Source organism: Poecilia reticulata, chromosome 14 (assembly GCF_904066995.2).
Source record: "Poecilia reticulata chromosome 14, P_reticulata-male-v2, whole genome shotgun sequence".
NCBI lineage: Eukaryota > Metazoa > Chordata > Actinopteri > Cyprinodontiformes > Poeciliidae > Poecilia > Poecilia reticulata.
Window position 1 is genome coordinate 22416564 of NC_088843.1, and position 60415 is coordinate 22476978.

The 60415-nt window shown below is 38.2% G+C and overlaps 3 protein-coding genes and 1 long non-coding RNA gene across 9 annotated transcripts; 2 read left to right on the top strand and 2 right to left on the bottom strand.

Moving 5' to 3' along the window:
* Positions 1–397: 397 nt before the first annotated feature.
* LOC103476329 (tubulin-specific chaperone cofactor E-like protein) lies at positions 398–12148 on the bottom strand. Of its 5 annotated transcripts, none has more exons than XM_008428598.3 (9): positions 11944–12146; positions 10030–10087; positions 7537–7676; positions 7317–7456; positions 6786–6967; positions 6447–6703; positions 5434–5560; positions 5229–5345; positions 398–1885 (listed from the first exon to the last, which is right to left on the bottom strand). In XM_008428598.3, exons 3-9 carry the CDS (start codon positions 7664–7666, stop codon positions 1540–1542), a joined length of 1299 nt encoding a protein of 432 aa, XP_008426820.1. In that variant the 5' UTR covers positions 7667–7676; positions 10030–10087; positions 11944–12146; the 3' UTR covers positions 398–1539. The 5 variants fall into 5 exon arrangements, with proteins under 5 accessions (XP_008426820.1, XP_008426819.1, XP_008426821.1 ...); XM_008428597.3 differs by having other exon boundaries at positions 10030–10090; XM_008428599.3 differs by having other exon boundaries at positions 10030–10090; positions 11929–12146.
* A 1138-nt stretch (positions 12149–13286) lies between these two features.
* plekhb1 (pleckstrin homology domain containing B1) lies at positions 13287–18359 on the top strand. The gene is made up of 6 exons (XM_081615693.1): positions 13287–13477; positions 16395–16547; positions 16623–16725; positions 16812–16851; positions 16947–17037; positions 17823–18359. The coding sequence occupies exons 1-6, from the start codon at positions 13441–13443 to the stop codon at positions 17954–17956; spliced, it is 558 nt and encodes a 185-aa protein (XP_081471819.1). The 5' UTR covers positions 13287–13440; the 3' UTR covers positions 17957–18359.
* A 1169-nt stretch (positions 18360–19528) lies between these two features.
* Positions 19529–29500, bottom strand: sc5d (sterol-C5-desaturase). Of its 2 annotated transcripts, none has more exons than XM_008428596.2 (5): positions 29409–29500; positions 25325–25536; positions 24674–24806; positions 23522–23622; positions 19529–20832 (listed from the first exon to the last, which is right to left on the bottom strand). In XM_008428596.2, the coding sequence occupies exons 2-5, from the start codon at positions 25532–25534 to the stop codon at positions 20398–20400; spliced, it is 879 nt and encodes a 292-aa protein (XP_008426818.2). In that variant the 5' UTR covers positions 25535–25536; positions 29409–29500; the 3' UTR covers positions 19529–20397. The 2 variants fall into 2 exon arrangements, with proteins under 2 accessions (XP_008426818.2, XP_081471818.1); XM_081615692.1 differs by having other exon boundaries at positions 25325–25539; positions 29409–29457.
* Positions 23791–24412, top strand: LOC145554871 (uncharacterized). Its single transcript, XR_014090904.1, has 2 exons — positions 23791–23881; positions 24303–24412. It is a non-coding gene; the product is annotated as an uncharacterized LOC145554871 (long non-coding RNA).
* Positions 29501–60415: the final 30915 nt, after the last annotated feature.

Sequence of the window (60415 nt, forward strand, 5' to 3'; positions counted from 1 at the left end):
TTTTTAAACTCTACCTTATATTTTAGTATCTGTGCATTAATTTAAATGATTAAACCTCTGCTAACGTTCTGTTTTGGATCTAATCCCTGATAATCTGCAGTGGTTTCTTTAATATAATCTATGATTTTCAGAAAATATGTTTTTCCTCATTACAAACTGAGCTAACTCTTGATTTTAAATCCAGAAACCCTGTCAATTCACACGTCCCAATCTATATTTTTAACTTATATTTATATATGTTTCTGATGTGAGATGGATCTACCTGACTAAAAACGCTCCGTTTGATTTTTGGGTCATTTATTTACAAGTTGTATCCTAGAGGAAATGGTCAAAGTGAAATGTAATTTAGAACAAATATGAAATGATGTCCTTCCCTTCATAGATTTTTTTATGTTGATTTGTGTTTTTTTTTTTTTTACGGTATTCTCCTCCGCTGGACTCCCTCAGGTTTGTCTCTTTGAACAGGTAAACAGATATTTTATTAAATTTGCAGATAAGCTGTCATTCTAAAAGGAGAAAGGAGAAATTTATGCTCAAGTTATTAGAAAATGTAAATATTGATCAAATATTTTATCACTACAAAAAGTCTGCTGACGAATGATTATGCATACTCCATCGTTGGTTTGGGCTTCTTCTGCATGAATTACTACATAATTAACTACATTTCCATTACAAATGTGCACAAACTTTGTCAATATTACACTAATGTCAGATAAAAAAAACTATTTCTCAATTGCGGTGTTTCCATTAAATAATGTAAAAAAAAAAAAAAAATTCCATTGCAGTTTTGTGAAATAAACTGATTTTGATACGGCTTAAAAAACCTACCTCATCTTAACGGCAAAGCTTTTCCATGGAAAAACGATAACTAGCACGTTTCCATGAAACAAATGTATTTTCCAGATGTCAAACGGTGCAGTTATATGGTCAATAGAAACGCAGCTATTGTCTATTTCAGGTAAAAAAATTCTACATTTATTCAACTTTTAAATACGAATGTTTTTTTAAGATTCACTGACTAATTACTTCATTAGGATTTAAGCAAATATAATTACATTTGAATTGTACTTTTGTCTTTTTTAAAGCCTATAATTGTGTGTTTAGGTTTTGTCAGCAATGTCTTTCAATTACACATAATTATCTAGTTATATTTTCAAATTTCTTGTCAACTTTAAACATTTTTTAGCAGCTCTAGCACTCCTGGGTTTTTGAGGGAAACCCTGGATACGTTTTGCATAGTTTGTCTCGTCTTTGGCACCTACATTTGACTATTTTATGGCCCAAATTTCACGTTTAGTTAAAGTAAAGGTCTTAAGTGTAGACCCACCTTACACCAGAAAAACAAAGCAGCTAAATTTTAAACTTTACTAAATTCCTTTGAAGCTATCTTGGGTCAAACGCTTCAATGTGCAAATTTAATGTTGCCTTATTTTTCTAAACTTCCTTACATTCAACTCTGGGAGAAGTCTTTCTTATCAAATAAAAGCTTTGTCTCTGTTCGTTTTTAATTTCTCATCCGAAGCACGAGAGCGTCCTTCCTCAAAAGTCCGAGGAGCTGCAGCGGTTTTTCTCTTTGAGCACCACCAGGATCTCGTCGCCGTCTTGGATGCTGTAGGAGTGAAGCGCCCGGAAGCCGCACTTCAGCTCCTCGGGTCCGAACACGGAGCTCATCTCTTTGTCGATGTGGAAGAGACGGATGCCGTTGGAGGGCAGCTGCAGCAGAGTCTTCAGCTGCTTCTTCAGGTCGCCCACCGTCTGCTCCAGGCGGAGGGTGACCGGCTCTACCCGGTCCCCCCAGCGGACCTCCACCAGGGTGCCGCGCGGTCTCAGGTCCACCTCGGCCAGCGGGGCCAGGTGGCCGTATTTGGACACGAGGGCGTTATACCTGGAACAGAACGAGGCACGTGTTGGGGTTTGGTTCGTACAAGCTGGAAGGAAAAATGTACTTTCCTTATTTATGCAGGAAATATGAATCATTAAAACCAAACATGGAGCTCAATCAACTTGACTACGTTTGTGGAGTAAAAATTTTGTTTGTGTAGTAAAATTTTTTGCTTGTGGTGCTTTTGTCTTGAAAATTTTAATCAAAGTTTAAAGGTCGAAAGATCAACTAGCTCCCCCCAAATCTAACAAAATTGGTATCAAATGTTTGTGCTACGTCTGTGCAGTAAACATTTTCCTTTGTGCCGCTACTATTTTAAAAATATCAATAAAAAAAAGTTTCCAGAGGTAAACCACGCCCACACCCCCTCTCATTTACGAAACCAACTCAGCTATATTTGAGTTGAGTTGAAGATATTGATGATGACCTCTTGTGACCTCTGGAAACTTTTAATCTTTAAAATGAAAGCATCACAAACAAACGTTTTTGCTACACAAACATGTGGGGGTAACTTCACTCAGGCCAAACCACATCGTTCCAGTTAAAATGTAACTCACTTCCCTGTGAAGGCGTAGCCCCGCCCCCCAACCCCCAACCATTTTGGAAAGATTCCACAGAAGTGGGCGGAGCCAAGATGCACAGAGGGGCGTGGCCAATGTGAGGATGAGGGAACGGTGTTAAACTAAAGTACGTCAATGTCAGTCGCTGCGTTTCCATTAACCATAAAATTGTGCAAGTTACAAAAATGTTTATTTTTTATTGCATGTTTCAGTGCTGCTGCAATAAAACATTTATTTTAAGACTTTTCCCACATGTAATAAATATGAAAAATAAGATAAAACTAGTTATGAGACTCTTCAGATGAATTCATTCAAACTTGTACATTTTGATACGCAGAACAACTGTTGAGGATTTGTTTTGGGTTTAAACAGGATTTGTTTATGACTTCTTATTTGGGATATTATAATCTAATATGTTATTATTTTGAATTGTGATTGTTATCTCATTTAATAATATCTCGTTTAAAACCAAACATATTTATTGACCTTTGATAGAAGGAACCTTATATCCCATGATTCCTTATTACTATTAGCTAAGATAGCTCTGGTGTTTTTCTCTAAATGCTGAAGGAAAACAGTCGTAATCATCATTAGCTTAATTTCCACTCAGGTTGTTTTCTGGTGGCTGCTGAAAGGAAATGTTCTGGCGGAGCAGAAAAAACCGAACCGTCGGCCGTGAGAAAGCACTCAGCCGTCTCAGGGGAACCGAAGCTCAAGATAAAGACCCGGGAACGATTAAATAAAATCAAGGAGAGGGGAAAAAAAAAAGAAAGGCAGTGTTTTCAAAGAGGCTGTAACAGCTGGTCCAATCAAGCCAATTTCACTTCCCCACTAAAAACTGGTCCACAAAGCCGATCTGCCTGACCCCAGGTTTCTGTGGGAACTCGCGGCGCACAAAGTGCCCTTCTAACAGGAGGGTTTAAGGCGGCACGTCTGGTGAAACACTGCTGCAGGTAACAACATGTCAACCTTTCTAATTGTGTTTTTAATTCTAATTGTGTGGGTTTGGAGACACTGTCCAGTTCAGGTCCAACATCCAGCCTGAAACTCAACCAGCCTGAAACTCAACACTTTTCTACATTATTTTCAAGACTTTTCCAGCAACAAAGCCTCTCTGGGTCGACTACACCTTAAATTAAGCGGCACTTCACACGTTTATATACGAGTTACGTTAACATTAATGCACATTTCAGAAACAAAGCAGTTCAAAGCGCTTTACGCCCAAAAAAACTAAAGTCAGCAGTTATGAAACCAGCAATAAACATTACATTTAGTCAAATCCCATCATCAAAATCATCGAGCAAATATACAAATATGTTGATCAATGGATAACAAATTTTAATGGTTGATAATTTGTCCCAGAAATTATTGTGATCAACGATAATATTGTTTTTTTGAGACCATTTTTAAGTGATGTATTGATAATGCCATAACACATGAGAGGTCTGAAAGTTGATCCAACAGATCTGCAGATCTTTAATCCGTTCCGTGATTTATAAACTACAAGCAGTAGTTTAAAGTCTCTTCTCTGAGTGAAGGACTGTGGAACTGGGCGATGTTCTCCATCTTCCTGGTTTTTTTTTTATCAATATCAATAAATTATTGACTTAAAAGAAGCTCCTATATGTTGCTGAAAAGTTAAGATATTTGCACCTGAAACTAGACCAAACATAGTTGGTCAGATGTTTTTGCAGTGTTGTTATAATCTGAGCTAGTGGTCGCATGGAGACATTAAACAGGACTTGTGATTTCTGTCTGCTTTGATGAAAAGCTACACAAAAAAAATCCTGTTCTTTAGGTAAGATTCGAATCAGTGAAGTACTGGACCAGAACTTCAGCCGGAAACATCTGGTAAGTGGTGGTTTTAAGGATGACAACATCTAAATAACTCATTTACTCTACAGAGTGCGTTTGATCTGCGCTACCTTAGAGGAAAGGGGATACCTGCGCTCTCACAGCGACGCCCCCCTGACCTTCTGACCTACAGAGACCCGACCACCAAACCAGGTCCACCAGCACCGGTTAAAGCAGAGCGAAGGAAAGAGATCAAATCTGCCGCTCGTCACCTGAAGTATCAGAGGAGACGCAGCGCTGCCGGAAACATCAGAAAACCTCCAGGCTTCCCGTTTTGATTTTGATGGCGTTGGTGTGCAGATAAAAGACAGAAACATCTAGCAGCATCTAGCAGCTACCTGCCGTATCCGATTCCCAATCAGAGAATTCCCCCTACAAAGAGTTCATTGAGCAGCCGGAGAGTGGCGGCATTGTCTCCCAAAAGGTTAGTTTCCCTCAGCGAAGGACTACACCTTCCTTCAGAAAGCCCCCCACCCCCACCTCATTCTGCTCAGGTTAAGTGGAATGAAGGCGACTGAGACTGGAGACGATGACTGGATATCTGGCGTTTGTCCCCAAATAAAAGAAACGACCATGGACATCACAAGTTTTCATGGTTTGAGGCGTAAAATGACGTCAGCTGCTGCAGTCCGTGTTACTGAAGCAGGAAACTTTATTCTGATTCAAAAATACTTTATGGCTTAAGGGGAAATTAAATGTTGTAACTCAGGGTTTCCCCCAGAAAGCTTGCTAAGCCCAGTGGGAGGAGCCGCCATGCCAGTCATCCAGTGGCCAAACGTGTTTTGGTTAAAAAATGTTTAAAGAAAAGTGAATTTTATTGCTTAAGATCACAAGATAACTGCATTTAACCAGATTTATGTCATTTTCCAGTGATGAGCACAGCGGCCCTTCATGTGTTTTGGGTAAAACACTGCATGGTGTGAAGCGTGTACCTCTGAGGAAGCTCCTGCTCAGGACAGTCCTGGTAGTATCGGATGAAGAACCGCTCTGCGTCCTCCCTCTCTCCGTCAGAAATGGCACTCCCATTTAAAACCATCACAGATGGCAGCCTGGGGAACAGAACAAGGGGTCATTAAACACTTAAATAATTAAAAACAGACATAATGCATAAAGAGGGAGAGTTTAAATGTAACGAACTGTGCTAAAAGGAGGCTGCGTCTCTCCTGGGTGCTATACGACTGCAGCAAAGGAATCCCCTGAGCTTTGACGTCCTCCAGTTTAGGGAAGAAGTTCAGCCTTTCGATGTCCTCCCACTGGCTGAGACCTGCAGTTCACAAGGAAAACGCTTCATTTCTTCTCTTTGAACTGTTGTTTATGTTGAGGTTTATTTATTTCAAAAGGGACAGAATAATACAAATACTGAAAAAATATTTTTCATAGAGAATAGTAAGTCCTGGGAATTCTGAATCGATTCAAAACCTATTATATTATACATAATCTTTACATTAGCTTATTGCTTAATATGAATAGTATGCCAACATTAGCCAAAGACACAGGTTTCATTTGTAGCACCTCAAAGTATAATCAATATAAATACTATACTGTGCAATACAAACTAATTAACTAGCTTTTCCATCAAAAAAGAGCATAATATTTTTTTCTTTAAAACTCCAAAACATTTCAGATGAAGTATAAAAAGCCATACAGCACTACAATACAGAACAAAGCACAATGAAAATAAGAATCAATTAATCAGTTTCTGCATATTTGATCATCTAAGGGCCATAATTTTACATTTTTTTAATTAATACAATGATGATATCCTACAGTTTTTTTTAGCTAGGTTTGGTTGCCTAGCAACAACCCGTTGAGCAACATGCGCAGCAGCAGTTTCATGTTTCGCCACTGTGCCGCATAAATGGTTAAAAATAAGAAACAACGGCATGGAGGGAAAACTGTGTGTAAAGCAGGAAATATTATGCCACCAGTTTGGTAGCATTTCAGATATTTAAAACCAAAAACTAATCGATAATTATCTATATTGACTGACATTAAATACTTCTGTCGTGACACGTTTTTCAGCCATATTGTCCAGCCTTATGGTTGACCACTGTGATTTTCTCTCCACACATAAATATGTTTGGATCGGGTGTATTTCTTTTAGTCTTTTAGTAAAATAGATTCCAACTGAACTGACAGAGGAAACAAACCTGAGTTGTTGAGGTTGATGCTGCGCAGGTTAGGGAAGAGACCCTCCAGTGTTTCCTTGGTGTCGCCCACAGAGCTGACGCTGTTGTTGGCCAGCACCAGGGTGCTCAGACTGGGGTACAGCCGGCCAAACTTCCTGACCTCGGCCCAGTCCTGCAGCTGGTTGCCGGTGATCTGCAGCAGGCTCAACGACGGACAGGAAGCCTGGGACTCGGACACGGAGTCGTAGCCGTTCAGGCAGAGGAAGAGCTCCTTCAGCCTGGACACCGGGAGGAGCAGAGTCTGAGAAACCTGAACACGTTTCAGCACAGCCACAGGGAACATCTGTTCGGCTCACTTACTCTGGCGTGTGCTGCGTGAGAGTGTGCACCGTGTCCCAGCTGACTTGCGTGTTGATGAGGACGAGTCGTCGTACCCTGGAGAAGACGTCGGCCACGCTGGGTTGCAGCTGCACGCCACTCAGCGGGTTCATGCTCAGGTTGAGGAAGTCCAGGTGAGGGATGCTGGAGACGATGGTGCTGATCTGTCAAAGCCACAATGAACACAACGCATTCATCTTTAAAAATACTTAAGATATTTTGACATTTGTTTTTAACTCGTTGTTTTGGAATCTTCTGTATATTTTGCCAATCTGCCGCTGTCAATCATCTTGCGTTTACGTTGCTCATCGCCCCCACATTGTGTGTAACGTATCAGGTCACTCTGGCCACAAAACTCGGAAAGGAACTCAAACTTTACGAGATGTAGAAAGACTTTCTTAATTGTGTGTTGATTTATTTTCATCATCTACCAACATTTGGTGCCCAACGTGGGACCACCCAGCTCTAACAGGTTTCTGTGTAAATGGTTTTGGATTCGTGAAGCGGACTTACCTCTTCCCAGTCATTGAGCTGATTATAGGCCAGGTCCAGCTCCAGGACATGAGCACAGAACGCTTCGATGTCGGACCTGTCGCCAGCTTTGCTGATCCCGCAGTCATTCAGAACCAGAACGCTGGGTAGGAACAGTCGGTCTGAAGAACAGCAAAACTAAAGTCAGTTCATTTCTGCTATTTTCAATCATTTATCAAGTGTTTTTAGCTTTTTCTGTTACCTTTAACAGGAGATCCTGGAGGGCTGGGCAGAACCACCACACCTTGGCCGTAGGGGAAATTCTCCGGGTTGTACTTCTCACTGAGGACCCGGACGAAGGTGCGCTCCTCCTCTTCATCAGAGGAATCCATGGCTGCACAGCTTCACAGGAATCCAGAGAAAAGTTCAGAGTTAGAACCAACAATAACTTCTCTGGTTCTGATCTGCAGACCAAACTTGAAACTCTGATCAAATTCAGCCTGAAAACCAAAAAAAGCTAAAAAAAAAAATAAAAAATGCTTTATCTTTTAAGAGATGGGTGCAAACACTAAAACACTAACTTTTATTAGTGAAAAAAGATGCAAAAAATATCTGGGGTTTAAAAATTCCAAAACACAAAATAACAAAGTCAAACAACGACCAGCTTTGTTTACAACATGTCAGAGTTTAGCAGCAGAATCATCAGTAAAAGTTGCAGATCTTTGGGGAAAATGAAAGCACCTGCTGTTATTATTTATTAAACTATAAAACAGGCTCTACTCTCTCTAAGGCATATGGTTGTGAAGCAGCTTTTATATTGGAATAAAGTTCAGAGGTCAACCAGTGTTGGATTCAATCACAACAACTCAGCAGATTTGAACAAAAACAATGACTGTTTTACATTTGTAAGAGACAGTGTGGAAAGAAGAGGCATAAAACGGTTTATAAAGTTACATTTTAAAGGCTGAAAAACTAAAGAAAATAAGCTAAATGTGTACAATTAGCACATGGAAAGAAAAATTAAAATTAAGATAAATGAATAAATATACAGCCTACATTCTTAATAGTTCCTCCGGTAAATTTGTGCAATAAGCTTAACTTTTTTTACAGTAGAAAAATCGCGAACTGAAAAGAATTTTGAAAAATACAAACTGCAATATAAGAATGTTTATTCACTATGGGGAAAAAAGGCACACAAAAGGAAATTTATTTTTGCTTAAAAGCATTTTAGTATTCTGTAACATTTTTAATTATATAGTAAGATCAAATTAAAAACAGATTTGACTAAAATTCCTATTGTGAGATTATTGCAGCTGGAATAAAAGAGAAGGTTTTTAAAAATGTTTATATAAACACTTAAAGAATTTAAAAATTGTGAAAATTCTTAAAATTATTTCTAATTCATAAGGAATAATTTTTAAAAAGGTTTTTAATCTTTAAAATACTTTTAAATCCTCCTGTGCAGCTGCAGAGAGCTGCATGTTTAACAATGGGAGCTTTATAAAAAGTTTCTCTGCTGGTGCTCAGAGGTCCAACAGGTGGGGTCAGAAGTGCACCAACGGTTTTCCTTTAAACTTATAAACTGCAACAAAAGGCTGTGCATGGTGGCTGCACACAGCTTAGAAGATGATATAATGGATCTGCTCTGATAAACCACCACAAAAAAAACAAAGCAATGTGAAGTCTGAGTAAACTATGGGCGCAGGTTTATATGGGAATTTTTCTGCCATAATCCAAGAGCAGACATTTTCAATCTGAAACCAGGATTTCATGTCTTTTGTTCTGAAAACTTTTAATACTTTTGCTTACATGTTCATTTTGAAAGCAGGACTTCATGTTTTTCTTCTCAAAACTTGTAATGCTTGTACTCAAAACTTCTCCTCGAGGTCACACTCTGCTCAGACTCTCTGCTCGCTTACAAAAACATGGAACTGCCTTTTGGCAGAGTCGCCTGGCAACCTCTCAGTCAATAGAACAAAAGTGTTGTACCGGGTGTGTTTGTTTCCTTCTAGAGGGTGTGCCTGTGTGGCTGCTATCGATTGTAGCAACCTGCACCAACATGATGTTATGTGGTTTGTATTTTGATCTTCCAGGAGAGGCAGATGCTATTCAATCAGTTAAATACAATCCTGTGAAGAAAATATTTACATCCTTACAGATTTTATCTGTTTTCTCTCACTTAAATGTTTCAGATAATTAACTTGAAAAAAATTAAAAATACAAAAGCCATATTTCTAAAATTTATTTCATTTAATGGGAGGGGGGTGGGGGATCTCATTCAAAACCAACCTGAGACTGTGAGAAAACTATTCCCATGGAGGCCATTCTTATTCTTAGATCATGACCTCTGATCTTAACAGACACATGCAGATGAATTGATTGGTAGATATATCCAATTAAAAACATTAACACCCCCAATCTTACAGTGAGGACAGCTATTTGTTTTCACTTATAATCAAGCATAAATAATATGCAGCTATAATTCACACGTAGTTGGAATAAAATGTATTTTTATCTTTCAAATAAAACCTATCTGTTTATCTTAAACATTTTGTGTAAACGCGGTGCTTTCCCTCAAGGTCATGATGCGATAAAAATCTGATCCCACCCAGTCCTGTCCGATCAGCCATATCAGTGTCTGATAAACAAAGGTCCAGTTATCTAAAGTTCTGCCCGTTTGACATGGACGGGTTTGCCAAATGTCTGAATCTGGAGTTCGTTCTTGGATTGATGACACAGATCTCCTGGTTCTTACCTCAGACGCAGCAGAGATGGGAGGAAAGGGTGTTTTCAACAACCCAACGTCCCCATTCCTGCTGAGAGAAGCAGAGAGAGGGAAGAGTAAAAATGGAAACGGTTCTGGGTCTGATCATCTAACGTGACGGAGCAAAGAAAAGTGGTCAGAAAGACAGTGGGAGTCTGGGAAATTTAACTTTTCAAAAGCAGGGACTCCTCCAGGACATTTTGTCTCGGGTGGCCAGATGGGGCCCATTAAGAATCATGAAAAAAAAAAAAAAACTGACATTTTATTTAAATATGTTTCCATGTATGGTGGAAAATTAATTCATGTTTTTAAGCATATAAGTTTGTTGCAATAAATCAATGAATCACATTATAAATTAAAATGAGCTCAATCATTTCTATTATGTTTTGTAAAAGGTGATTTTGTTTACAGAGACTTTATAATCCATTTATGTTTTTAATTGTGTGCAGGTTTCAATTTCCGTTTTATTGTTTTTTCTTTTTTGTTGAATATTTAAGTGTATTCATTTTCCAGTGTTAAAAGGGCTTTTCTTTTTTTAAACAAAATTAAAGTTTATTGGCTATTGAGAGGGCAAACTTGCATAATTGTGCAATTATCATTAAATTACTTGAAAATGGTTTCAAAAATATCATTGTTTATCGCAATAATTTCTGGAATCATTTATTTTCCAGCAAAACTTATTTTGACAGGCCTATCTACACACCAAAAATCAAGTCATTTTACATGCTAGTAATATTTTGGCCCCATTTTTGACCTAAATTTATGATCTTACATTAATTTTACAGACAGACGTAGAAAAAAATATAAAAAAGGTTAAATAGTAAAATACAAAATAAACACTACACCAATTAAAGTGGCCTTCATCTCTAACATTTATGCAAAAAATACATAATGGTATTGCTTAGGAAAAGGTAACACAATTCTGATATGTAGACTGTGTGTCTCAATAAATAAGATCATGAAAAAGTTTGTTTATTCCAGTAATCAAGATAAAATTGTGAAACACATATCACATAGAGTCCTTCCATACAACATATTAGACATCTATTTCAGTTCATTTTTATGATTTCAAGCATGCAGCTATTGAAAACTCAAAAGTCAGTTTCTCAGAAATTTAATTTTTTATCAGGTCAATGAAAAAGGGATTGTAATGCAGAAATGTTATGGTATTGTGAGAAAATCATAGGATAAACACCCATATTTTAAAATGAAATACTTATTTTATTGGTATATTAATATAGTAATATTTTTTATTTATTTCTGAGACACTGAATTTTGTGTTTTAATCGTCTGTAAGCTAAAATGATCAAAACCAGCACCTAAAAATTCTGACTATGTCTGGAATAAATATCATAGTTTAGCTTTCTGAATTAAATATCTAACATAACGATTCATATTCACTGAGAGGCACCTGTCAGTTAAAAAAGGGGGGCATGCGGGGTGGGTGGATATGTTTTTGTTAAGTTCGCTATAAACAAAATTCCAGGAAGTTATTTTTTATGATTAAAGTTGAACTGTAAACGCTGCTCTCTGCTTCCCCCTATTGTACGGCGCTGGCATTGCAAATTCTAAGTATTTTTCTTTTATTAAACCACGAAAAGAATCGACTGATAAATAACGCCGAATACACTTCAAACATGTAAAGACGAAAGTATTATCACATAATCTAATTCTCCGTTTTTATACTCTTTCTGAAAATAAATTTAAAATCAAATTACAGTTTCTTTCTTTCTGTGGGGGCTGCAGACTAACGAAGCCTGTTTGGAAAACGCAGCTCAAACTAAAACCAGGGAAAAATAGAGCAAAACTCGGGCTTTTTGAGGTGTTTCAGAAGCAAACAGGCCATGTAAACTGTAAACACGACAAAAGGAGCATCAGAACAATCAGTACTTTGGTTTATCTTACATCCAGTCCGGTAACGGCTGTTGGTGCAGGTGTTCAGCCCGTTTTACGGACCTTTCTTCGGAACATTACAGCTATATTGTGTCCCAGTAACGAGGTTAGTGATGAGACCTCTCGCCGACCACCGGAGCCTCTCAACCTTCGGTTTGTGTTTGTTGTTCTTCGGTTAGTTTGACAGATTAGGACACGCCTCTTCTACCGGAAGTTACGTAGTTTAAATGTCAGGTTTTATTTTTATTTTTTCTTTCAGATAAAAGAACAATGAGACGAGAAAAATAAAAGGCACAAAATATAGAAACATGTAAAATACATAACTAAAAATGTGCTTTTAAATATGTAACATTATTTTTGGACTACCTGTTGCCAATGCGCGATCACGTAGTGCCATAGCAACAGACTTCCTCGTTTGTGATTGGTTCTCTGCCAGATTTAAAGAAGCAGAGCACATGTGAGGTTTTTTTTGTTAGAGTCTTAACATTTTATTTGGTTTAATTAAAAAGACAAACATTACAAATTTAATTTTTTATTTATTTAACTGGCTCAATAACGCCAATGCATTTTACTGAGAAGTTATTATGAAAACCAACACAAACTGGAAGTGGAAAAGAAAGAAAGAAAGAAAGAAAGAAAGAAAGAAAGAAAGAAAGAAAGAAAGAAAGAAAGAAAGAAAGAAAGAAAGAAAGAAAGAAAGAAAGAAAAAAGAAATATTGTGTTCAACTAAAAAAAAATATATATAGGCCATATAAAACGTGTGGGGTACATTTGTACACTCCTTGAATCAGTGCTTTTGTGTGTGAATTCAATTTTATTCAAAAATGCTTTATTGATCCCAAAAGTAAATTAAATAACATTTAATTGAAGAGTTATTAAGCGTAATTTATATTATGCAGGGTTTCGTCTGCACATTGAAGCATGTTTCCACTAACCAAAACTTCTGCTGTCATGTTAAATACTTAATTCAGGGATTAAAGTTTTTATTACGGAATACTGTTATTTAAGGTTATCATGAGTGACATCACCTCATCCCTTAAAGGTTTTATTTACCTGGATAAAGAGAGCAACAGGTTCTAGAAAACGCTCTTCTCAGCAGGAAATGATGTCATTGTTTGTGACTATTAGACTAATCCTCATTTCGTTATCTCAGAGCAGAGATTAACGTGTTATAACTGCTGTAATTTAAAGCAGAAATCAGAGGCAGAAGAAACTGGAGTTTCTGTTTCTGAGCATCTACTGTGATATTTAAATATCTTCATGAAGACACAGCAGTAAGGTCCTCAGCCCAGAAAGAGTGAGGGTAAACTGGGTGGGAGGCGTGGCGTCCTAATCCAGAAGGATCCTGTGAGTCAGCCGCACAATAATCTGCCAGGAGCAGAGAATATAAACAGACACAGGGGAGGAATTTGAGTCAAATCATCCAATAAAATCAGGCAATTTCCCTTTTAAACTTCTGCTGGAATATTATTGAAACAGAAAGAACAAAGCTGACTGAAGCTGAGGAACATGGCGCTCCTGAAGTCAGGCTGGCTGTGGAGACAGAGTGAGTATTTTCTATTGTTTTTGATCATGTAACCCCAAAACAAAAAGGTAAATTTAGAATATTTTATTCAAAAAGTCTCTTTCATTTACATTTCAAACTTATATTGGGAATATGGAAATCAAAAAGTGTCACAATCCAATAAATAAATATATTAACCATTTATTTATTTTCTCAACTATTTAAAAGGTGTGAGTAATGTAAAAAAAAGAATGATTGATATACATTTTGGAAAGTATCTTAAACACATAAAATTACTTCTGTGTTTCTAAAGTGATGTCATTCTGGTTTTTGATTGATTTATTTCCACACTCAGGCTCACTTCAAACCAATCATCTTCACTGCAGCCATTTTACCCCCACCCACTGTTAGGAAATGCTGACTTTTACACTTACAAGCTTTGAACCTGAAAGTTATAAAAAATAATAATATAAAATAACTGTACCGAATAATTTTGTATGTATACACAGTAAAAAAATCTTAATTATACACTGCTCAAAAAAATAAAGGGAACACTAAAACACTTAAGTGAACACTTAAGTGTTCCCTTTATTTTTTTGAGCAGTATATATTGACAAATCTTTTTATGTAGAGATTATAGATCTAAAAAGTTCCTCTGATGGCTTAATAGGCCCATCGTAGAAAAAAGGAGTAAATTTCCACCAAAAAAGACTCAGAAATTTTTTGATTAATCTCAGAAATTTTCTAGAAAGATTTGGAAATTCTGTGAGCTCAAAAAGTTGATTATTTTCAACTTTTGAAATTCAGAAAATTTCAGAATGTGGAAAAATTCCTGCTTTTCAAGCTCCAAAATTTCAAATTTTTTACATTTACTCCAACATTTACTCAACAATGCCCCTGATACGATGTTTTAAATTTTATAAGAATATTTCCAAATATTGCTTATCTATATTTTTATATGTCTTTACTTAACTTTGTCACTTTTAGCACGCAACAGTTCACCCATTTACAGTCATTGAAATATTTAATACTATTTAAACTAGTATTAATAGCGGTATTATAAGAAATAATTAAATAAAAAAAAATAAAAACAATAAAAAAAGGAATATAGGTGCGTTGTTACCTAAATTTTATTTTTTGCTTCATCTGAAAAATACAATGGTCCCCTCCAGAATCAGAGTAGAAAGAAAATTAAGGAAAAAAAATATTAACAAGACCCCCAAAAATATGAAATTGTACAAAAATTAAAATTCTATTCCAAAGATATAGTAATATTTCAAACAAATATAGAAGAAAAGCCTTTAGTTTTGCAATAGTTCCAGAATCTGGAACTGTTAATATTTTTAAGCGGTAAAGCAGAGAAATTTGGATGTTTTTAGGTGTTTCTGTTGTAGATTTGCTAATCAACTGATATTCAGCGTAAAATAATAAAACTGTTTTTGATGTTTTTGAAGTACAACAGTTTTAAAACAGTTTTCTGCTGTTTTAAAGGTTTAACATATTGATCTTTAACTGACCAACAGGTTTCTGTATATTCATTATTCTCCATTCAGGATAATCTGAACGTCTCTGCAGAAAACAATGAGAATATTCCAGAAACCCACCATGCTGGTTATGAAACTGCAGCCTCTGCAGCGTGTAATCCTATTAATTGTCCTTGGCCAACCGTGTCTTTAAGTGGCTCACAGATCATGAGGGAATGCCAATCGAAAGCAGAGTTGGAAAGGAAATGATTTATAAGAAGTTATTTTAAAAGATTTTCCACCTCTAATGTGACAGAAATGAAGTCAATTTGCCACACCAGATTTTTCTGAAATTTGTTTCCTCAAGCTGAAGTCAAAGTTTATAGAGAGCGAGAGAGAGAGAGAGAGAGAGAGACAGAGAGAGGGAGAGACAGAGAGAGAGAGAGACAGAGCGAGACAGAGAGAGAGAGAAAATGTAATTATTAATAAAACATGGCTAAAAGCAGCAAGTTTTCAAATAACGAGCCACCTAAATCAAATTTTTATTTCATTTTGTTTGTTTAATTACAATATTTCATGCTTAAAATCAGTACATTCTGTATCGTTTAAATTTTATTTATTTATTTTTTTTGGCTTGCACCTCCTCAGACTTTTCATTTATTTGTAATTAAAGGGGCAGTATTATGTAAAATCAACCTTCTAGCTTTATGCTATAAAGCTTTTCCCTCATCAGAAACAAACCTGGCGTGTTGCTTTGATTCCTTCATGCATGTTTGAGAAGTCCTTTCATCTCCATGGCAACCATTCAGCTGGGTGAGCCTTGAGGGCATAGCTCCTCCCACAGTCAGCTCCGTCAGACTAGCCAACAGCAATTAGCAAAAACCTGGAGCTGAGCTCATTATAGGAGATATTGGTCAGAGCAACGCTGGTAAAAACGTTGCTTTAATAGAGTTTTAATAGGTTTAATGGAGGAGCCATGTTGGGGTGACTTCTTGGAGGAGGAGCTTCAGAAAGAGGAAGAGTTTTTAAAGAGACAGAGGTCCAATTTCAAGGCAATAAAGCAGTAAGTCATAGTAGTTTTAAGTCATTTTATATATGTATAGCATTTCTATAATAATTGAAGGTAACAGTCACTTGAAATGCTATAAAATTACACTCTGTGCCTATAAGCATTTAATACTGCTCCTTTAATAATTATATTAAACAACTAGGATTTTTTTTATAGGTGTTTTGAAAGTCACTGTATATCTCTGTAATCTATTTACACACTTACTTTTGAAAAATACAGGATTATACCAAATTATTTAAGTAAAATAATGCCTAATTCAGGCTCTATAATAAAAGGGGAGCGAGGACTGATCCTGGAGGAACACCACAAGCTGGATCAGTAGTGACCAATTATTATCACCAATGATAGTAAAGTGGCTTTCAGAATAAATCAAATCCCTTTACAGAAAAGCATTAGCATGTCTTTATGAGGCATGTTTGCTCTGCAGCCGCCATTTTGAAGCGCTGGAAGCTGAACTGGTGCGACCTTTGGATAGACGGCAGCCTGTGTTTCTACAAGAGCGACAGCCGGCGGGAGTTAGAGCAGCGAGTCAGCCTGAAAACAACGTGCATCGATGTGCGGTCTGGTCTGGAATGTGGAGGTAAACATCGCAGAAATACTTTTATAACTACAGTCACCGGGAAAAGAAAGTAACACCCCATTTGTCTGTCTGTAGGTGTGAACCCTCCAGAGAGTAATCCCAGGGAAAACCTCGTGGTGATTCATCTCAGAGAAGGCTCAACACTCAACCTGTGCGCAAACAGTGAAGATGAGTCTCTGTAGGTACATCCCCACCTGCTGGCTCAGCCTTTAATTTATAAACACATGTATCAGTTTCTCATTTCGGGTTTTTGTTCTCATTCAGAGCGTGGAAACTGACTCTGCTTGAAACCAGAAGAAACCCGGTGAGTTCTGTGTGTCCCCTGTTGGTTCTGGACCTTCACCTGTCAACTTGTTGCTGAAAATAATGAAAATGTTTTTGGTTTTTTTGTGTGTGCAGGTGTTTGCATACGACCCCTATGATGACTCCTACCAGGCCGTCCCCATGACCGGATACCACACCGTCTACATCACACCTGGAGCGGGACCAGGTAAGATGGCTGAATGACAAAATCAGCGAACAAGAAACTGAGATTAATCTCAGAACATTTCTAGACAAAATGAAAACATTTCTGAGTTTAAAAAGTTGTAAATTTGAGAGAAAAAAACTCAAATTCTGAAATTAAACTTTGAATTTTTCTCCAAAAACTTAGAAATTTATGAGCTCCAAAAGGTCAATCCAAAACTTTAAGATCAATCTCAAAAATTTCTGAGCTTGAAAAGTTGAAACTTTATGAGCTCAGAAAATGTTCAGATATTGTGTAGAAAATACGTGAAATTATTCTAAATAAAAAATTTTTTGCAAATGTTTGACTTTTTGAACTTTTTTGTCTTTCCTAGAAAATTTGAGATTAATCTGAGAATTTCAGATTTTTTCTTGCAAACTTACAACTTTTTGAAATCTGAAATTTCTGGATCTGATCTTTTTTCTACTAGATTTACAACTTTTTGAAATCAAAGATTTGTTTTCCTAGAAAATGTTTGATATTCACCTCAGAATTTCTGAATTTGTTCTTGCAAATTTTCAGCTTTTTTGAACTCAGAAATTTTAGATAAAAAAATAAATCAAAAAATTTGAACTTTTTTGGCAGAAATTTCCTCCTGTTTTTCTCCCAACTACAATGGCTCTTATATGCCGTAGAAGATTTTAACAGCAATTAAAGTCCTTGAACTTTCCTTTCAAAACTTAACCAGTCTGATGAGCAAAAAAACTTGTTTGAGAAGCAAACAGACAGGATTCAGCTGCAACAGCGGCTGCTGTGTTGTTGTGTTGAAGGAACCCACCAGGTGATCGTCCAGAGGGATCCGTTTGATGGAGTCGCAGAGAGCGTGGCGCTGGGATTACTGGCGGGCATGGCGGCTGGGGCAGCCATGCGGTCCTTCCTCTGGATGCCCTTCATCTTCTGCTGAAGGCGCCGGTCGCTCGTCTCCTCCAGAGGACTCAGTCGCCTCAAGGAAACGTGTAGAAAAGCTTCTCCATCACTTTTCTCTTCAGGAGCAGTTCTGAATCTGAAACCAAAAGGCTGCTGTGTATTTATGTTATTCATTTATCCAGGACATTACAACTAACCGTGGACATTTCTGAAACAACACGCCAGTTTTGTATTTAATGCTCTTTTATCTGCTGTTTTACGTTTTACAAGCTTATAAAAAAAATCAGCTCATTCCGAGCATTGCTCAGTGTTAGAAGGTAAATCAATAAATTAAGACAAATGCTAATTTTCTCCTAACTTGTTTTGCTTTCTGTGAGTTCCCATGGCAACAGTCACTTAGCTGGGGAAGATGCAGGTCTGTCCATACTATAAAAATAAAACTACAATCTGTTATTTTTACGGTAATAAACCAGCAGCTGTGGTTGAGAGAAACACAGTAAAAACTACAGTAAACAAAAAGTGTGAAATTTACAGGTTCTAAGTTGAGCATATTTTCACTGTTTTTATAAGTTTTCTTTGTAAACAATAACAAAAAATGATATGGTTTAAACCAGTGGATTTAGCAGGATGATGTTATAGTACAAAGTGCAAAGTACTCACAGTCAATAAAACTTTACTGGGAAATGTTGAAGACAAAATGTGTTGAAACAGGTATAGTAGAATAAATCTTGTTTTGATACATTTGTGTAAATTTGACAACCGAACATGCATAAAGTGTTTTGAATATTGGAGAATACTCCTGATTAGTTCAGTGATTTTGTTTTGAGTTTAGAAACAGCATAAATAGAGAGTCTAGAGTAAATCAACTCGTTTCTGTTGGATTCTGAACAGAAGCTAAAATGTGAGCTAAAATTCAATCTAAAGACCGACTCAAGTCAATTTAGTTTATTTTATGGCACCAATTCACAATAAACAAATTGATGCATTAAGCATTGTGGTGACAGTGGAGAGGAAAAACTCCAGCACAACCAGGTTCCTCTTTTTGTTCCTAATGTGGTAAAAGAAGAAAATTGTTTGTTCAGCACATTTCAATCAAGTTTGTGTCTGGAAACCTGTGATGTGACCTTTGAACTCTACACAGCAGAGAATATATTTAATAAGAGAGGCTGGAAGTTCACACCACATGTCACCAACAACCAGAGAAATCTACAAGTACAAAGAAAGGGAGCCATTGTACACAAATTATGTTTAATAAATGCGTCAGGATTTAGAAAGCAATCGTTTTTCCAATGAGCAGAGAAATATCTGCTGGTTTAGTCCGGACTGGATTTAAAGGTTTCTTCAAACAGGAAGCATCTCATGGATAAACGTTCCATCAGAACCTCACTGTTACTTTTACAGTAGCTGCATTTCATTGACCATGGAATTGCACAATTTGACATTTCAGAAATAAATTTCATTGATTGAAACAAGCTAATTTAGGAAAGTGTTAGCATGATGCGGTTTTTCAGCCGTATTGAAATCTGTTTGTTTTGCAAAACTGCAATGGAATCACTTAAACTTATTCCTGTGTGATTTTCATTTTGTTTCTTAATTAATGAGAACAGCGCAATTGCAAAATTTTATTTTTCAACATTAGCAGAACAGCGACAAAGTTTTGCGCACATTTGTAATGGAAACACAGTTAATGTTGTGCAACACCGGTTCCAGAGTTAGGCCCAGTGACCGACTAGAGCAAAGATGTGAGTGGAAAGGAAATAAATTCACAGACTAACCGGCCATCACCAGCTGTTCCTTACAAGAGTCCAAAACACAAAGATGGGCTGTCCAGAACCTGAGGACCTCTCACAGAGAGCTTTAAAAACACCTGGAGTTAGCAAGCAGCTGTTTCCACTTAAAAACAAGTGCTGTATTGAAACTAGAGCCTGGACAATAAATCAATATCAATAGAATATTCAATATTTAGAATATTCACCAAACTCTAATCCAGAGCCGAACGGCATTCTGGGGGATGTAGGCAGAGGAAAGGCTTTAACCGCTTAAACTCTCACAGCTAGATAAGCAACGTGAGTGGCATCAACTAACTGGTTGCCTAGCAACAACTTACTGAGTAACATACACAGCAGCAGTTTCAAGTTTCCCCACCGTGTCTGATAACTGCCTACAAATAAAAAATGACGTGGAGAGAAAACTTGATAAAGTCACCAGTTTGGCAATATTTCAGACATTTACAACAGAAAACTAACCAATAATTATTGATAGACTAACATGATGAAACTCATTTATCGTGATAAGTTTTTCAACCCCAATTTAAAAAATGTTGACTGCACAAAACTCCACTGCTGAAGGAAAAAAAACACAAAGCAAGTTGAAGCTCGTTCATCAGGATCAGCTTATATGGCGAACATGAACTTTAAATATTTCCTCTCAGTTTTGCAACTGATTATCGAATCGTCTCTGCAATCAATCCCAACTCTGCTACTCCTCTTTCCTCTGAGCGTGTCCGTTCACTTCCTGTTTCCCCAACTTTCCCTCTGCCTGCAGTTTCCGAACCAGCTCCATGGGGCCTTTCCCCATGAGAGCCGACGGGTGCCTGTAGGAGCCTCCCAGCCGGTCCCACAGGGTGAAGTACTGGCCGTAGTTGTAGTCAAAGAAGAGGTGATGGTCGGTGTGGTGGGCGGAGCCATTGATGACGCCGGTCAGGCCAACGGGGACGCGGTAGTCGCCGTCATGGATGGAGATGGTCCAGATGTTGACAAACACATACAGAGCCAGGTAGAGCAGCTTGTGAAGGGGGAACAGGAAGGGGTAGATGTGGTAGGGCAGGCCCTGCAGGAAGCCGTCCACCGGGTGGAAGGCGTGGCTGGCGAAGGGCGTGGTGATCTTCCAAATGTGGTGTGGCTTGTGGAACATCTGTTGGAAATGAAGAGAACGGTGATCAACACATAGTTCCCACAGGTCTGAACAGCAAGTGATCCGTGCCATCTTAGCTAGCAGCTAAAAGCTACATTGGCTAAGCTAATTTTTCTAGTTTGGCAGCAAGTACTACAGTAAATATCACTGATACACTCCTGATCAAAATCTTAAGACCAGTTAAAAAAGTGCAATAATTTGCATTTTGCACTATTGGATCTTAAGAAGGTTTTAAGTAGAGCTTCACAAAGTTAAAAGAAGAAATCAGCGTAAGAGACAAAAACTTTTGAGCGGGGAATTAATTGAAAACTGCATTTACAGTCAAACATGATTTTTTCAGCTGATCAAAAGTTTAAGACCATAGCTCAAAAACCCCCCAAAACCCCCAAAACAGAAATCAAAGTGTCAAAAAAAAGGACTCGGTAATGAGTAACTCCACCATTCTTGTTGATGACTTTAAACAATCGTTTAGGCTTGATGCCAGTGTTTCCAGGAGGCTAGTGGGAACGTTGCTCCAAGTGTTTAAGATGGCTTCACGAAGGGCATTCACTGTCTGGAACTGATGTCCATTTTTGTAAACTTCCCTTGCCATCCATCCCCAAATGTTCTCAATTGGTTTTAGATCCGGGGAAGATGCAGGATGGTCCAAAAGAGTGATGTTATTCTCTTGGAAGAACTCCTTTGTCAGGAGGGCATTGTGAACTGCAGCATTGTCCTGTTGAAAAACCCAATCATTGCCACACAGACGAGGCCCTCAGTCATGAGGGATGCCCGCTGCAACATCTCCACATAGCCAGCTGCTGTTTGACGCCCCTGCACAACCTGAAGCTCCATTGTTCCATTGAAGGAAAACGCACCCCAAATCATAATGGCGCCCCCACCACTGTGCTGTGTACAAAACATCTCAGGTGGGATTTCCTTGTCATGCCAGTAACGTTGGAAGCCATCAGGACCATCAAGGTAAATTTTTTCTCATCAGAGAAGACAACTTTCTTCCACCTTTCAATGTCCATGATTGGTGCACCCTTGCAAAGTCCAAACGGGCAATTTTGTGGCGTTGAAGAAGACGTGGCCTTTGAAGACGTTTTTTGTTTCTGAAGCCCTTCTCTCGCAGATGCCGTCTGATGGTTACTGGGCTGCAGTCAGCACCAGTAATGGCCTTAATTTGGGTAGAGGATCGTCCCGTTTCTTGACGGACAGCCAATCGGATCCTGCGGCTCAGAGCTGGTGAAATGTTTTTGGGTCTACCACTTGACTTTTTTGTTCCATAACCCTCAGGATCATTTAAAAACTGCAAAATGACTGTCTTACTGCGTCCAACCTCTCAGCAGCAATGGCACGTTGTGAGAGGCCTTGCTTATGCAGCTCAACAATCCTACCACGTTCAAAGTCAGTGAGCTTTTTTGGTTTTGCCATCAGGTCTTGACAGTGTAAAGGCTTGACAGAAAATGACATGGAATCCAGATTTTTGCACAGATTTTGGCTTTTAAAGACTATGGTCTTAAACTTTTGATCACCTGAAAAAAAATCATGTTTGAGTGTAAATGTAGTTTTCAGAAAATTCCCTGCTCAAAAGTTCTTGTCTCTTTCACTGATTTTTTTCTTTAACATTGTGAAGCTCTACTTAGAATCTTCTTAAGATCCAATAGTGCAAAATGCAAATTCTTGCAATTTTTTGATTGGTCTTAAGATTTTGATCAGGAGTGTATTTATCTCAATGTTACACACAGATGAGTAGACACTCAAAGGTTGTGATCAAGTTGTAATGTAGCTCATAAGTTAGATAGGAACAAGGCGAGAGATAGTTCTAAGCTTGTGGCTTGCTTATTGTTGTCATAGCAACTTCATAGCAACTGCCTGCCAAGATGGCCATCAGTTACAAAGTTCACAGAAAGTTACAAAGTTCACAGGAGTGTGACGTCACATGAGAACTGTGTATCCAACCTGACAAGAATATTCTACTAGAAAAGGAAGAAAACCTCTGATCAGAAATCCAATTAACTTATTAATAACTCATTTTTCTCACTGTCTGACATTAATTAGATGAAACATTTCCCGTTTTAGATTAACTGAAACACTTAGAATATTTAATTACATTTAAATATAGTCTAATTTAGATTTAATATTAAATATTGAATATAATTTCATTTATATTTAGTATTTAATTTCCCTTTGGGATTAATACATCTGTATTTGAATTATAAACAGAGTTTCTTTCAGATTTTTCAGGCAGTTAATATTAAGGTTAGACTAAGAGATTGTCTTCTTTTAAACTGCAGGAATAAATTCATTACTTTATCAGAATAAAGATGCAATATGACCAGGAAAAAGTCATAAAATTACGACAAAAATGTCACTTTATGAGGGAAAAAAAAGCTTCAATTGAGTTTTTAAGATCTGACTAGGTCGGACAATCTGTGGTTCCTTCTTCTAAATCGACTCGTTTCAAAGTCCTGCTGCTGATCATAATTTAGCGCTGATGTTAGAGCATCAAGTTTTTCCTTCTTTGTAAAACATACCAAAGTATAACTTCATTTTACCGCAATGTAGGAGTTCTCAAAAAATTAGGACCTTTCTCATATGAGTACGATTTTATTCTCATATCACAGCACCTGTTCTTATATTATTGCTCTTGTATCATATTGACTTTGCTCTCATAATATTACGACCTTCCAACAGGTTTACCCACCTTGTAAATAAGCTTGTGGTGCAGGAAGCGGTGGATCCAGTAGATACACATGTCAGTGAAGAACAGGAAGGAGATCATGCTGAGGAAGAGACCGGACCAGCCTGAGAGCACAGAGGAGACGTCAGTCCCACAGCAGGAGGACGCAGAGACAACATGGAGGACGATCAGACAACATAGAGGACGATCAGACCATAGACATTAATACGTAGACGCCTCATGGAGCGCTGAGTCGTACATAACAGCGTCCGCCATCTTTTATGTGGCAGCAGAGCGATCGGAGCTCCTTAGGTCCTGTGCTGTGTGGATCTGTTTCAACCGTTTTACGAAACAAACTGGATTCATTGGCATTACCTTTCACAGGTAAGGATGAAAGATCAGAATTACTTAACTTTGCAGCCATAAATTCGCTTCTAAACAACAGAGAAATATTTCCTATGTAGCTAAATTGGCGCGAAGTAATCGCTAATTGTTAGCGTAGTAGCTAACGTTTTCATACCGTTATCTAATGAGAGAGAGCTGATGAGAAACCGCTGTTAGAGGAGAAGTTCATTAAAGACCAGGGGATTGATTGTGTGAGGAAAGATCAGTCAGGATCAGAGCTGGAGCTGCTGTTCTGTTCTTCAGTCTGTTTCCCAGCTCAGCTTCACCATGTCGGTATTTAGCTATAAAGATGCTACGAGTCAGAGCCCAACATGCTGAAAATGTCTTTTTATGAATGTGAAAGAAACGTATATGTATTTTCTATTAACTTTTATAATTTCTCCTTTATCCTTGGCTTTAGCTTGTGAACCAGAACGTCTCAGAAGTCATTGGAGTTCTCCCAGTGTGTCCAGCAGACTGAAGCCTGTGACCAGTGTTCCCAGTATAATAAATAAATGTTTTATTCTTTTACTTTTTGTGTACTTTTAAATATCTCAATCTGAAGTATTAGTCTATTAATACAGCTTATGTAGCGAAATAAAAATAATTTTCTCTGTTAGAATTATTTTCTCTCTTTGCTGTCAATAACAGAGTTGACATACTGTAATAAATATTTTTCTCTGGAAAAAAGTAAGAAAAATATGTAGTTTAATGTTTTTACAATGACTCATTTATAAATCAAAAGTCATTTCATGGAGGACGATCAGACAACATGGAGGCTGCTTTCCTCACCCAGCGGGGAGTCGCTGACGTTGTCGTACAGCTTGCTGTAACCTCTGACCTCAGCGAAGAACAAGGCCACGGTGGGGATGCTGATCCAGGGCAGGGAGGTCATCGCATATTTAATTTCTCTCTGAACTTGATTCTGGGAAACAAAGGGAAGATGACACATGTTAAACAGAAGTTCAGCAGTGTAGAGATGAGGCTGCCTGGCTCTAAGCGGGTTTATTTCAGTGTGGTTGGACGCTGAAAGGCGACATGAGGGGTTCAGACTGGGAGCGTATCGGGACATTCGGAGAAGCTGCTTGGTGGTTTACTGGTGGAAGTGACTGCATTATCACGCAGGTATCAGTTATTAAAATACTAATAACTCTCTGTAAACAAAGTTGCTCATTAAGCTCAGAGGAAAAAAAGAGAGGACGAAAACAAACAAGCATGCAAATGGAAATTATTAATTTATCAAACGATTCATTGATTTATTGCTTATTTCCAAACAAACAAACTACTTTATTACTCAGATCAAAACTATCCACCTCTGAACAGAATATCTGGTAGCTGGCCTTTAAATCTCTCCAAACATGGAGGGAACAAAGTCCGCCGGTCTGTCCGGTTCTGCAGGGCTGCCAATCATTCTGTTACTACGGCAACCGTGAGACGACATACCTCCAGGAAGTGTGGGTGTTTCATCAGATTGTGATCAAAGATGAAATAGTAGCTGATTGCTCCCAGGCCGAGGTACAAGATGGCCGCCCCGAGGTTGGTCACCACCAGGAGGCTGAGGATCTGCCGCAGGGCGCCGTCCTCGGCCCACGACTCGGGGTAGACGTAGGGCGTCAGGACGTAGTGGTCGGCCACGTTCAGCACCAGATCCATGGCTGCTTCAAACAGAGAAACATAAAAAATAAAACCTTAAAAGTGAAATAAAAAAACTGAGACTTTAAATTAGGCCTGTCACAATAACAAACAATGCTACATAAGTTATTGTGATAAATAATAATGTTGTTGTTTGGGGAACATTTTCAGGTAATGGCATAATAAAGCAAGGGCACATTCTCAAAGATGAATAAACTTTAAACTCCAATGAAAATTTAACACCGGAACTGTTTAATTTTCTGTTAAATATTTAAGTTTCAAATATCCAAAAATAAATAAACAAAACAACAAATAAAATTAATGATGAAGACTTTGTAAACAAAATTGTCCTTCAAAAAAAAGAAAAGAAAAAAAGGACAGCTTAAGACCAAAACATTATACAGTTTTTAGTAGATAAATCAGGCAAATGAAAATTTTTGAGCTCGTTTTGATTTATCATGCAATTAATTGATTTATTACTTATTGCAACAGGGCAACTTTTAATGTCTGGTTTTAGTTTACTGTGCAAACATCAAGAACTAAAAGTGAAAGCTTTTCAAGATGCAGCTGAAAGGCAGCATCTTGAACATCTGGGACATTATTTAAAAGTTGATTTCTTTCAGTAACTCAAGTTTAGAAGTAAATTTTAAAGTTTTATTCACACCTGATGGTCTGATAGACTCGGTTTGATTGGGACCAGAACTTCATCATCTGCTCCATCTCCAGCTGCTGTGGTTCTCTTTCTCTATGCTCTGAGTCAAACCAACCAAACCCTTTGAGCAACCTGTTCCCCTCCTCGCCTGTGGGGGCGCTGCACCAAGAACCACTGAAGGAAACGACACAAAAACCTCAGATGAAGACTCTGAGGGAAATTTCCTTCTTCACCAAATGGAAACAAAAATGTAGTGCCGTCATATTTTTCAAAATGTTTCTTCGCAAAACATTTTTGTTTAAGTTTTGTGAAGAAGGAAGTTGCGCTCAGTGTCTTCTTCAGAGGTTTTCATGTTGGTGCAGCGCCTCCACAGGCGAGGAGGAGAACAGACTGCTATAAGGGTTTGGTTGGTTTGACACAATGCAGTGTGACAGAGAACCACAGCAGCTGGAGATGGAACAAAAGATTCAACTTTGGTTCCATCTCCAGCCACGTCTGCCGAACTACAGGGTGGAGAAACAATCAAATCCATCTGAACCATCTGACATCGGACCGCTGAGCAGCTGAACAGAGGAACCATTGTTGACATGCCAGCTGATCAAAACTTAAATCCAAGCTTCAGTTAAGATTGCTATATTTGCATCAATATCTTCAAAAATCCACATTAGTGAATAACAGACATCCGTGTCCAAAGGCAGCATAAAAACGGATCCGCAGGTTTCAACAGAGATCAAAGACGAAAATCATTCAAACTTAACCCTCCTATTATGTTCGTTTCTGAGGTACAGCAATAATGTTCGTGGGTCAATTTGACCCGGGGAGTGTTTAGCCATGCTATAGTGTCAGAAACCAAAAAATTTCTCAAAAACTTTTTTGTATCTGATTATTAACTCCAATACTAACCATTTCAATCAATATTTGTGCAATGATGTATTTTTATTTCTCACAAATAAAGAATCAATGACGACAATTTACTCATTTGGACATAAAAACTGTGATTTTCAATTTTTTATGCCCACTGAAAAGAGCTAAACACAAAATGACACTAACTATCCTTGAAAGTGATTTTTTGTAAATTTTTTTATACTACATTTAGATTTTGTTTTTTTTTGAAGGGGTGATGTTTATAATTGAACTTGAGACACTTTTCTGCTCTGGGTGGGTCAAATTGACCCGCTGATTAAAATCAAGACAAATGAGTCCTGAAGATGATCCTCCAGCTGGATTTCCAGTTTAAACCTGCATGTTCAAAACAAAACTGGGTTTTTCATCACATGCTGCCCAGATTTGTATGCCATATTTAGCTGTGTGGAAGGCATATATTGCCTAAATGAGTAGGGTCGCTACTCATTCTCTGCATCCCTTAGACTGGCTGTTGACTCATCTTTTGACATATATACTCTGGTCAGAATGAGGACCTCCACACCCCTCCAAATATGCATGTAAATGCATTTGGTCCAGCTCCTTCCAGTTCTTTCCCAAAACTCTCCTTCCTTTAAGATTTGTCATTTCAACAATGATTTTCTGTATTGCACTAGGCCTGAGTGCAATACTGACTTGATGTCTATAATGCGAGTTACTGCCGTCCTAGTCAACCCTGGAATGATCAACAAGAAGTTCCAGCTCTTCCAGGGTTGTTATTTTTTTATTTCCCTGAGGCTCATTTCCTGATCTCTGACAGTGACGATATCACATGTACCTTCAGTGTGTAATGTGTTTAGGACTCCCTTGCAGAGAGTATTTATGTTCCCCTCTCCACTTATACTGAGTGTCCACTCAGTGTGGGTGGAGTTTGTCCAGGGGAACAGAAAAGGTTCCTGTCAAAAGTTGTATGAACACCTGCTTTCTGGCAGCTTCCTAGTGAAGTAAAGAGAATAGTGAAAAAGTGGGTTTGTGTGCGTGTTTAGGTATGTGTGTGGTGTGGGTGTGGTGTGGTGTGGTGTGGGTGTGTGTGATGAAATATGTTCATCACACACACCCAGGGGAACACCCAGGGGAACATGTTTCTTTGCACCTCATAGGTGCAAAGAAACAAATAAAATTGGACATTTTTTTTAACCTTTTTACCCTTCAACTTGACTGCCGGGTCAAATTGTTCGGGTCTATGTAACAAACAGACCCAGGGGGGCTGCAAAGGTGTAAAATGAACCATTTTCATTTTATACATAGAGTGCACCTATTAGGACAAATAGAAAAAGTTTCATGCAGAAAAAATACTCCTAACTATTTTAAAAAAAATTTTAAACTTTGAAACGGATCAAATTGACAGGAGGGTTAAAGCGGTCAGCATAAAGTAAACTTCCCCCATCACCTACTTACTAAAGCCACCAGGTGAGCAACAGGTGATCGTACAATCACAACCAACACCACGTAATCCAGAGCTACGTCTATCACCACGCCAGATGTTTTCTCCTTGGCTTAGGTAGGACTCTTCACACAATGTCATATGACGTAACGACTCATATGACTTGCAACAATAATTAATTGCAACAATAATTAATTTCTCTTTGGAACCAGTAAAGTATTTCTGAATTGAATTTAAGAGACGCTAAACCCAAGGACTCTGACGTAAGCTGCAGTCCACACCTTCAGTTGGCTTTTCCTCATAAGTCTTATCAAGTTTGCAGTTGTCATCTGTTGCTACACTTCTTCCTTCCACCAAGCTTTCCATTAATATGGTGAGTTGGAGCACTGTAAGCTGTCAACTTCTTTACAAATAAACTTTTGTGCTCAGTCAGCAGTTTTCTCTGCGAGATCAGACCAAAAGATTTCGCTACAAAAATAAATAACTTTTATTAGTCGAATGTAAAATTGGACTGAATTTATAGTTTTAATAGCTCTAAAAGCCATACTTCACTAATACATTGCCGTAGTTTAATTACTGGACTCCAGATTATTCACTCGGCGGGGAATAAAACATTTCATAGCCCGTCTTAAAAGTAGGTCAGTTACTATTCCCTTAAACAGAGCAAGACTCGTTTAACTAAAAGTTTTGTACAAATGCATTCATTATTAAACAGAAAAAAACAGTAAAAACTAGTACATGGTGACATAAATTATTATTTTATAGAAAACTATCCGCTGAACTCCCAAGATTTAAAACTGGACGAGAAAAACGTAACATTTCCAGTAACAGACACCAAAGATTTCTCTGAACGTTTGACTTCGTATTAAAAACATGAGCTGTGGTTTAGCAAAGTTAATTTTTAAGATTTATAGAGCAGTTCCATCGGAGCTACCCACCTTCCTGCCGCTGTGTTGCTTGTATCCAGTGTCAAAGGTAAGGGGCGTGAACGGACGACTAAAGGAAGCTGGCGGACCAATTACAACACAGCTAAACATTGCTTCACATGAGCATAGACTAATCAGCGTTGAGCAAGCCACCCATGGTAGGATTATTGTGGTTTCTGATTGGTCGACGAAGAGGATCTGATCATGGCGTTACAGACGGAACGACAACTGGACAAAAACAAAAACAAAACTACGTAAAACCTAAAAAGGTGATGAAAATAGGGAATCATGAACAAAAACATTTAAAATACTTTAAATAAGTATACAAACATGTATACATATAGAATAATATAAACACATTGAAATTATACATTTATGCTAAATGACTTAAAAAAAACTATATTATGATTTACAGTAAATTGTCTGCACACAACAGTAATTGCTATTTTTTATAGCCTTTGCAAATCAGTCATAACAAATTTTGCTTTTTCTTGACCAAAGAATTACAAGAATTTTTATTGTCAAAGTGAAAACTGATTTCTGCAAAATAACGACAATTAAGTAAAATTATTTACCATAAAAGCAGTCAATCTGGATTTTAAAAAAATCATAACTTTGTTTTAAGTTATTAAATATTTTTTCTTTGCTTTTAAAAATATGTGTTAAAACAATGTATTTAAATTGTATTTTTGATGCTCATTTTATGATTGGCTGCCAGTCAAATTCATTAAGCTGCTCTGTATGGAGCTAAATTGGGGCCATAAAGTTCGTTTCATAGAAAAAAAAATGAAACTGAAAAAATATTTTGAAAGTGAATAAAAAATGTTTGAAACCCAAAAAATAAAGATTTGAAATGGAAACACTTATGACAATAAAATGACCAAAGAAACCGACACAGATGTGAAAAAACACCCATAAGAACTGTGAATACAATAAAATTTGATGTGATTAATATAACATATTACATATAATCTTATAATAAAGAGAGGAGATTGATATAAAAACGTGTATTATTTGGTAATAAAGTTATAATATATTATCTGATAATAACAGACGGTAAAACCAGACGGTATTTGGCAGCAGTTAAGCTAAATAAGTGTAATAATTAAGAAATAGTGAATAGAAAAACATTCTAAAACTTGATGTTTCTTCACATATTTTGGAGTATTGTCTGTGGATTTGCTCAGATTTTTGAAATAAGACAAAACAAACATAACTTTTCAAGACAAGAGCTTTTTTAAGTCAATATTTCCTTAATATGGATGAAAATGCAAAGGTTCAAGAGACAGGTGACATCATTACCGAGCTAAAAATGAGAAAATACTGTATATCAGTGGAACAAGTAAGTTTGTATTTTTGCGGTGGAGGCGAATCTCATCATTGCTGAGTTGAGTTTGTTGCAAACTCAAGAACTCTCTTCCGGCCACGAGGTGTCACTGTTGCTCTAAAATAAGAGTGGACTAACCTACTGCCTGTTGGTTCACAGCAGTGATACAACTGGGAAGGATTTACTACATAAATATAGTTAATTTATACACACCATTAACCTTAAAATATGAGCAAAAAAAAGTTTAATATTCCAATTTTTTTCTTCATTAGAAATTAGCGTGTTTAAATTAATTTATTTTTGCTTTCCAATTATGCATTTACCCATAGATCTATAAACAAAAAAGTGTGGTTATTTATGAGGCCATAATTTTTAAAACCTTTATTCTGCTTCTAATAAACTCTGCATTTGATTGTTGTTTTCTTTATAAACTCTTTAATATCTCACATTTCCACTTATCCAGTCCCACTTTTAGTTAATTTATTTGTAAAGGTTTTAAGATGTTTTACTAAATAATAGATGCATGTCTTACAGTGTCATGCAAAATTATTATTATTTTTTATTTATTTATGTAAACTCAAAAACTTTATTATACTTTTGGGATTTCATTAATCCCAAAAGTATGTTCTAGACAAGCACAAACTGTAAAGTGGAAAGAAATTCATTCATCCATTCGTTCATCAGCTCCAGAGAAGAACAGCATCACCACAGCATGATGCTGCCACCACACAAAGTTCAGATTTGGTCCCATCTGATCAGAGAAACTTCCTCCACATGTTTGATACTGCTTGATTTTATACAGTTTAATTCTGACTGTTTATTGTTGGCCAGACATGGACCCAGATTTAAGAATGTAAATAAGTAATTTACTTTAAATAAATTGTAATGTAACTAGTTACTTTCGACCCCAGCTGTTGGATAACTGGATTTCTTTTTTAAAGAGGCAGTATCATGTATTTTCCAGCCACATAGTGATATTTTGTAACTATGGTACATTCAGTTTAAAAAAATGCTATATTAATCAAATATAACCTTGTAATTTAGTGCCTTGAAATTGGGCCTCTGTCTCTTTAAGAAACTCCTGCTCTTTCTGAAGATCTGATTCCAGGAAGTCATCCCAACATGGCTCCTGTTAACCCTTTAACAACATTTTCACCAGAGCAGCTCTGAGCAGCAGTTTCTATGATGAGCTCAGCAGCTGTTTGCTAATTGCTGCTGGTTAGTCTGAAGGAGCTGAGTGGGGGAGGAGCTATGCCTCGAACTCGCGGTCAGGGCCATCCAGCTAAATGGTTGCCATGGAGATTAATGGATTTCTCAAATATGAATGAGTCCAAGCAACACTCCAGGTGTGTTTTTGATGGAAAGCTAAAAATAAAAATAAAAATAAAGTTGATTTTACGTAAGAAACATCACAGTAAAAGGGCTAAATAGAAGCCAATTTGTGTTGCTAAATCCAAATAAAACACTCAATATTTAGAAATGTGAGTAAATTTCAAAGGACAGATCATGTCATGTTTCAATAATACAGTTATCATAAATAATAAAAATCAATCATTAATTTTAATAGAAGACGCCTCATTGAAATCAATAATGTGCAGCAGCATGTGAACTGAATGTTTGTGATAGTTCTGAAATGTTTAGTTGCCTGAAACTCTCTGAGCTCCAGCGTCAGTCAGTTCTCACAAACACGAAACAATCAGCATATCTGCCGCCGCTCATGCTGCGCTCTGGAGAACCTGCTGCTCATCGTCTTCCTCAGCAGGAAACCAACGTCAATTTGCCACTTGGAGAAATCTAATCATAACCAGCCTGTGATTTTTCTCCTGTTTCAGACAATCTCAGTAGGGGGCGCTGCTGCAGAACAGCCGCCTCCTCCTGTTGCTAATTTTCCCATCCAGACGTGGAGGATTTCTGGCTCCTAACTCTCCTCTAATCTCATCTTAACGACGATGATTCGTCTCTACATAAACTTTAAAATTATGATTTCATTCAGTAGGGTTAATAAAAATCGATTGAACTGAACCTGGTTCAGTGTGAAAAGTAATCACACCCCTAGACCTGATCAGCTGCAGCAGCTGATAACTGGCTATGAGTTTTTACCATCGCTGTGGAGGAAGCTTGTATGGAGCTAAACTGGGGCCATGAAGTTTGTTTAAAAAATAAAAAAGAGAGAGAAAAATCTGTTTGAAAATGAAAAAAAAATTAACCTGAAAAAAAGTTTGACACTGAAAAATGATTTTAAAACAAAAGTTATTTTGAAACTGGAAAAAGTTTGAAAGTACAAAAATAAATGAAACTGAAAAAAAATCTAACTATATTTGATTAAATATTTGAAACTGGACAAAAGAAAATTCAAACCTGAACATTTTTATTTTTAACAAACTTTATGGCCCCAATTTAGCTCCATATTTTTGCTTAACTCCAAAATGGAGGAGAGTTTGAAGCGTAAACTGCCTGTAAATGTCATGCCACAACATCTAAACAATTATTGTAATTCTTTGACTAGTTCACTTGTTTTTCTTTAAAGGCCTTTTTAATTTATTATTTTATTTTCTGAGATTATCTTGCTGCAGAACTTGAGTGTGTTTGAGCTTTGGGTCACAATTTTCAGGGTTTCTTATGTTAGAACAAGCTGTCCAGGCCAAAAGCAGCACAGTAGTTGCTGATCACTATTCTACCACCACTGTGTTTGACTCTCGGTTTGATGTTCTGGGTTAATTTTATTCTAGATGTGACGGCAACAAAGCCTCTCAGAATGGACATTTTTTGTCTCATCGGTCCTCATCAGTTTCCCAGAATCTTCAGGATCAGGACAGATTTTCTTCTCGATCCTTATTAAAAAGAAAATCTTGTTTTTTCTCTGGTTACCTTAGTTGGATATTAAAGTTTGACTGATGATCTGAAGCAGTTAAATGTGACAGAAAAATGAAGAAACAGTAAATCTACAGAGGGAGTAAATACTTTCCTTTCCCACAGGTCTGTAAACCTAAACCTCTTTCTGATTTTCTTTTCACCCCACAGGTACAGGAATCCATTTTTAATTTAACCAGTAGATGAATTAAGCCACTTTCTGATGGACCGCTGATGTTTGCATTTGCTAATAAGAGAATTTTTAATTATGACTTTATTGAAAACCATTGGCCTGTGTCGCCCTCTGACCTTTTGAAGGTCTGGGTCAGATAACAGAGTGTAGAACCCACTGAACTCCTCTGAGGATTTAACTGCTGCTGATTCATGTTACTGCAGATAAATCTGAGTCGATTTAATGAAATGAGAATTGACTGGTAAACACAGATCAAGCTGAGCAGATACATTGTTTTCTTCTGTCATCAGTGAATTTATCTGCTTTGTTTACAAGACGAGTGGAGATGACATTTTATTAAAGCGTCTGGTTTTGTTTCTGGCTGCACAGCAGAGCAGCTGAAGAGGATCTAAGACATTTGAACTTTTCCTTCTGATGAATCACAAAGATTCTGATTTCATTTTCCAGCATTTGGTACCAATTCACTCTGACAAAGGCAACCGGTAGCTGGTCCAATGAGCAGCAAACAGGCCTGACCTTTAACCCCATACAGAGTCTATAGAGTCAAGAGGAAGATGAGCGGCAGCAAAACCAACAATGAAGACTCAGCGGAACCACAGCAAGATCTCCTCCATGCCAGCTCAAATTCACTAATTAGCATCCACTCACGTAGCATCCACTCACGTAGCATCCACTCACGGCATTCAGTTCCTGCCAGTTTTTTCTGCCAGATTCTGACCTCCATCCATCCATCCATTTTCTTGCACCCTTGTCCCTCAGCGGGGTTGGGAGGGTTGCTGGTGCCAATCTCCAGCTAACGTTTCGGGCGAGAGGCAGGGTCACCCTGGACAGGTCGCCAGTCTGTCGCAGAGCAACACAGAGATACATAGGACAAACAATCATGCACACACACATTCACACCTAGGGGCAATTTGGAGAAGCCAATTAACCTGACAGTCATGTTTTTGGACTGTGGGAGGAAACCGGAGTACCTGGAGAAAACCCACACATGCACAGGGAGAACATGCAAACTCCATGCAGAAAGACCGGGGCCGGGAATCGAACCCAGAACCTTCTTGCTGCAAGGCAACAGCTCTACCAACTGTGCCACTGTGCAGCCCTCAGATTCTGACCTGTTGAATCTTAATTAATCCCAAAAGTATGTTCTAGACAGGGGTCACCAACTCCAGGCCTCAAGGGCTACCATCCTGCAACTTTTAGATTCACCTCTGCTCCAAAATGTCTGAATTTCCTCACCAGCATTCATTCCTCTCTGCAACAGGCTGGAAACGAGCAGTTTATTTGATCCAGGTGTGTTTGAGCAAAGACACATCTAAAAGTTGCAGGATGGTAGCCCTCAAGGACTGGAGTTGGTGACCCCTGTTCTAGACAAACACAAACTGTAAAGTGGAAAGAAATTCATTCATCCATTCATTCATCAGCTCCAGAGAAGAACAACATCACCACAGCATGATGCTGCCACCACACAAAGTTCAGATTTGGTCCCATCTGATCAGAGACACTTCCTCCACATGTTTGATACTGCTGGATTTTATAAAGTTTAATTCTGACTGTTTACTGTTGGCCAGACATGGACCAAGATTTAAGAATGTAAATAAGTAATTTACATTAAATAAATTGTAATGTAACTAGTTACCTTCGACCCCAGCTGTTGGATAACTGGATTTCTTTTTTAAAGAGGCAGTATCATGTATTTTCCAGCCACATAGTGATATTTCAGTTTTAAAAAATGCTATATTAATCAAATATGACCTTGTAATTTAGTGCCTTGAAATTGGGCCTCTGTCTCTTTAAGAAACTCCTGCTCTTTCTGAAGATCTGACTCCAAGAAGTCATCCCAGATTCTGACCTGTTGAATCTTTAACAGCTCACCTCTGGTCCATCCGAAGCCAGATGTTCCTCCTGATTCTCTCTGACTCAGCTGCTGTATATTCACCATTTAAACATTTGCTCCGTCCACATGTTATATTATAAACTCATGAAATGCATAGATGCTCTCCGAACGGCTTTCATTTCGTATTTTGTTCCCTCTGCTGGTTGAAGGCCAACCTCTCACGAAAATATGTCGGCTTTTATTTCATCTTCAATGTCATTTTTTCCCTTTTCTTCTCAGGAGAGAGGCACCAGAGTTTAGCTTTTATTGCTTTGTATGCGTGTTGCCAGCAAAAATTCCAACTGAAATTAAAAGTTTCTGTGAAGCATCGTTGCCACAGAGTGGTTTATGCTTAATGAAAAGCTCCCAGATGGCGGCAGTTATCAATATTTAAAACCATTTATTGATTCTTAGCATTTCTGCATTCAGAAAAGCTATTGTTTTCGCCAACACGTCTGAAATTGTCTTTGTTTACTCTGCTATGTTCTTCCGGTACAATTCCTCTCCTCAAAGCCAGCATCAACTGAGGTTCCCTCAAAGCAACGAGAAGTGAACTTCTGAGGCTGGCTGACTTTGTTCTGAAACTCAGATGTTTTTCACAGATGTGTTGCAGTGATTTGGGAATGTCAGATTTTCTTTCCTTCTCGGAGAAGAGAAGGAATATTTATGGTGTTGAGGAGGAAGATGACGAACCTGAAACATCACAAACACATTTGATATGAGAGATTTTGCTCCGGTTTGTTTAGCTGTTTTTTTTTTTTTAGATTTTATCTTAGCATTCAGTGGGTGCCTGGGGAGGGACATGGCACACTACCCAGGGCTGCATGGTCTGGGGTTGGCACAAGTCCACGTTTCATGTTGCCCTTATTTGCATGTCTAGTCAATGGGGAAATGTTGCCCTCTTGCCTGAAAGAAAATACTATATGCAGCTACAATAAAGTGTTTGTAAAGTTACGGTCAAAAATTAACAGTCATAATTTGGATATTTTAGCTTTTCACAAGAGAAAAGAAAACTGAGGGTTCGTTTCTCAAAGTCGTGTTTGCAGAATGCTATTTATTCAGATACAAACACAAATTAAATATTTAGTTAGGAAGCTGCAAATGTAGTATTCAAGGCTAAATAATTAGCTTAATTTTTAGCTAAATGTACTTGCCGATAACTGGAACTACTCTATCAAAAGAAAAGCTAAATACAAACTAAATATCAAGCTCCAAACTAAATACTTAGCTCAAAAAGCTAAACAGTTAACTTGCTAAATGTCTAACTAAAAATTTTGCTGTGACTAATATTTAGTTTGAAGCTAATATTTACTAAAATACTTAGCTTCAGACTAAATATTCAGGTCATAACAAAATATTTAGCTAATATACAAATTCACTTGCCGATATCTGGAAGTGGACTACCAAAATAAAAGCTGGGTCTTGCAAACCTGCTGCTGTGACTGATTCGCAAGACTCAGCTTTTATTTTGATAGTGCACTCATCGGCAGGTTAATTTGAATATTTGCTAAAAACTTTACTCAGAGTGAATTATTTTGTATGAAGCTAAATATTTAGCTCTGAAATAAGTTTAGAGCTACGTATTTAGCTTGAAGCCAAATATTTTGCATAAACAGGCTAAACATTTAGCATATTTAGCTTTAGGATAAATATTTAGTTTATTTTCTGGACAGAAATAATCCATCCATCCATTTTCTTTACAACCTTGTCCCTTAGTGGGGTCGGGAGGGTTGCTGGTACAGAAATAATTTCTAATCAAAATCTGGCAGAGGTATGAAGGTATGAATTTAGACTTTATCTTAATGAATGTATATAAAATTAACTTAATTAAAGCAGAAGACCTAACATTAGCTAGATATAGTAGATATAATGATTTCTTCCTCTTTGTTTTTCAACACGTTGTCTCTTTCATTTCTGATGTTTTTCACTGTTTTTTATGGTTTGTTAATAAAATAAGTGAGTAAAAGAATCTTCCTTCAGAAGAAACCAGAGCCGCTGCTGCCGTCACAGCATCTTGGAGGAGTTTCTTGAGTTTTCCCTCTGATGTGAACAGGTCAGCGCAGAAAGGTGTTGAGATGAAATAGACTAATTTTGCTGTCACCGCTTCTCCCTCGCCGATTCACAGAGAGAAAGTTGGATCTGTAATCACTATCCAATCTGCCTGAAGGAGAGAAAGAAATTTAATTTGACAACGAGGTAATGAACCTGTGCAGCCATTATCTTAGATAACCCATTTGAGGGACTGGTTGAGCACTGATGAAATTTCTATTAAACATAGCTGGCTGATTTCTCTATTTTGTTCTGTGGCAGAAAAGTCTTTTTTTCACCCTTGCCAATTTACTTTGAACTCCAGGAGTTGCCAAGGATCATTATATCAAGGAGCTTCAAACACACACACACCCTTACTCAGTGATTCAAAGGTAAAAGCTGCAGACTTTGGGCTAATAATCTCTGAGATGCATGCACAATATGCCGAAGTAAGTGCAGGAGAGTTTCTGCGTTTCTGTACCGCAGAGCGATCTCAGCGCAGATCAGCTGCTGTTCCATCCAATGTCACAGAAATCTGCAGGAAGTTTACACCTAAAGAAGATTTTAATTCTGAACAATCTTGACTGCATGTGCAACATGGCCGTACTTAGACGCTTCAATATTCAGGCCCATGTTAGCATCTTAAAACAGGCTAACAGTGTGTCAGTTTATGATTTTACCAGAGGTGGAACTCAATAAAGATGTTTAATCGAGTCAATTGCATCATCTGTAATTAATTCATTCCATTTTAATCAGCAAAATAAGCAACATTTTCATTTCAATAAACTTTTTTGCTGCTAAATTATTGACTAAATAGACATATGAGCTCAACAACAAAGATATTTACTGTTTTTAATCTGTTATGTAGGTTATCCAAACATCAGACTGCTGCAAAGTGCTATCATACAGATTCAGTTTTTCATTTTTGAAGCAGAAATGAACCTGAATTGGAGGACTTCCGGTTGGAATGCGTGAGGAGTAGACGCACACTTGGACTGCTGCTACATTTGTGCTTTCTATACCTTTTTAGAACCCCATCTCCTTTATAAAGATTACATTTTTTCTTTGTTGCTGTTGTTAATATTTCTTTCAAACTTACTTCGTCATGTCCAAGGCCAAAGGAAAATCCTCTGAACGAGAAAGAGATGCGCCGCCGGCTACTGCTAGCATAACAATCGCGGACATTAGCTCGCTCCTTGGCAGTCATAAAGAGGCCCTGTCTGCGGAGTTCAAGTTGTCTTTTGAGTCTCTGAACTCCACACTGGACAGCATCAACTCTACTATGACAGATCACGGTCAGCGTATTTGCTCATTGGAAGATAATGCAACTGCTAATGACGCGCGCTTGCTGCAGGTGGAGAAGGTGTGTGCTAATCTTCAAAAAGAAAATGAGACGCTGAGAGCTAAAGTGGTGGATCTGGAGGGGCGCAGCAGGCGCCAAAACATTCGCATTGTCGGTTTACCAGAAGATATAGAAGGTCCCCGGCCATCCTCGTTTTTCTCAAAGCTTTTGACTGAAGTCTTCGGTAAAGACACGCTCCCTTCCCCTCCTGAAATAGATCGAGCGCACCGCACCCTCGCCCCCAAGCCCGCCCCGGGATCCCGTTCTCGCCCTGTCATCCTGCGCTTCCATAGATTCCAAGAGAAAGACCTGATTATCCGCGAAGCCCGCAAGAGGGGCGCACTGTCTTATCAGGGGCATAGGATCCGCTTCTATGATGCCTACAGTCCAGAGGTTGTGAAACAGCGCGGCGAGTACAGTGGTGCCATGACTGAACTGTACAAGCGGGGATACAAGCCGGCGTTGCTATTTCCTGCGAAGTTGCGCATCACACTCCCGAACGGAGATAAGAAGTGGCTCCCGTCGGCCGCGGATGCGGTTAAATTCGTCCAGGATTTGGGTCAGGATTAAAAAAAAAAAAAAAAAAAGAAAAGCGTAACATTCTGTTGCCTTGGAAATCTAACATTTTTTCCTTTCTTTTCTCAATTGCGTTTAATTATTTCCCTAATTCAGTGCGGCTTGTTTGGTCCATTTGTTAGTGAATAATACTGTATTTACATTACATATACACAGCTTGATCACTCTAAGATATAAGGAGTGGGGTTCTAATCTATCTGTTTTTCCATAATGCGGTCGCAAGGAGTTGGAATTTTGGAAAAAGGAAGTATTAAAATATGCTGATAGGTTTATCAGAGTTCTGGTGCCTGCCTTTTGCGACCCCATTTTTTTCCCATTTTTATTTTTATTGTTTTTTCTTTCCTCTTTTTATATGTGTGTTTTGCGGGTCTTCCTTATCTGCATGTATTGGTGCTACACATTACATATGTGCTACAGTTCATAGCTCTCTGTCTTTTTCGTATCTATCACACCTAGGGTGTTATGCCAAGTACTGACGCCCCATTGGCACCACCAGGGGATTCGTTAAGATTTGTTAGTTGGAATGTTAAAGGGTTGAACTCTCCTATAAAGCGTAAAAAAGTATTTAATCATCTAAAACACTTAAACACAACAATTGCTTTCTTACAGGAAACACATTTAAAACTGTCAGACCAGCTCAGGCTTCGCAGTGGGTGGGTTGGCCAGGTGCATCATTCATCATTTAATAGTAAGGCACGTGGAGTTGCTATTTTAATACATAAATCTGTTCCCCTCTCTGTGACCAAAGTCATGTCCGACTAACGGCCGTTATATTATTGTCTTGGGAAGAATTAGCAGTAGCAATCTGGCATTAGTAAACATATATGGTCCGAATTGGAATGATGAGGACTTTTTCAAAAACATTTTCTTCTCACTTCCTGATCTGAATAATAGCCAGCTCATTCTCGGGGGTGACTTTAACTGCTGCCTTGACCCTTTGCTTGACCGTTCCTCAAGCAAGTCATATTCAGTCTCTAAGTCTTCCAAAGTTTTACATACATTTATGCAGCAATATGCAGTCTCAGACGTTTGGCGTTATTTCAACCCTAACACCAGAAAATTTTCCTTTTTCTCCCCAGTGCATTCTACTTTCTCTAGAATTGACTTCTTTCTCCTGGATAACAGACTGCTCTCCTCAGTTAGGTCATGTTGCTATAATCCCATCGTAATCTCAGACCATTCTCCTGTCATCTTGGATATCTCTCTCCCGGGTAGACCTGCTTCACGGCCTCCGTGGCGTTTTAATTCAGTCTTACTCAGTGATTCTGTTTTTGTCAACACTATGAATGACCGTTTAGACTTGTTTATCTCCTCTAATGTTACTCCAGATGTATCTGCAGCAACAGTTTGGGAGGCATGTAAGGCATATTTACGGGGGGAGATAATAGCTTACTCGGCATATCTTAGAAAAACAACCACACAAAACCGGCTTATCCTATCTAGTGCTATATCTGACCTGCAAACAAAATGTGCAGAGTCCCCTGCTCCAGACCTTATAAAAAGTTTGTTGATAAAAAAGGCTGAATTTGACACTCTAGCCTCTGACGCAGCTGCGGCACTATTATTAAAAAGCCGTTATAGTTATTATGAGTTTGGTGACAAGCCCAGCAAAATTCTTGCTCATCAGATTCGGCAGAGAGCTTCAAACCAGCACATCACTGAAATTAACATCTCCAATGTGACTTCTATTAATCCACAAACTATCAACAATCAGTTTAGAGACTACTATTCCACTTTATACAGTTCAGAGTGTTCACCCGATCAAGCTCACTATGAAAGTTTCTTTGATAATTTTTCTATCCCTACAATTGATCCAGAAACTGCCTCTGACTTAGATAAACCCTTTACGTTCGCTGAGATCAAGAGTGCTATATTATCATTGCAGAGTGGAAAATGCCCTGGACCTGATGGCTTTCCATCAGAATTCTATAAGGTCTTTTCAGACAAACTATCTCCCCTTCTGCTTAACATGCTTAAAGAAGCATATGAATTTGGTGTTCTCCCTCTCACAATGCGACAAGCTACTATCTCCCTTATCCTAAAGAAAGATAAAGATCCACGAGTCTGCAACAACTACCGGCCAATTTCATTGCTCTGTACAGATGTCAAGATTTTGGCAAAGATGTTGGCAAAACGTCTGGAGGTAATCATGACCCAAATCATCAACCCTGACCAGACAGGCTTTATTAAAAACAGACACTCCTATCATAATATTAGGCGGTTGCTAAATATAATATATTCAACTACATCAGCTGATACCCCAGAAGTAATTATCTCAATGGATGCCGAAAAAGCTTTTGATCGAGTAGAGTGGTCCTATTTGTTTTACACCTTACGACGTTTTGGTTTTGGTTGTTCCTTTATTTCCTGGATCAAACTGTTATATACTTCTCCATTAGCCAGTGTCCGCACAAATAATGACCACTCAGAATATTTTCACCTAGGCCGTGGAACTCGCCAGGGCTGTCCACTCTCACCTCTTTTGTTTGCAATTGCTATAGAGCCTCTGTCTGCAGCCCTTAGATCCAGTCCCATGCACGGCATTACAAGAGGTGGTCTGGACCATAAAGTCTCTTTATATGCTGATGATCTGTTACTTTTTCTCTCAGACCCAGAGCCCTCAATGCCTCCAGTATTAGACCTGCTTGAAAAGTTTGGACAAATATCTGGATATAAATTGAACTTTAATAAAAGTGAATTATTTCCAATTAATGATGCAGCTATGGCCTACCCACTCACTAGCTTACCATTCAAGATCTCTCTGCAAGCATTTAAGTACCTGGGAATCCATGTAACTAAGAAATATTCACAACTTTTTAAAGCTAATTCTACTCCCTTACTTGACCAGCTGACTCAGGACTTACAGCGCTGGTCCATGCTGCCACTTTCTTTAGCAGGCAGGATCAGCTGTATCAAGATGAATGTTTTGCCGAAATTCTTGTACCTCTTCCAGTGTTTACCAGTATTTATCCCCAAAAGATTTTTTAGGACACTCGATGCTTCAGTTTTTCATTTCATATGGAACAGAAAACCTCCTAGAATACGAAAGAGTATCCTACAGAAAAGTAAGGAAATGGGAGGGCTTGCCACACCAAATTTCTTATGCTATTATTGGTCTGTTAATATTCGTACAATGTTATTTTGGTGCAATGCGAACTGTGAGACTCCCAAATGGTTACCGATAGAAGAGGCCTCATGTAGCTCTGCTTCCTTGCACTCTCTTTTATGCCTTCCCCCTGCAACATCTCCTATAACTTACACTAACAATATAATTGTTAAGAACTGCCTTAGAATATGGGCTCAGATTATGCAACATTTTGGGATCCAGAGAATACCTCTTTTATCACCACTAAACTCTAATCCTCTATTTCCACCTTCACTCATTGATAAAACTTTTTCAGTTTGGAAAAGCCATGGACTTTCTTCTCTGAAAGATCTATACTTAGATGGTACTTTTGCCTCATTTGCTCAATTATCTTCAAATTTGAACTTACCAGCTGCCCATTTTTTTAGATTTCTACAAGTTAGAGACTTTATTCGTCATCGTTTCCCAGGTTTTCCAATAATTCCTGCCCCCAATTTGGTTGATCGACTGCTAGAAATAAGTCCCACTCCAAAGGGTACAATATCAAAAATATACAACCTCTTAACTTCCAATGCGACTCCTGGGCTTGGCCATCTTCAAGCTACTTGGTCTGATGATCTTAACACAGAGATTGATAATGAAATGTGGCAAACTATTCTAGAACGCATTCACACCTCATCAATTTGTGCCCGACATAGAATTATTCAGTGTAAAGTCGTCCACAGAGCACACTGGTCCAAAAGCAAACTGGCTCGAATCTTTCCAGATGTGGATTCAAGCTGTGTGAAGTGTGGTTTGGGTCCAGCCACTCTCGGTCATATGTTTTGGACCTGTTCCTCTCTATTTCAATTTTGGAAATCTGTTTTTGACTCACTTTCTGTAATCACCTCGCCCACAGTACAGCCATCTCCACTCACTGCTTTATTTGGGGTTCTCCCCAAAAACCAGTTACTGCCACCCCATCATGCTGATCTCGTGGCCTTCCTCACGCTACTGGCTAGACGTATCATACTGATGCATTGGAAGAATCCTCTCCCACCCTCACATTCTCATTGGATAAAAGATGCCCTTTCGTTCATGAAACTGGAAAAAATTAGGCATACTGTCAAAGGCTCTGAAATCACATTCTCAAGAATTTGGTCACCGTTTCTGGACCATGTCAGGTCTTTGACACTCGATGTGACCCCATGAGTGGTGCTCCCCTTACTTACCAGTTGTAATGGCATACACCCTTTATCTAAGTCTTATAACAATTTTAGTAGCGCAGAATACATTAAGCCCTTTAAGTGCCCCGTTTTAGTTGTTTTCTGTTTAATTTATATTTTATTTTCTCTGCTACCTCTGCTTGTTTATTTTTTAGTTATCTACTTTGTATCCATGTACGTATGGAATTAATTGCTAGATTTTTGTTTGTATGTGTCTTGTTCTATTTTTGGTTCTTGTCATTTATTAGTTTATGTTTATTCTACAAAGTACTGTCTAAAGTATGACTTGAATGTCTATGTATGATGCTCATTGTTTTGTTAAAAATCAGAAATAAAAAAAAAAAAAAAAAAAAAAAAAAAGAAATGAACCTGAATTGGGCCAAGAGAGCCAGTTTGCATGTTGCTTGTGCGTCAGATTTATGAGCTTACCACAAACATGCACATTCAAAGGTTCCAGCTTGAGACTTTTGTATGTAAAAAAAAACAACAAAAAGTAGCTGTTTCTTGGTGTCCAGTCTTTGAAGCTCCACCAGTTCAAACCCTGACCAGACCTGAACATGAACCTCGGTGCCATGCGAACCCCTGTGAGCTCCATTTAATATTCATACGCCCCTGGATGCATGTCAGTATTTATTCCTTCTCTGCCTCCTTGTATATTCATGGCATGAATAATGCTGCAAATGCTAATCAGACGGCGGCCGAAGAGCTACGTCTCAAAGCATCCTTGTGGAAAATCAATCATCTTCCAGCATCAACCGACTCCGACGCTCCCAGGATCACAGCAGCTCAGCAGCTCACCGTCTCTTCCGTTCTCTGTTTTTACGATGCTGGACGAACCACCAGCGCTGATTAGCTGCATCCCTCCCCACTGATAGATGCTTTGTGCTTGATTTTAATGAACTGCTTTGCATTTGCAAACTCCTCTTTCCCCCCCTTGTTGCCTCTTCGTTTACTCTTTCTTCCTGGCAACCCCCCCCCCCACCAAAAATGAAGAATAAAAACTCTGCATCACATCTCTGAGAAAGTGTTGGGCCAGGCAGACTGTTCTCCGAGCCAAGGTAGAAATATTGACAAAATGTCTGCGAGCTTTCTTATTATCTTGCCCGGGGTTGCAGTTGGCAAAACAGCACATGGTGTGTGTTCTGCTGCTGACGGAAGCCAGGACTGCTGAGCTCCGAGAGCGGCTCATTCACGTTTCTGGCTCCGACGACGTCCACGCCTCTGTTTTTGTAAAGTTTGATGACACGTTTTTATGGCAACACAAACTATGCACGGTGTCCATCCAGAGATGTTCATGGAGCGGGAACGGTGTTGCTGGGAGGAGAGACATGGAACAAGATGAAGTGAAACAGAGTAAAAAACTATCCTACTGCATCCAAAATGGCGGGTTTCCTTCAGCCCTGCTGTTTTCAGCGATGTTCATCGTTTGGCTCAATTATTTACATGATGAAATGTTACTTTTCCCTTTCGTTTGGATAAAATGAACAGAAAATGGTCAAGATTTCTATGAGAACACAGATCCATAACAGTGAATGTACAGCTGCATATATATTTATAACTTTAGTGGTTTAAGCAAAGTGCATTTATTTTCTTAGACTACTTTAGATAAGCTCTGACAAAATCTGTGAATAGAAAAACAAAGGTTTGTAAATAATTTGGAGTCCCTGCTGTTCAAAGTGTTTCAGTGTGACTCGACATCAAATCAACTTTTTTTTTTGCATGTAAACTGTCTTAACAGGTTTCTTTGTTTTCTATCATTGTGCTTATGTGTAAATTTAGACATTTTTTGTGTAAATTTGTTTACTTTTGCAATATCTCATCACCATACGTGTGTCCACATGTGCAAAGCTGAGAAACGGCATCGATAAAGGCGCGCCGTGCTAACTGTTCAAACTCTTGACTCACCACCAGGGGGCGTCTAACGTACTGAGATGCTTTTGTACCCAAACTAGAAGCAAATTGGAAATTCAACTGCAGTACCATCGTTCACCCTAAAAAGGGCAACACAAAGATGGTTTTACACCAAATATTGCAGAATTAAACACATTTACATGGAAACGTCAAAATTTGCACAGAAACATACAGATAAAACCTGTAAGTACCAATTTATAAAGTTTATCTTTAAAAATAATCTTAAAGTTAAAAATAGAAATGGCTGAAAGAAGCTGCATCTCCAATACAGATGTGCGCAAAACTTTGTTGATATTATTAAGAAAATTAAAATCATACTTTGTACGTGATTCATTAAAAAACATGACACTTCACCATCCTGATGCTACTTCCTGTCATCTTCTTCTTCGGTGTTTCCACCAATAGTAACATCCTGATATTGATAACTTGTGTGATGCAAAAAAAGTGTTTCCCTTGCAGCTTTGTGAAATAAACCAACTTTTTATTGAGAAATAAAAGTTTTTTGAAAATTGCAGAAATTATTTTCAAAACATCAAACTGTGAAGTTACACGGTCAATGGAAACATATCTACTGATGTGTTTCAATATTCATTTTCCACAACTTTTGACGCATTTGATGAATTTTTCTTCATGTTTTGAATTGGAAACATAACGATGATTGTTTCTACAAATGAAACCTTTTTTCCTTTACATTTCCCGACACCATACCAGATGCTTTTAAGTCATTAGAAACAAAAATAAAAATCATTCAAAGTCAGATCCACCAGCCAATGGGAAGACCAGGAAGAAATAAACCCCTCACAGAGACACGGATAAAACCGGAGCTGATTCTCAAACAGCTCAAACAAACAGCAGTAATTCGGGAGACGCTTCTCCCACCCTCGCTCCATTTCCGCCTGAGATGCTTTTTGGGAAGCCGCCAGACGCTGTGGGGGATAATTGAAAAATTTAGGGCCTGTTTGAGTTCCAGAACAACCTGGATTTACTGTCCACACAGCGCACAGTCTCCCCGAGTGTCGGCGGCCAGAACATCCGACACGAGCGATTAGATGGGAGCTTATTGATTCCTAATGTTGGGGAAATGGTTTGTTGCAACAGCTGCAGTAATAAGATTCAGCAGGGAGAGAAATAAACATGAGAGCTGCCACTTTGGAGCTTTAAAACCACAAGAAACTGGTACAATAACACAACGGCAGGCTATAAACACAGAGAACGGCTCCATTCTAACAAAACCTGTAACTTATGTGCAGTCAGAGACGTTAGATTACCAGTGGAAAGGAATTATTATGCACATTATAGTTACTCTGAGGCTCTGAAGAAATGAACTGGTTCACAGATAAATTCAGCCTGAATGGATGAACTGGCTGATTCGAGCGCAGCTGCCGAGTTTAATCTTGTGTACCGTGGAGAGGAGCTGGAGGAGAGATGAAGGTGCAGAGGATGTTTCTGAGCCACTATCACCATCAGATTAAAGTGACGGGAGTAAGAGCAAACAGATAAACAAATCTGATCTGCAGCAGCGGCGGAGTCAGTCACACCTCCGCTTTAATACGAGTCATCTTCACTGCATTTAAAGTGGATAAACGTAATTCAACTTCTAATTTATTACAATCAGATTTCTTTCTGTCATCAAAGACTTAATCTGAGTTTTATTCTTTCTGATGCAGATAAAAACGGAATAAAAATGAACGCAGAATGATTTTTGAACTGTAGGAAAATATTAACATTTTTTGTTAACAAGTAGAGTTGAAAGGAGAGGAAATCCAATTAGATCTACCAAAACTTCAGCATCTGTTCCTCCTCCAGCTGCTGTGGTTCTGTTTGTCTCAAACCAACCAAACCCTTTGAGCAACCTGTTCCCCTCCTTGCCTGTGGGGGCGCTGCACCAAGAACCACTGAAGGAAACAACATAAAAACCTCGGAAGAGACTGAGCGCAACTTCCTTCTTTACCACATGGAAACAAAAATGTAGTGGCATTTAAATGTAGCAAATGTTTTGGTTCCCAATCAAACAAAGGGATTTCTTTTTGTCAATCAGTAGCTTCTCATTGGAGCGGACAGAAGTCTAGTGTGGGGTACCCCAAGGTTCAATCCCTGGGCACCTCATATTTATTTATCTTAGTTATAAGATTAGCTACCATACTGACAGAGCTCTACATTATGATGTCACCAGGTGACTCTGAACCATCCAATCACATAGAATATATAAATGTCTGGATGTGCCAAAACGTTCTCCAGCTGAACAGAAACAAAACTGAAGTTATTATTTTGGACCTAAGGAGGAGTGATCTAGAGTTATAGATCTAGAGTCAACGCACAGCTTCCGTTATTACAGCTGGAAACTATTGATCAGACCTGAACCTTCAGAGACACATAAAGACAGTTACAAAGTCAGCCTTCTATCATTTGAAGAACAGCATTTTGTCTTTACTCTGGTTATCTCAGAAGTTATTTGTCCTAAAAACTACAAGCAGAGCTCCAGCAAAGCTACAAATGTGCATTTATCGTTAACCAGTCAGTTATATTCTACCACTGTAGTTGTTTCAAAAATAAAGCTTTTTCAAAATGTGCTTCTCCTCCACATGCAGTTTCTCTTGTGGGTTTTACACCAGCAGCAGTGGTGTAGTAATATGTACTTCTTAACAACTGTCTGATCAATTTGCATCTATGCTGCTAAAGATCTGTGGAAAAAAAGTGGAGAAAATATTCCACCCTGGATGATTTTTAAAGCTCGATTGAAGCAGCTAAAAGTGTTTGACGGCTTAAGATTATGTACAAATGAGACATCCAGGCTGGTGATGGTCAGACCGGTTTTCTTTAACGCTGTTGCCTTGGAGACGAGCATCCATAAATCAGAGGGATGCAACTTCTGAAGAAGAGAGGTACACCTCATTTATTCAACATGAGTCATGTTTCAGCACTTTTTTTAATGACTGTACATCTCAGTCTTTGATGATCTGTGATGGATTTGCAGGGATATGAGGAAGTTCAGACTCGTTCCTGGCTTGTTGCCTCCAGAAACACTTGTTTCCTTGAAATGTTTTAACACGGCGTTGATCAGAAGTTGATCTTTTATAGAGGAATGTTTTATGTTGGACGACTTAACTCTAGTCAGACAGAACCAGATCATCATCATCATCATCATCATCATCATCATCATCATCATCATCATCATCATCATCATCATCATCATCATCATCATCATCATCCCTACAGTCAAGCATGGTGGTGGTAGAGTGATGCTCTGGGCCATTTTGCTGCTTTAGGACCTGGAGGACTCGCTGTAGTTGATGAAACCACAAAGTCAAGTTTATTAGCATAGTGCATTTCAGCAACATTGCAGCTCAAAGTGCTTTACATGATAAAAAACATCACAGAGTCAGCAATTGTGAAATCAAGAGATAAACATTTAATTTAGTCAAATATCACCATCAATATCAAATATATTGATCAATACTCCAGTTATTATGAATCCAAAGCAGCTCTAAGCAGGTTGGGTTTTATTTTTGATTTAAAGGAACTCAGCATTTTGGCTGTTTTGCAGTTTTCTGGAAGTTTGTTCCAGATTTGTGGTGCATAGAAGCTGAATGCTGCTTCTCCATGTTTGGTTCTGGTTCTAATGCAGAGCAGACCAGAACCAGAAGACCTGAGAGGCCTGGACGGTTGACCCAACAGCAGCAGATCTTTAATGTACTGTGGTGCTAAGCTGTTCAGTGATTTACACGTTCTATGTTTGATGAGAAATGTTCACCAGTAGCTGTGTTTCCATTGACCATAAAACTGCGCAAATTGAAATTACGGAAATAAGTTTTCTGAATAGAAACATGCTTATTTAGAAAAAAATTGTTTTTCGATCAAACATTTTGGCGTATTTTGAAAAAAACTGCAAAGGAAAATTTTTTTCCACATCAAACGAGTCACGTGATCAAAAGCCGGATATTACTACTGCAGGAAATGATGAAGAAGATGACAGGGGATAATTTTTAATGACTTACAAAAGTGTGACTTTAACTGTGTATCTGCGTATTTAATGGAACTACAATATTGTGTTTTATGGACTTTAGTGGAGTATGGACACAGATTTGAGCACATTTGTAATGGAAACGCTGAGAACAGCCGAAACTTAATTTCTTCAACATGTAATTGTGGATCAGCTGCTACCAAATATGATAAACTTTGTTTTTCCGATCTTCATCAACAGTTCAGACCCTCCATGCGTTTCCTGTGACGGTGAATCAGACTCCACGTTTCCTGATCGTAACCCAGGGAAGTCCCAGCATGCCTCAGCCCGTCTCCTCTTCGTTTGTACAGCAGACAATACAAATAAAGCCCAGAATGAATCGGAGCCACTGTGAAATTTGATTGGGATGAATGGACCTTGATGTTCTTTCTCTCCGTCCCCAATCTCTTTTAATTTACTGGTGTTGTGGAGGATATGGTTCTCATCATTAATCAGCAAGACAAATGAATCCCCAGCCGGCTCGGCGCGAGAGAGAGAGCCAGAAACGCACGGGGAGAAGGGAAGAGGGATGGAGGGAGAGACGGAAGGGGCGGCTTGTATAAATCAAGTCTGCTTTGATTAATTCACCTTGGTCTGGAGGACATGCTTAATAAGATCCATTACCATGATATTCAGAGTTCTCATGTTTTCTGCTGGGTGTCAATAAGACAGAAAAAGCCCGGATCATTCAAAATGCTCAATTACGCCGGGGCTAATTAAAATCTTTACATTTAGTGACACCAATTAGTAATGTTCAGCTCAAATTACAATCATTTGCAGAGCGGCTAATTATCTCATTGGGACGGAGCGTTTTGAGCACTGCAGGTAAAAGCTATCAATCACATAACGAGTAAACAAAAGGAACATATGGTGCTTGATTAAATGATGAGTAGTTCCACTTTCTGCTGGGAAACTTTTTTTTTTGATTCCCTCTGAATCTCAAGCAAATGTTTAGTCATGAAAAGAGAAGCTAAAATGTTGTGCATTTCCACATCTGTCCACAGGAGGGCGCCGAAGAGGAACGGGGCTATGTACGGAAGGATGCTATTATGTGTAAACCCAGGTTTGAAATATATTCACATTTTCATATAATAAAACAAATGAGAGACTGAACATCACTTTAAATGCATTTAAACAAAAACACAGAATCTCATTTAGAATCTCTAAATAAATAAATAAATAAATAAATAAATAAATAAATAAATAAATAAATAAATAAATAAATATTAAGTTAGTGAACTAAATATTTAGCTTCAGTTAGATGTTTGATATAATTTATTGAGTTAGCTAACTAAATAGTTAGCTTAAAAAAACATAATTGGTAAGCAGGCTAAATAATTAGCTTCAAACTAAATTGTTAGTTAGCAAGCAAAACATTTCTGAACTAAATATTTAGTTGGTAAGAAAAATATTTCCAGCTACACATTTAGCTTCAAATGAAATATTTTGTCAGAAAGCTAACTATTAAGTTAGCCAACACAATAATTAGCTTCAAACTAAATAGTCAGCAAGCTAAATTTCAATTTAGCTGGGTGAATAATTAGCTTCAAACTAAATATTTAGGAACCAAGCTAAATATTTAGTTAGCAAACTAAATATTAAGTTATCTAGCTAAATAATTAGCTTTAAGGTAAATATTTAGCTTTGTAGTTAAATATTTAATAACTCTGAGGTAACTCAAATGTCCAGCTTGCTAGCTTACTGTCTAAATGAAATTACTGAAATAAGTTTTCAGTTAAATTATAAATATGTGACATAATGAACAGATTAACAGACTAAAAGTCAGTTTGTTTCAGTCGTTTCTTCTTCAGCGTTCTTCAGGTTCGGTTCTCGGGTTCATAATTTTATGCTTCACACCCTTTCTACCACCAGCTGCTACCGGTGACAAGTGACTTGTTCCCAAATCCCAGATTAAATCTGACTTGAGGTTGTGAAGCCAAGTTTTCCCCCCCAACGCTGCCTGCGGCGTTCCTGTCAGCGCCCTACAGCGGCACGCTGACCTTACCCTGCTCGGCTCCACCGTACATGGAAAAAACCCTGAAAACTGCAGAAACTGACTCACATTTAACTGAAGGCTCAGATATTAAAGAGGAAGACATGTTCAGGACGCAAGATGTGAATTTGATTCTTCAGCTTCATCAAGGATTTTAGCGCTCGCTCTCAAACCCCCAGAAAAAGAGCCATCAACTCTTCAGAGTAATTAAACTGTTCAGGCTCTGAAAAGATGCTCAAAGTGACAACAAACGCTGAATATTTCTTCTCATTGACATACAGCAAAGAGAAAAAGAAGAGTAAGTATCCACCAAAGAACTCCGAAATTTTTAGATTAATCTGTGAAATTAATCTCAGAGATTAATTTCTCTGAGATTCTCTGAGATAAAGAACGTTTCTGAGTTTGAAAAATCTAAATTTTGCAAGAAAAATCTCAGAAATTTTTTAATGAATCTCAGAAATTTTCTAGAAGAAACAAGGAATTTTCTGAGTTTGAAACATTGAACATTTTCTAGAAAAAAAACAATTACATTTCTCAGTATGAAAAGTCACAAATTTACTAAAAGAACCCAAAAAGTTTTAAAAGTTTTGAAAAGTCAAAATTTTTCTAGAAAAATCTCAGAAATTTGGAGACTGATCTCATAAATCTGAGAAAAAAAACAGACATTTTTGTGTTTCTAATGCTGACAGTTTTCAACATTTGAAACAGAAAAAATGTAAAGTTTTTTCTATAAAATTCCTGATTTTTTTCTAGAAAGTTTTTGACTTTTCAAACTCAGAAACTTCCACATTTTTCCCCAGAAAAATGTTTTGAAATTAATCCCAAAACTTTGGAGTCTTTTCTAACAAATTTTTACTTTTCTTATTCAGAAATTCCCAAGTGTTTTTTTCAGAAAGAATGTTGATTTTATTGTGTAAATTTACAAAGCTATCATACAACAAAAGTTAGAAGGTTGAAATAATCCTTCCAGCTGCTTGGCATCTAAAACCAACGGGAATAATTGTCCAAAAATGCAATAAGTCCACCAAAAACATGAACAAAACTGAACAGAAATAACAAATCAGAGCCAGCGTAATGATATATTTTTTAGTTGACTTTAGAGCCAAACTCTGAATATTTCAAAGATTTCAGCTAATTTTATGAACTAAGTCTCAGAATGAGACAGCAGACTTGAACCTCAGCATGAAGACTTTTAAACAGACATAAAGGAATCAACACTCAGATGATCCTCTCAAGGCAAATTGCTGCAGAAAACAAAACAATCCCAACGAATGTTGAGTGGCGCAGAGCAATTTTCTGCTCGAGTCAAGCAAATAAAGGTGATGTTTTAACCAGCAAGTGGTTACGCCTCACAAAGGCAACAATGGGAACAATTTAAACAGTGGGGACTGAGAGGTTTTTAACAATGAAAAAGCAGGCGTGCATGTGACAAAGCTCCATTGTATTGAAAAACAAAAAGTGACTGACATTGATTTTTCCAGCTATGATGATAACAGTGGAACATTTTCCAAGCCAGCAGAAGAAGAATAGAAAAAGCCAAAGGTTTCAGTAAACAAATAATTGAAAAAAAAAAAAAAAAAAAACTATTTTCCATGAAGCCACAGTTTGAGCTTCAACCCCTTTATTTGCAACAAGTTGCATTAATGTAATTTAAATGTAAGCTATTCAAGCCTGGTATCTCAGGAAAATGACTTTGCCTGCTTTTCTTGAGATAAATGTGACCACTCGTTACCATGGTGACCGTACACATCAAACACGGTAAGCGAAATGCTTAACAGCCATGCACACACACAATGCACAATGAAAAAAGGCATTATTTATGGACTGAAATATCCTGTTGGGTGTTTTGCACATTAGAAGAATTTCTTCAGAGGTGCAAAAACAAACATCGAAGTGTCAGTTTCTGTTTTTGGTAAAATAAAACTCACCCTAAAATCACGATGTCCAGCGCTGTCCAGCTTCTTGTTCTGGGAAGCAGAAATCGTGGTCTAAGCTGGGCTAGCCTAGCCCAGGCTAGCCCAGCTTAGCCTGGGCTAGGCTAGCCTGGGCACAGCTTAGCCTAGACCAGGCTAAGCTGGACTAGGCTAAACTAGGCTAGGCTAGGCTAAGCTAAGCTAGGCTACGATAACACAGCAGGCCTTGATTTTTAGCTGATAGATGCTATTATTGCTCTTCACTGTCCTCTCTGTTGGTGACAAGTCATATGTATTTTATTTATTTAAAAATGTTCTAACCATCTTCCTGGGATTACTGATGGAAACTAGCTTACTAGCTAAAAACGGCACATTTACTGACTGGTTGTACCCATGTTTATGATTTAAATAAATAACTTAAATCAAACCTGCGACCGGACACTTTTCCCAAAAAGTGAGCATAAAGCTGCAAAGCAGAGCGTGTGTAATTATTGACAATATTTGAGGTGAATAGAGCGAATAAAGGAAACGATAGACTGAAGTTTGACAGCAGAACTGAGAGAAATAAGAGTGGAAATGTGAGCGTGCTGCATGTGTTAAATAACCCGTGTCTTTAATTAAACCACTACAGTGTTCCTCTCAGTGTACAAACCAGAAAAGAGAAAACTGGCTCTTTTTCTGTTATCTTTGCCTTTTGCCAAGGGCTTAATAAAGAACTAATCAGCCATAAAGAAATAAAATAACATTCTCTTTTCAAGAAAATCTCTCACTAAAACAATTACACACTAATTGTGTTGTATCTTCTCAGACTGCAGCGAATAAGAGTATAATTGTTTTGTATATTGCTAATGGTGTCAAATATGTCTGAATTTATCAGTGGATTATTGACTTTTCTAATAAGAACAAATGCATGTATTGACTTGCTAAAGCAGATAAAAATGTTCTGCTAGTAAAACTGGAAACACGTCACGGTTCTTGACTCACTGATGTAGAAACAAAACTGTTTTGCCCCATCGGGTTTGTTGCCGTTTTAATCCTTAAAAACGATTCTTCAGTGAATTTGTGGTTAAATGTTGAATGTTTTACACTAGTTGTGTCCAGCTGTGGAGCTGTGTTTCAGTTGCACTTGGAACTGGAAAATTTTGATTTCCCAGTTGTAAAATAGCAACTGGAACGCCTTCCAAAGTGGGACTTCCCAATGGGAAACTGGGAGGAACTCTGACAACACCCCAGTTAGGACTTGCAAGGCCAACTTCAAATATGGCCGCTCCTCTCATCAACAGTAGGAAGATGAGGTGTTTATTTTACAAAACTCACATGTACGAGTGTGTCTGAAATCAATGTTACATGCAGCACCTGCAACTATAAAATGAACTCATTAAAAGTTGTGTTTGGTTATGGAAAATAAAGCTTATTATGTTTGTAAGAAGTGCTTCAAACAATGTTTATGGGAGTCGCCATTTTGAAATCGACTGGGAATCGCTATTATTGTGTGTTAGGGTCATAGGTCAGGTTAGGTCATGGGGAAGTGTTCTCTACAGCCAGTTTCAAAATAAAACCGTTTCGTTTTAATCCAAGTCCAGTTTGTTTAGGGAGGTATGAATGCGTAATCGAACTCTGACACGAACCAAACACCAAACTGTGGCCTCCGCCTCCTAACCTCGATCGTGGTTCAGTTGAAGGGAACTCTAGTTCAGTTCTAATGCATATGTGAACGCCAAGTGGACTGGAGACTGCTCCAAAAGCAGGAAGTGGACTACAGCACAAGGCATGCTGGGTAAATAGAACCAAAGCAAACCCGCTAGTCTAGCTTAGTGCTAGCAGGTGAAATGGCTTGTAGATTTTAGCTGTTGGATAAATGTTATATTATCTTTTTCTACTTATTAGTTTTCATTCTAAATAATGTAGTTATCTATAAAAGTATCTCTTCTGTTTATGAATAGTGTGTGGATTTAGTAGAAACTTGTGTCACATATTTGTTTCATGTGGTTGTAAAACCACCCCCGCACCAGGACGCCAGCAGACAGAGTTGCTGGTGTCAACAATGCATGCTGACCATTACCTTATAAGGAGAAGAAGGCCAGTTGGGGGCATCTGGAGAAGGAAGAGGAATGCATATTGTAAACCAGTTTCAGCCTGTTTGCTCCCCCACCTTTTAGTAACCATTTGTAATCAGGGCTTTTCCCCAAATAAAATGCGGGGAGAGCGGAATGCAAGCCAGAGTTTGTTTGGGGCATGTGACTGGTTGCATCTCCGAACACCTCTCCTCGCAGCGAGTTGAATTCTAATCTCTGTCTCCGTGTTTCTTTTGCAGTGTTATATACTTATGTCAGGGGTTAAACCTGACATTAGCCAAAAACAGAAGAGAAACCTCCAGCCGCTAAAATTGGACGTCACTCCATTTTTATTTCTATTTGGTGAAGAAGGAAGTTGTGCTCCGTGTCTTCTTCAGAGGTTTTTGTGTCGTTTCCTTCAGTGGTTCTTGGTGCAGCGCCCCCACAGGTGAGGCGGGGAACTAGTTGCTCAAAGGGTTTGGTTGGTTTGTAACAGTGCTCAAATGTTGCAGTTTTGGTCCCAATCGAACCAAGTCTACCAGACTGTCGGGTGGAAAACACTCTGAAACTGTGCTAAATAATATCCACCAACTGGAGGTCGCTAAACCTTTTAAAAAAAGATTCATTTTCAGCAGGTCATATTTTTGTTTCAAACTATCCCACAACATTTAAAACAAACACTTGACTTGTGTTTTAATATGCCATTTTTCTTACATTCTGTACCTTTTAGCTGTGTTGCTGTGCTAATGCTAGTTTTTCTAGAAACAAAACTATAACATTCAGTTTTGGCATTTCTTAATTGATTCAGTTTTATTTTATACCAAAAAACAAGACACTCAAAATGTTCTAATTCTCTGAATGCTGCAGTTTTAATATTAGACTACATAAGATCTTTTTCTTCAATCTGCTGCTTGTCATTCAAAACTAGTCAACATGACACTTTAAACTAAATGAATGAAATAAACAAATGCCACCTACTTGCACAAACTGAAACAGCAATTTTAGACACAAATTAATCCAACTTTTTATGTTTTGTCTTCTACTATAATAGTGGTACAGATAACATTTTTTGTTTGTGACTCCACTAATGAAGAAATATAATTTAGTTTGTTTCTGCGGCTGCTTGTCCCCGTTTCATTCATCACTTCCCACTCCGTCCAGCACATCCTGGGCTCCTTTATAAAGCACAATATATCACTAAATATAAGAGACAAATGAGAGAAACAACGACAACAACTATAAAATGGAAACAAGTTCTGCTTTTCATCAATAAATATTGTTTTCTTTTATCACCATGAGGGGAAGCTTGTGGTCAGTTTTCTGTTTGCTAGTGGGATCCAGTTTAAACACAATGCATTATTAGACTGCACTCTAAATAAATGTTATAAAATACTATTGTTTTAAGGTACATCCCTGATTAATGGTTAGAGATTTAATGGAAGAACAGTCCACTATGTCAGCACTTGAGCAGAACCTCTTATTTTAGCGTGTCGGTGTCAAGTCGTGATTCCTTCAGCATAAATAAATAATTGGCCGTAGAGAACTCCATTAAGTTACTTGATATTTCTTGATTACAAGCAAAAATGATTAAGCATTCTCAGCCTAAATGGAGACCCGGTCTGATTGCAGACGTTTAATCGTTGTCCTTACAAGCAGACTAATTTCCTAAGAGCCATTAAGGGTTGCCATTATGTGCAGTTTATGGCTGCACTCCTTCCTGGCCCAGACCATCACACAGCCTCTGAATCAAACCACTTCACCTGTTCACGCCACGAGGGACGGCTTTCTCTACCAGCTGACTGATAAGCTACTGTCGCTTTGTAAAACTGTTAAATATTTGACATTGTAGCTCAAGAAATGTTGAAATCTTAACTGAAATGCAAAAACTAAACGTGTAACTACATATTCATAGGCTACAAAATGATTAAACTTTTGTTTTTCTTAAATCTTAAAGGGGCAGTATTAAGTATTTTTCAGGCACATTTTCAGGCCATTTTATAGCACAATCAAGTAACTATATTAGCTTCAGTTGTTATAAAAATGTTATTTATTAAAAGAAATTTTACTTCTTGAGTTAACGTTTTGAAATTGGGCCTTTGTCTCTTTAAGAAACTCCTGCTCTGTCTGAAGTTTCGCCTTCAGGAAGTCATCCCAACATGGCTCCTCTATTAATCTTTTATCAACATTTTTATCAGCGTTACTCCTATAATGAGCTCAGTAGTTCCACCAGGTGTTTGCTAATTGCTGCTGGCTAGTCTGAAGGAGCTAAGTGGGGGAGGAGCTGCATCTAGAAGGCGGGGCTAGGTCTAACCAAGCTGAATTGGTTGCCATGGAGACTAAAGGATTTCTCAAACATGCACAAAAGAATCAAGGCAACACTCCAGGTATGTTTCTGATGAGGGAAAAACATTATAACATGATGGAAATATTAAAAAAGCTGATTTTACATAATTTTGCCCCTTTAATGTTTTTTTGGTGTCTGGAAAATGAGCCGTTTCAAATACGTCCAAACTTTTAAGTCGCAATTGGAGCACAGAGCCATATTACGTAGCAACCCACACAGAGCTCCACCCATTTCATCATTTAGAAGCCGACCACTGATTGGTCAGCTGGTTTCACAACAGCTGCTGGAAAAGAGAAGTGTTCAGTTGTTGACTCACAGTAGAGAAATCATTTGCTGGGTCCTTATTGGCCGTTCAGGAGGCTCCACTTCCTCTGCTTCTGGGTCAAAAGTGAACAGTCGCACCAGTATGCATCCATTAATGCCATTTTCACGTGTTTAGAACGTAAATATCAAGTTAATAATTTTATTTTAGATGTTACACATGTGGTTAGTTGGCATAGTGTTCTAAAAACAATAAAAGTTCTGCAAATTACTCTGAGAAACCGAAAAATATTCCTGCAGACTTAAATGACTCTGATTAAATAGTTCTGGAGTTGATTTCTTTCCACCTGCCTTCAGCTTTTCTTTTGAGCTTTCCTTTTGCATATCACCCTGCACAAACCCTATTCCTATTCTAACTTGATAAAAAGAAGGTATAAAAGGTTCCCTTTAATCAAATTGTTTGTAAAACATAATCTTCCAAAGCAGCTGACATTCTCTATGTGGATGATAACCTTTTATGACTTGTGAGGTTAAAACAAACACACCAGAAAGCATTAATAGCCTTATTTTATTACCCCGCTAAAAAAAAAAAAAAAAAAAAACATCAAATAAAGCAGAACTATTCTGTTCTGGGTATAATAACAGAAGCCAGAAATGAAGAGAAGCGCTTTCTATCTAACTGATTGGAGGATGTTGAGTAATGAGTGTGTGAGCGCATTAAACATGAACTCACTGGCACATTTTCTATGACTGATGGCCTGCCGCAGGTCTCCTCTCTCTAATCAATAGCTGGATCACCTTTACTTATTTAAGATGTTGCCTCATTATGTACAGCACTTCAGCTATAATGAGAGCCTGAGGTGCAAATGTAATTAAAAAGATAACATCGTCTTTTACTCCAGTCATCGTCTGAATACCGAACGGTTTGAGGATTTCAAAGACTGGCTGACGTACATTAAATATGAGGACAGGAGTTACATTTTCTCCATGACGGACAGCTCGATCGATTATTCCCGACGTCAGCTGCACGCTTCGGGCTTTTATTCAGCTTTCCCAACGCTCCTCCAGGTATTAGCCTTTTGTTTGCGTTAATTGGGACTCCTTGTTTTACACTTCTTGTTAACGCCGCGCATTTGATTAAGATTTCATAACGTCTGCACCAGCAGAAGCCCACCTCGGAATAGAGTTGGTGTATGGCAGGCCGTTTAACATAAAAACAAAAAAAAAAGAAGAAACAAAAAATACATTATCTGAAAATGCACGCTGACTCTCCGAAATGGTAATTTAAGATATCTGCATTTACATCCTGACTAGCAAGAATTATAATAGATATCTTCCATTACATTTTGACGAGCCCAAATATGGCAGGTCCTTTTAATGCGGAATTGGTTTCGTCTGACTATCTGTAATTACATTCTGGATATCTAAAGCTACATTTTGGCCATCCGCAGGGGCGGATCTACTGGGGTGGCATGGGGTGAAAGCCTTGCCACCCCTGTTGCCACCCCAGCTGGCGACTATGAATTCAATAAATAGTTATGGGAAATCGGACATCAAGCTCATGAATCTCTTTTTTCCAACAACATTGAATGCAACACAATGTAACCTGACACCTACTGCTAAGTAGCGGGAAGTGCGAGAGAAGGACAGAGCGCGAGGCAGCAGCATTGATAGGATGGATATAAATTACTGGACTGGGCATTACGTGACTTATCTTGCGCCACACATGCGCCATTGCTGTCCATTGAGTCAACATTATGGGTGGTCAGAAAATACCACAATCACGCAAAGAATCTGAAAAATGGACGCAATATTTAGCGGTTAATTCAACCCTATGAATTAGATAACAAGGGCTTCAGATTTAACAGGTGAGGAAAAAGTTTTAACTTAAAGAAAACATTGAACAAGTGAGCAGTGGGTCAGTTATGCTAGGCTAACTGTTGCTAGCCTTCTATTGACTTTGATAACCTTAACATGTGCTGCGCAGTTCGGTGTGTTTTGGTTCCGTTAGCACTAAAACAGGTCAACCTGCCCACCAAGTCATCAGTAGAGCTGCTGTTTAAA

What these genes read in the sequence shown, in the direction of transcription:
- plekhb1 (XM_081615693.1), top strand. Translation starts at nt 13,441, where the DNA reads ATGGCGCTCCTGAAGTCAGGCTGGCTGTGGAGACAGA. An exon ending in AACAGTGAAGATGAGTCTCT is followed by an intron (nt 16,726 to 16,811) that starts GTAGGTACATCC and finishes GTTCTCATTCAG; the next exon opens with AGCGTGGAAACTGACTCTGC. An exon ending in CACACCTGGAGCGGGACCAG is followed by an intron (nt 17,038 to 17,822) that starts GTAAGATGGCTG and finishes GTTGTGTTGAAG; the next exon opens with GAACCCACCAGGTGATCGTC.
- sc5d (XM_008428596.2), bottom strand. Translation starts at nt 25,534, where the DNA reads ATGGATCTGGTGCTGAACGTGGCCGACCACTACGTCCTGACGCCCTAC. An exon ending in AACACCCACACTTCCTGGAG is followed by an intron (nt 24,807 to 25,324) that starts GTATGTCGTCTC and finishes TTTGTTTCCCAG; the next exon opens with AATCAAGTTCAGAGAGAAAT. An exon ending in ACCACAAGCTTATTTACAAG is followed by an intron (nt 20,833 to 23,521) that starts GTGGGTAAACCT and finishes CATTTCCAACAG; the next exon opens with ATGTTCCACAAGCCACACCA.
- LOC103476329 (XM_081615513.1), bottom strand. An exon ending in CGCAGCCTCCTTTTAGCACA is followed by an intron (nt 5,346 to 5,433) that starts GTTCGTTACATT and finishes TCTGTTCCCCAG; the next exon opens with GCTGCCATCTGTGATGGTTT. An exon ending in GAGCAGGAGCTTCCTCAGAG is followed by an intron (nt 1,886 to 5,228) that starts GTACACGCTTCA and finishes GTTCTGTTCCAG; the next exon opens with GTATAACGCCCTCGTGTCCA.